The sequence below is a fragment of the Engystomops pustulosus genome, chromosome 4 (genome assembly GCF_040894005.1).
Source record: "Engystomops pustulosus chromosome 4, aEngPut4.maternal, whole genome shotgun sequence".
NCBI classification, from domain to species: Eukaryota; Metazoa; Chordata; class Amphibia; order Anura; family Leptodactylidae; genus Engystomops; species Engystomops pustulosus.
This window is the reverse complement of record NC_092414.1, coordinates 8,527,656-8,599,744: the sequence shown is the minus strand read 5'-3', so window position 1 is coordinate 8,599,744 and position 72,089 is coordinate 8,527,656. Positions and strand designations below refer to the sequence as shown.

The 72,089-nt window shown below is 47.6% G+C and overlaps 2 protein-coding genes across 6 annotated transcripts; one reads left to right on the top strand and one right to left on the bottom strand.

Moving 5' to 3' along the window:
• Positions 1-6,925: 6,925 nt before the first annotated feature.
• Positions 6,926-9,028, bottom strand: LOC140125997 (E3 ubiquitin/ISG15 ligase TRIM25-like). Its single transcript, XM_072145037.1, has one exon. The coding sequence runs from the start codon at positions 8,947-8,949 to the stop codon at positions 7,180-7,182; it is 1,770 nt and encodes a 589-aa protein (XP_072001138.1). The 5' UTR covers positions 8,950-9,028; the 3' UTR covers positions 6,926-7,179.
• A 16,223-nt stretch (positions 9,029-25,251) lies between these two features.
• LOC140128838 (uncharacterized) lies at positions 25,252-69,135 on the top strand. 5 transcript variants are annotated; one of them, XM_072150544.1, is made up of 11 exons: positions 25,252-25,304; positions 25,336-25,422; positions 43,525-43,595; positions 49,116-49,242; positions 58,888-58,950; positions 61,284-61,327; positions 62,367-62,467; positions 62,625-62,730; positions 63,096-63,145; positions 63,356-63,431; positions 68,848-69,135. In XM_072150544.1, the coding sequence occupies exons 3-11, from the start codon at positions 43,545-43,547 to the stop codon at positions 69,073-69,075; spliced, it is 846 nt and encodes a 281-aa protein (XP_072006645.1). In that variant the 5' UTR covers positions 25,252-25,304; positions 25,336-25,422; positions 43,525-43,544; the 3' UTR covers positions 69,076-69,135. The 5 variants fall into 5 exon arrangements, with proteins under 5 accessions (XP_072006645.1, XP_072006644.1, XP_072006646.1 ...); XM_072150543.1 differs by having other exon boundaries at positions 25,255-25,422; XM_072150545.1 differs by lacking the exons at positions 25,252-25,304; positions 25,336-25,422 and adding an exon at positions 43,007-43,067.
• The last annotated feature ends 2,954 nt before the right edge of the window (positions 69,136-72,089 follow it).

The window sequence follows — 72,089 nt, the reverse complement described above, 5'->3', positions numbered from 1 at the left end:
GGGAGCAGGGATTGTGATGGAGCGCATCGCTAAGGAGGGCTCCGCTTGGCTGGACACCCTCATAAAGCACTGCGCATCAGGTCCGTCCAGGGACCGCACCGCCACCTGCCTCTACCATCCAGGTACCGGCCGTGTGCAGCACCCCGGAGACCCTCCGACTCGCCACCGCTCAATCCACTCGCTCCTCAGCGATCTCCCTGCACCTGATCCGGAGAAGGGGAGTGAAGAAAGAGGACGGCCCGTGCGCCGCATTCGAGCGCCAGACCGCCTCAGCCCGGGATCCCAAGCGAACAGCAGGAGACAGGGAGCGATGGGGAAGAAGAAGCCCTCACCTCCAGCCGAGGTTCCTCCACTCCCCACAGAAGATGTGATCAGCATGGCCCAAATCTCCTAATGGGGGTAAGCAGCACAGTCACGTGCTCATGTCCCCCACCTTCTCTTCAGGCAACAGATGTCTGGATCCGGCTGATACTGGCGCAGCGGTCATGACGTCCCTTTCCTAGGTCTTCCGCAGGGCCAGCTCAGCAGTCTACCTCTGTCGTACATAAACCGACAGGCCCACCACATTTTATTAGTTACTAATCCCCCTAAGAAAGACTTGCAGGTTTTCCTTCAGGATTTAAACGGGTCCGGTATCCTTCAGGAGGTTCGCAGTTGTTCTTGTGCAGGGAGCGGGACCACTGTTTTGCCAGGCCAGATGCAGGAACCCCTCTCATGTGAGGTGGCAGCTGAGGGGTTAACGCGGGCACCGTAGCGACCCACGCAGAGGCTTCAAGATGGCGGGTCCCTCGAGTGGCGGTCTGCTTCTTAGGGTGATTGGCTAGCTCTAGGGTCACAGTGGCTAGCAGGTTAATCCCACCAATCTCTGCAGTCTGCTGGCTGATGTGGGGCTCACTGTAGCGTCGGAAGGGGGTGTGGATTGATGTAAACCCCGGGGCAAACACCCGGCTTATAATCTCCTGGTTTGTAGGTGGTGAATCGGGGTGCCCTTGATGGTAAACTAAGAACTAGGAGGCAGGAGTGATGATCCAACAGGCCCAGCTCACGGCTCAGTTTACTTCAATGCTTACAAATGTCCATATAATGAAAGCAGATTTACGCTTGTTCCAATACAGTTCTGTATCTTTAAGATCCAAACCCCAAAACTGTCAGTTTGCTGCACTCCTCTATTCCTGTGGCAGTGCTCTCTATCTCCTCTGGACCCTTATGTCTGGGCCTGAGCTCCTCTATTCCTGTGGCAGTGCTCTCTATCTCCTCTGGACCCTTATGTCTGGGCCTGAGCTCCTCTATTCCTGTGGCAGTGCTCTCTATCTCCTCTGGACCCTTATGTCTGGGCCTGAGCTCCTCTATTCCTGTGGCAGTGCTCTCTATCTCCTCTGGACCCTTATATCTGGGCCTAAGCTCCTCTGGCTTCTCTCTGGTCTCCTTGTTGTAGGCCGTGGCCTGTATACTGGGACATTCATCCAGCGGCTCCTGGTGACAGTGTGACTTGGGGGACCTTAGTCTCTCACCTTGGTGATGGGGTGATATTTCTCCCTCTCTCTGAGCTGTATATGATGGTATTTTGCCTGTGGTCAGGCTCAAGCTGCTGTGTCAGGCTGACACTCTCCTCAGCACACACTCACTGTCTGAGGACACACTCACTGAGCACATGTCTGTGGGGTGGTCCCTTCCTTATATACTCTGCTCTGACACTCAAAATATTAGGTAACTACTACATATACAGGTTCTACCTCCCAACCTAGCAGGGCTTGAACCTTAAAGTGGTACAACCAATTTACATAGCATACATGGATAATGCAATGGGAACAGTGTTATCACATTATACACAGTGCACTTCAGTACAAAACATTAACCCTTTCACTGACGTGGAGGGGCCCAAAGGTGTACTTTGGGACACTACACTTGTTCACATCATCCTTGGCCTGCTGCGGTTTTACTGCCATTTGGCACAATAACTGGTGCAGGGTGGACTGGCCAATGTTATGGTTAAGGCAGGGCCTGAATAACAATCTTACCCTCACACACCTTGGTGGTAGCTATTGAAATCTGGGGAACAGCCTTGGCCAATAACAGAATCCGAGTTTGGTCAGAAGACTTGGGCCTAGTTCATGTAATTAGCAGCATCTCTTCAACTTCCTGCCCAGTACTCACATTGCTCCGGCACTTAGATCTACTCTGCGTACAATCTCACGTCTGGCTTAGAGGTAGGCATGTCCCTGAATTCACGAACGACTCGGCTAAAGCCCCGTCTCGTTCACAATTTCAGAAATTCAGAGAACTTCACTGGCCTTTTTCGGTGCGCTCAACGTCAGAGAATTAGTGTTTCTAAACCAGGTGGTTTATTACATTCAGATGTTCATCAGATTCTGATGAACATTTCTCAGTTTCTTCTTCTTCTTCTCAGAGGCCTCATTCACCACCTAAACCGCGTTTTAATTTATAGCAGTTATTTCACCCCTTCCCGTTTAGGTTTGCTATTATCTGATGTTTTGTTTTTTCAAGGCATTATACCCATGTCTGGATAGTGGGTCACTCCTTTATCCACTGCGGCACAGCGGAGAGCAGCAACTAGCCCATGTGGTCTAAATTTAGGGCTTAAGGAGGCTAGGGTGGCGTCCGTGGCATGCGGTAGACTCAAGTACTCGCTGAGATAGTTCAGATCAGCAGGAGCTTTCAAGAGAACCTGGTCATCCTTGTCCATGCAGGTGGCAATGACCTGGCTTGAGTTAAATTGGGTGAGCTATCAGCCCTTGAGAAAAAGGACTTTGCCCGTCCTTTTTTAGGTCCGGTGTGGTTGGAAATCATCCCACGTTGCCACTGGAAGGGTGCCAGGGACCATGAAGCGATTGACAGGGCTTGAAAGATCCTAAACATCAGGATCTCAAAACACAAGGCTGATATAGGTGGCATGGCCTTTCGCCAATCAGAGCTGGAAGGGGATAACAGGCACTTACCGATTGGCGATGGTGATCACTTAAACCCCATCGGGTTAGATAACTTTCTCTCAGGTTTGCAGGAATTGGCGGAAAAGGCAATCGCCTTGGGCAGTGGGGTCAGTCGCAGTCAGCACTAGTGAGCTCTGGCGGCTCCTTGGCGGAGGGGGTATATGCCCTAAGGTAAGTGGAAGGTACCCACATGACGGCTGTCGCGTGGAAACCACCATTTCAGGAGAAGATTCTCATACGAAACAAGCCAGGCAGGCATGACATTATGTTAAAAAAATGTATTGCACTTTAAAATTAAGATGTTTAGTTACAAAAAAATTATCGTTAAAATAAAAATCCTGTGGCCTACCCACATACCCAATCAACACAATTCTCTTCTGGTTTAATGATTGTGTCTGTGTCAATTTTCTCGGGTCAAGAGCCATATTATTTGGCTTGTATTACAAATCCCCGCAGTTCCTGCCAACGTATAGGCAAGGTGGTAGTTGTGAATAGCGCCCTCTCCATGTCAGGATCCATCTAGTGAGCCTGATCAACTCATCCAAAGGATAATGCTAGGAGAACTTAGTGTAATTGCAGCTGTAGATACTGCCTGGAGATGCAACAGTTTACTGGTGTATGTAATTATCCAATGAGCTGTCTGTTTTGCAAGCTGGAAGGTGATTGGAGACGTGCTACCACCTGACCAGGGGGAGTATAAAAACCCCCGCTGGGTGGAAGCACATGGGTCAGAGTGAAGAGAGAGAGAGGGAGTGAGCAGCACAGCTTCAGTGCTGCCACAGCCATTAATCCCAGGAACTTCAAGTGCCGTAGGCCTACTGCCTAGCACACAGGGCAAGTCCTGAGGCTCAAGCCCAGAACTGCAGCTTCCACCATTTGGAGAAAGTTCCATCTGAACCAGCCCAGCCTGCACCTTTTCTGCAGAGCAACTCTCCATGACCTTTCCAGCTTGAAGAATCTGCTGTTACCCGTTTTGGCCGTTGCCTGCCGTTCAATAAAGAACTGTAAGTTGATTTGCACAACATTGCTTACCACCACAAGCTCCCCCATCCATTACCCAGGGACTAATCCTACAGACACCTCAGGGGTTGCCCCAGGGAGAAACCACTGCATCAGCCTCTCCCTCCATATTTCTTGCACACACCGCCTGCTGGAGACCTGCCAGGCTGTAGGACAGCCCTCCGGTCCCCATACCGAGCACCGTGACCACGGCATGTCCTAGGCCGCAACCGCCAGCCACTCCGGTATTCTGGGCCCCAGCTGCCTCCAGGCCACCAAAGAAAGGCTAGGCCCCGGTGGGGGATGTTGCAAATGCACACAAATACGTCTATTTTATCCTGCTATTTGAAGGACCTGCAATGATGTCATGGTCTCATGACCCGCAGGTTAATCCATTGCACTCACTGAAATGGCTGATGATTGAGTAGGGGGACTATCGAGTGGGGCTACACGATGGGGACCGTTACTCAGTGAAGGCTATCCGTGTAAGAAGAGAACTAAACGTTGGAGGTTACCTGTATGATGAAGGGGCTACATGGTTCGGACTGGCTGTGTGATTAGGAGCTAGGGGACATGGGGTGCAGGCCCATCACATCCCCTGAGGTATTGAAAGTGATGCCAATACTTGTCCCCTCCTCCTGAGGAGTTTCACCTCCCTTATGGAGTACATCGATGTCCCCTTGTCCGCAGAGAAGACAATCAGTCCAGTTAACAACTTATCTTTCCTTGGAATTGAGCTGGACACTTTGTCTATGACCTTTAGGTTACCCGAAGACAATGTTTCTTGTTTGCGCTGGGAAATTGAATTCCTGTTAGGCAAAAAGAAAGCCACCTTGCATCAGTTCCAGGTCTTACTGGGCCTGCTATACTTTGCATGTAGGGCGTGCTTTTACTCGCTGCCTATCTTTAGCTACAGGAGGTACACTTCACCCCAATCATTTCATTAGTGACTAGCTCCCTGAAAGAGGACTTGAAAGTATCCGGCATCCTCCAGGATGCCGAAACCCACAGTTGCTCTCTAAATCTCTTTACGTCTGCTTCTGTCACCAATGGCTTTGCTGCTAATTTGGGTGCGGAGACTTGGTGCGGAGACAATTGGCTGTTGTTATGGGTACAAGCAGACCTTACCGGCAACCTTCATCTACTGCGCCTTTTTCCACTAGTAGTAGCTATTGAAATTTAGGGCTCCAAATTATCTAACACCAGGATTTGATTTTGGTCAGATGATGTCTCAGTGGTCCATGTCATTAATAGCCTCTCATCCCATCCTATCGCCTACTAGCTTTGTGTCGTCACCTAGTATTACGCTGCATGCAATCGAACATTTGGCTTAAGGATAGGTATGTCCCAGACTGGTCTCGCTCACAGTTTCAGATGTTCAAAGAGCTCCACGGGTCGGCAGACAAGACTGGGATAGGATGCCCTCAATACTTATGGAGACTGGTCTGGAACAACTAGTGTACCTGATGAGGAGCTCAGTGTCAGCATCCACATGGCAAAAGTATTCTACGTCTTGGGAACAATGGTTAACTTTCTCTGCCAGTGCCATATCTGCGAAGAAACCCCTTATATTAGAACGCTCCCTAGAATGTCCATTGTACATTAGAAACCAACGTTCATCCTTCCATAAAGCAAAGAATAATTTAGCCAGTTTAGTGTTTATGTTTAATTAGGAAGTTTTTGTAAAGAGTTGGAAACCCGAGAGGTTATCCCAGGATTCTCGTGGACCGGTGTCACTCCCCATATTATTTCAATTCTAGATATAGCGTGAGCTGATGCCTGTGAGGCGCCTCTCAATTGCCTTTTTCGGAGCCTCCCGCGGGTATTTGTCCTTCCTAGTATTTCCAAACCAGGGGGCTTGCTACAGTCTGACGTCATCCCCAACCAATCCGCAGTTAAATTTGCATCCGCCAATTCAAAACTGATGTTTTTGGTAGGAACTTGATTAACTATTCTACCCATTGGTTCCGAACCATGCCCGGTAACCATGAAATTATGCACGCTCACGGCGGCAACAAAGTTTTCCTACACGCATCACAATCTACACTTTCCAAGTACCAGTTCACCGCCGTCTCCACTGGCCACCACGTGGAATGAGTGAGGATGCCATCAAAAACCTGGGCCGGTGGAAGTCTGATTGTTTTAAGACTTACATCCGCCCAGACCTCAACCCTTTTTTTAGTTTTTCTTTTCCTTAGGTATTTGTTGTTCATTTGTCAGGGCCTGACACACACATGTGGATTGTCGGCCACTCTTTCACTCGCTGGGCGGAGCGGAGAGTGGCAGTTTGGCTAGATCTAGGGCTTAAGGAGGTGCAAGTGCGTTGGCACGGCATACGTGAAATGTGGTGGACTCAGGTTCCCTCCAAAATAGAGCAGATCAGTCGGTGCATCCAAGATCATGTAGTGGTCCTCATCCATGCAGGTGGTAACGACCTAGGCCGCGTTAAGCTTGGTGATCTTTTCTCCTTGATGAAGGAAGATATTTCTCCTTTAGCTACGTTTTTAGGTCACTCTCCCTTGCCTGGTCAGAAATCATTCCCCCGCTGTTACTAGAGAGGTGATAGGGACCACGATGCCATTGAGGGGGCACGCAAGATCCTGAATATCAGGATCTCCAAGCATGTCACCTCATTGGGGACGGGGGGAATCTTTTTGCCATCTGGAGCTTGAAGGCGATAATAGACGGCTGTTAATCGGGGATGGTGTCCATCTGGACTCCATTGGTTTCGACATTTTCTTGGCGGGTTTGCAGGCCTTGTCCGAAAAGGTCATCGCTTTGAGCAGTGTGGGGGGTCGCAGCCAGCAATAGACGAATTTATGGCGGCTCCATGGCGTATTATGCATGCATGATCAGAAGTTGCCCACATGCCGGCAAGGTTTTCATACAAAGAGTAGGACTTGGATGGGCATGTCTGTTTTATCAATTTAGTTTGCTCTTTATTTACCTTTATTTAATATTTCAATCTATGTTTTTCTAGGAATGAAATGCTGTGGCCTTCCCACAATATGCCAAAATAAGGTCTCACTTGTTTTTTAATGGTTTACCTGGGTCGTGTTCGGGGGCAAGAGTCAGATTTTGGCTTAGTTCACAAATCCCTGCAGTCCAGATCACCAATGTAGTGCCGCATCACCTGCTATGATCGTTGACAGATCCAGAGGTGGAAGTCCATTAAACATTTTGGCTAAAATTTTTACGAATAAGATTTCTCACCATCTTATGTCACCAGTCTCTAAGTATTTCTTCTAAGATAATTATCTCCTGATCTTCTGCTCACCCCTGATATTTTTAAAGGACCAAAGTAGACATTTATCACAGCATGTAGGGGCTCGGTGAAGGTGGTGGAGAAGGTGTGTAAGTGTCTGATGGGGTCACACAGCTCATAGAAGGACAACTCCCCCGCCTCATAATCCAGACTGATCCGGACTCTATCACTGGAGATCTGGTGAGGTAACTGGATCACTTCATTGTCATGTATCACTGAATACTGATTATTATACACCCCCCCTCCACATAAACCCCAGGACTTGCTATTATTTCCAATGTACGACTGGTGCCCCCTCCTGGCTATACTGGGGTAACACATCCCGACCATCCATCTCCATGATCTACTGATCTCCACATCCCAGTAATGTCGTCCTGAGGTAAATCCCCGGCTGCTCATCACCTGAGGATAATCCTGGAATCTTTTTGCTGTGTCCTGATGATTCTGTGAATTTTCTGTCCAGTTTGCAGTTTTCAGGTCGTCTGATATAATGAGATTACTATGAGCCGTGTTTACATCTAGTAATATGTCTGCAGGAGCCTCCCTCAAGATCTGTCCCTCTACTGTATTTGTCACCTTCCCCATCAGAGACCCAATCCTAACTATGACATCATCATCCCAATAGTTTGTACCTGAAGCAGATAAATCTCGTGTGTGACCGGGCAGAGAACGGGGGCTGGGGGATTGAAGCCTGGTTTCTTTTGGTTTTGCAGGTAAGATGGTCTGTAGATAAGTCATTATATCAGAGACACCTGCATGTAACATCCCTGTAACATCCACATCTACACCATTGGTCTCATCATGTCCCCCCGAGTCCTCAGGATCACACAAGTCACCGGTGTCTGGTTCCTGTAACACAGTCAGTGGATCGGTCTTGTTACACATCTTCTCAATGTCCTTCATCTTCCTGGACAGCTCGTCCTTCTGTATCTCCAGCTTCTGGATCAGAGCAGACAGTGACAATGACACCTCCATCTCCTGCCTGGAGATCTCACTCAGGATCCTCTTCTCCAGGTCGTCCAGACGTCTCCTGAGGTCTCTAAACAGAGCAGTGACTCTCTCCGCTTCTCCAGATGCTTTTTTTTGGGATTTTCTCCATTGCTCCTCCAGATTCTGGATCCTCTTTTTAGTTTTCTTTCTTTTTTTTATCAGTTTCTGGAGAACGTTTCTCAGTTTCTTCTTCTTCTTCTCTGAGGCCTCATCCAGCGTCTCCACCTGGTGTCCCCAGTGTTCTCCGTCCAGTCTGCAGGTCACACAGATACAAGCCGCATCCTCCGTGCAGTAATATTCCAGGATCTTCTTATGGACAGAACATTTCCGGTTCTCCAGGGAAGTGCTGGGATCAGTCAGGACATGTTCTGGTCCCTTGCTGTGGACTCTCAGATGATCATCACACAGAGAAGCCTCACAGTGTAGACAGGACTTCACCGCAGGTACAGGAGAGTGAATGCAGTAAGTGCAGCAGATCCCGGTGACCTCCTCCTCTGGTGGCTGAGTAGATACAAAGTTCTCCACTACATTACACAGAGTTATGTTCCTTTTCAGTGCCGGACGCTTCTGGAACTTCTCTCTACATATCGGGCAGGAATAAACTTCAGCCTTGTTCTGTTGTGTATTGAAGTTCAGATCAATACAGACCCGGCAGAAGTTGTGTCCACATCTCAGGGTTACAGGATCGGTAAGGAGACTCGCACATATGGAACATTCCAGCTCTTTTTCTAGACCGGCAGATGCCATGGCTGATAGCAGAACGAAAGTAGAGCTCTCCTGTATGTTAACAGACTGAGAGACCCATGGTTACAGACTGGTCCTTCTGGTTGCGTTACAGGTTGCGCAGCACCGAGACTCACGGAAATACTCCGGGGACAATGACTTCCCCAATACAGGTGAATGCTAATCCCTTCTGATGAAAACTCACTGAACAGTATTATTAGATAACCATGCAATGTCAGAGTGTACTCCTGGAAGTATATTATTTGATGTATTTAAATAAAAGTTATGTTTTAATATTCCTTCACCTTATATTCTTTAATCATTGATTGGTTGGTACTACTAGTACTCACTGGCTTGGAAAACCGATACCTAGAATTTATTGTTTGATGCTTCTTGAAGTAGATTGTCATGGCTGGTGTTTTGTCCACTGGTCCTGAGGCCACATTCACACGAACGTATGGGGGACTTGTATACAGCGCCGTACGGGAGCAAAGCATTAAATTCATTTTGGAACATAATGGGGGTCATTTACTAAGGGCCCGATTCGCGTTTTCCCGACGTGTTACCCGAATATTTCCGATTTGCGCCGCTTGTACATGAATTGCCCCGGGTTTTTGGCGCACGCGATCGGATTGTGGCGCATCGGGGCCGGCATGCGCGCGACAGAAATCGGGGGGGCGTGGCCGAACGAAAACCCGACGTATTCGGAAAAACCGGCGCATTTAAAAACCGAAATGTGTCGCTTGGGAAGCGCTCACCTTCACCTTCTATGGGATGGTGCATTCCGGGGCGTTAAGATTATTTTCGGCGCTGCAGCGCCACCTGGTGGACGGCGGAGGAACTACCTTCATAAATCCCGGCCGGACCCGAATCCAGCGCAGAGAACGCGCCGCTGGATCGCGAATGGGCCGGGTAAGTAAATGTGCCCCAATGTGTTCCAATTTCTGACCAGAATATTTCAACAGAAAAAAAGGTACAGCAATGGGGACTCGTTTCACGCCTATGTACGCAAATATCTTCATGGGGGAATTTGAAACCACATTCATTACCAATAACCCAACCTACACTTCGAAAATTTCCTACAACCAATTTAAGCGCATTAGGAGAAACTGTACAGAAGACAACACGTTTTGTGAACAATCAAAGCTCCTCCGTAATCGGTTCTTAGAGAAGGGCCACCCCCATGGAATTTTGAAAGACGCCTATACAAAAACGAAGGATCTATCCCAAACTTTATCACCAACTACACCTCTGATCACAAAACAATTACTCCTTAAACCCTGGCCCATACTTTCCAAAGGTCCCTAACTCACCCTCTGACAGGCCCCTACACTAAAGACCCTGTTGGCACCTACAAAACTATTTAACCCTAACAACATTAGGTGGTGTATGTCTGTATGTCAGAAGAGACTTAAAAGCGATTGTGAATGAGTCAGTGGTCTCAGAAGAGTGTGAGGAGGCTGAAACTTTGTGGGTTGAAATTCAAAGCCAAGAGAGCTTTGAAAAAATTATTTTGGGTGTAATTTATAGAGCCCCTAACATCTCTGAGGAAATAGAGGGTCACCTATATAAACAGATGGAGCGGGCTGCACAGGAGGGGGCCGCAGTGATAATGGGAGACTTTAACTTTCCAAATATAAATTGGGGTCAGGGCTCGTCTTCATCTACGAAGGGGAAACATTTTATGAACATTCTTCAGGATAATTTTCTGGTGCAGCTTGTAGAAGATCCCACAAGAGGTGACGCATTGTTGGACCTTGTGATTTCTAACAATGAGGAGATTGTCCAAAATGTCAGTGTCAGGGAACCCCTTGGGAACAGCGATCATAATATAATTATTTTCCTCTTAAACTTTAAAAAGCAGAAACAGGTGGGAAAATCGAAAACTTTGAATTTTAAGAGGGCTAATTTCCAAAAATTCAGGGCTGCAATACAGGATATAGACTGGGATCAGATATTGTCACATGGTGATACTAATGTTAAATGGGAGAAATTCAAATCTATCCTGGGTTTTTATACTTCTAAATTTATTCCAATAGGTAACAAGTATAGACGGGCTAGATTACACCCCGCGTGGCTTACAGCTACAGTTAAAAGGGCAATTAATGAGAAAAAGAGGGCATTTAAAAAATATAAATCTGATGGGTCATCAGAGGCTTTCAATACTTACAAAAAACTTACCAAAATCTGTAAAAAAGAAATCAAATCAGCCAAAATACAAAATGAAAGACAGGTGGCTAAAGATAGCAAAACAAATCCCAAGAAATTTTTTAAGTATATCAATGCAAAAAAAAATGGGTCAGAACAGGTTGGACCCCTTTATTCTGAAAATGGGGCATCGGTGACTGGAGACCAGGAGAAGGCAGAGATACTTAATAGGTTTTTTAGCTCTGTTTATACAATAGAAGAGAGAACTTCTGACTTGGGTGGTGCCAGTGCGGGTCATGCACCCTGTAATATACTAGACTGGCTAAATGTAGACATTATCCAATCTAAGCTCAATAAAATCAATGTGTACAAAGCTCCTGGACCAGATGGGTTACACCCCAGAGTTCTTAAAGAACTCAGTTCTGTTATTGCTGTACCGCTGGCTAAAATCTTTAGGGATTCCGTAATGTCTGGTGTGGTACCAAGTGACTGGCGCAAGGCAAATGTGGTGCCAATATATAAAAAGGGCTCTAGAACTTCGCCAGGCAATTACAGGCCTGTAAGCTTAACTTCCATTGTGGGGAAAATACTGGAAGGGTTGGTAAAAGACTACATACTGGAGTATGTGACATCACATGGTATAATAAGTGATAGCCAGCGAGGGGTTTACTAAGAATAGAAGTTGTCAAACTAACCTTATCTGCTTCTATGAAGAGGTGAGCAGATGCCTGGATGGAGGAGCAGCTGTGGATATTGTGTTCTTGGACTTTGCAAAGGCATTTGACACTGTCCCTCATAGACGCCTGATGGGTAAAATTAGGGCTATTGGGTTGGCAGAAATCATTTGCAATTGGATTGAAAACTGGCTGAAGGATCGTATCCAGAGAGTTGTGGTCAATGATTCCTACTCGGAATGGTCACCAGTTATGAGTGGTGTACCTCAGGGTTCTGTGCTTGGCCCACTACTATTTAATATATTTATTAATGATATAGAGGTAGGAATTAATAGCACTGTGTCTATTTTTGCAGATGACACCAAACTGTGTAGTGTAATACAGTCTATGGAGGATGTTCATAGGCTGCAGGGTGACTTGGACAAACTGAATGTTTGGTCATCCACTTGGCAAATGAGGTTTAATGTGGATAAATGTAAGGTTATGCACCTGGGGGCCAATAATCCAAAGGCAAAATATGTCCTTGGGGGAGTAAATCTGGGAGAGTCCCTTGTTGAGAAGGACCTGGGGGTACTAGTAGATCATAAATTGAATAACAGCATGCAATGTCAATCAGCTGCCTCTAAAGCTAGTAGGATCTTGTCGTGTATCAAAAGTGGTATGGACTCTCGTGATAGGGATGTAATATTACCCCTGTACAAGGCACTGGTTCGGCCTCACCTGGAATATGCTGTCCAGTTCTGGGCACCGGTCCATAAAAAGGATGCCCTGGAGCTGGAGAGGGTTCAACGTAGAGCCACAAAAATGATAAGGGGTATGGAGGGTCTTAGTCATGAGGAAAGATTAAAACAACTAGATTTATTTAGTCTGGAAAAGAGACGACTTCGAGGGGACATGATTAATTTATTTAAATATATGAATGGTCCATACAAAAAATATGGTGGTAAGTTGTTTCAGATTAGATCAAATCAAAAGACGAGGGGGCACTGTCTCCGTCTGGAGAAAACAAGGTTTAATCACCGGAGGCGACAGGGCTTTTTTACTATGAGAACTGTCACTCTGTGGAATAGCCTGCCTCAGGCGCTGGTCACAGCAGGGACAGCAGAGAGCTTTAAGAAGGGTCTAGATGCCTTTTTACACATAAATAACATTGATGGTTATGTTATATAGAATTGTTTCCCCTAAATCCCTTCCTCATCCAATCCCTACCCTTCCTTGGTTGAACTTGATGGACAAGTGTCTTTTTTCAACCGTATAAACTATGAAACTATGAAACTATGTTGTTTGTGAATTATTTGTGCAATTGGTGACAGAGGAATTTGAGCAAATTCCGACCTCTTTACAACATGATAATGTAACAGGTGAGGAGAGACAGAGTCTCCGGAAATTGTGTAAATCTTAAGGACGTTGTTATAAAGGGAGCTGACAAGGGGGGCAATGTGGTTTTGTCTGGTGAATCAAGCCATTAGATCTGGAACAATACCAAAGGCGTCGGGAGATGCGCTATTAATTTCGGAACTAATAATCTCCACATTGTATTTACTAACCAAAATCCATAAGAATCCCCAATCACCACCAGGACGCCCGATAATTTCAGGAATGAGTTGCCTGACTGACAACATCTGGCCAGGGCCGGCGCTATGGGTAGGCAAAGGTGGCAATTGCCCAGGGCCCCTGTGAGAAAGGGGAGAATCTCTTCTTTCAAATGAATCTTGAATTTTGTTTCTAGGTGCCAGGGATCCAGAGATATTCAGGTTTAAAGTGAGAATATCAGGTGCCATTTTTATATATAAAAATCACTCCCGATGGCAGTTTAACAGTTAATAGCTCCGTTTTCCTGACACTTAGAAACACAAATTTAGATTCATATAAAAGAGGAGACTCTCTTCTTTCATAGGAAAAAAGAAGTAAGGTTCTATGTTTCACACAGCCAGAGATACAGACCCCTGAAATGTACCCCCCCCCTCCAGATTCTTAGCCATCAGGCTGCAGGGAGAATTTGCTGCACATAGGAGCTGCTGCACCTCACAGATAATGGAAATATTCACCTTATATGTTACTACATTTTTAGAAGGGATAATATCAACTAATATTCATGTTTTTAACCCTTCTCTACGCAGAACTATCTAAGAACACACTTTGGGCCACATGTATCAATCGTTTTTTTCTGTTGTTTTTGTGCCTTTTCAGTCAGGCGCACCGTTTTTGTGCCATTTTTGCGACTAAACGCCAAACTAGCCGCGCAGCAAAAATAACCAGCTTTCCCTCATCTATCTTACCAATTCAGATGTTTTGCTGCGCCTAATGATATGCATCACGTGCGACTTTTTTAATTTAGACGCAAAAACGGGCGCAAAAACACTCCAGCCCGAAGGTGGCGTTATCTGAGAAGAAAGCACTGAGCCCCTTTGCAGAAGAGCTCATTTCTAGCAGCAAAGCTCATCCAGACACTGCAGACACTAGAACAGATCATACAGACATGAGATACTCTGCAGACAGGAGCTGCAGACTCTATTTACAGGTCATCACCTTCTATTTAGAAAACATTCTGCAGAATCCTGAGCTCAGAGCAAGAGAGAAGAGAATGTTACAGAATGTTGCACATAGTACTGACAGGTGTCCCCCATGTAATTCTGCACTGTGTCTGAGGGGGATACTGTGCAGAATTACAGGGGTGCAGCAGGAGACCAGCACTGGGGGATCCCCTCCAGGAGAAGCCCCTGCTGAGGAGGTCAGTGGGTGCTGGATGTGACACACCTGGGTGCTGGTGAGGAGGTCACTGGGTGCTGGGTGTCACACACCTGGGTGCTGCTGAGGAGGTCACTGGGTGCTGGGTGTCACACACCTGGGTGCTGCTGCGGGGGTCATTCTCATTCTGGGCTGTGGGAGAAGCAGAGAGGAGCTTGTAGCAGGATGACATGTAAGTGCCCGAATCTAACATTGCGCCTAAACTGCGCCTAAACTGTGTTAAAGTAAAGTGATTAATAAGAGGCAGGAAATTACCTTATCACAGATGGTTGTAGCTTGTGATAATTCGGGAAAACAGTGCGCCAGAATTTAGGCGCAACTACTACACTTAGGCGCACAGAAGTGATAAATGTGGCCCTTTCTCTCTTATTCCCTTTTATTTTGTGATAATTATATTTTGTTGGGAAAATTGACTGATACGATGAACATTCAATCCTCTTCGCCTAATGTGACTACACCGCGACCAGAACATGTCCATAAAGTTATATGTAACACCAAAAACACTCACATGTTCTGGAATAAAGTTTTTATTTCCCATCATCCTCCATTATTTACACCTATGTCATGACGTTCTCACTTTCATTCTTATGAAGCGCGGAGGGTTCTGTTATTGTGCAGCTAATACAATGGCGCACATCTAAACGTGACTTTTATTATCTCATTAGAGAGGTTTATGGATATACAGGCAGTCCCCGGGTTACATACAAGATAGGGTCTGTAGGATTGTTCTTAAGTTGAGTTTGTATGTAAGTCGGAACTGTATATTTTATCCCTGTAATCCCAGCCAGAACTTTTTTGGTCTCTGTGACAATTGCATTTTAAAAATGTTGGGTTGTCATAAGAACCAGGATTAATAATAAATCTTCATTACAGACACCTGTGATAACTGTTATAGCTGTGTATTGTATCCTAAGGATAAAGTATAATAAATTACCAATTACCAGAGGTCCGTTTGTAACTAGGGGTTGTATGTAAGTCGAGTGTTCTTAAGTAGGGGACCGCCTGTATTGCTATATTTTGCAGGTTGTGACTGTCTAAAAATGTCTAGCTGAAAAGCAGATATCTAGTTATTACAGTTTTAGTGATATTATGTGGATTTATTTATGTGAATATATCAATAGGGCACATTTGTGAACTCTACACATGTTCATGTATTACATTTAGGAGATGTGAAGGTAAACATTTTCTGTTCGGATCAAATTTTTTGCCATCAAAGTCAAATTTTAAGTATTTTTAATAAAATGTTTCATTTTGAATCAAAATTGCATGAAGGCGCCTGTGTCTATAAAATCTTTGATGCAATTTTGAAAATGAGGCAAGTGTCTGCTTTCAGAAAATATCAGTCCCTGTCCCCAATGGGCCTCACAGTCTAATCATCCTACCAGTAATTTTTTGGAGTGTGGGAGGAAACCGGAGGACCCGGAGGAAACCCACACAGAGAGAACATACAAAACCTTTGCAGATGTTGACCAGCGCTGCAAGGCTGTAGTGCTACACGGAGCCACCGTGCTGCCCATAAATCTCCCTATCATTTATCTATCTCCTATAAAATTCTCCCATATTACAGATTGTTTTACCATACTAAAGGAGCCTCTTGCTGACTGTGACTGGTCATAAAATAGTTTTATTTTGGGGCCCCACTTTTAGTTTTGCCCAGGGCCCCACTTTGTCTAGAACCGGCCCTGCATCTGGCGGTACGTGGATTTTCCTTTGAAACCACTGGTAGAGACGTTGCCCTCTTACCTCAGAGATACTTCAGATCTGCTCACAAAACTAGAGGCCAAACATGTGTCGGATGACAGGTTATTCGCAACGAGTTATTCTATACGAGCATTTGGCATAGTGATGGTATAGAAGCGCCAACATTTTTCCTTGGAAAGAGTAATTTGGGTGATGCATTGGTTCCATTCATTTTAGATCTTTTTGGAGTTTGCCTTAATCCATCATTTCTTCACATTTAATGGGTCTTTCTACCTGCAGCTCCAGGGAACAGCTTTGGGGGCGTCTTGTGCACCCTCATATGCTAATTTGTTCCTGAGACCTATTCACATGAGTGGGCCGTGTCGTATTTTGGGCACGGTTCATCGACGATATATTCTTAATATGGCAGGGATCACAACTCAATTTTTGGACATTCATGGAGGAATTTGAATATTGAGTTGACATGGAAAAATGATCCGACTTCTATTGAATATTTAGATACCTTGATTACGGGATCACCATGGACTCATCCAGACAGACATGTATAGAAAAGACACCCATCCATAGCATGCCATCAGAGGTAATCCAACAGGCCAATGCCTGAGAGCTCAAAGAATTTGCTCACAGGAGAGTGACTTTAGGAAACAAGCACCTGACCTTACCAAACGTTTTTTAAGAACGTGGATATACAAGAGATCATATCTCAAAGGCTTACAATAGGGGCAAGTGAAACGGACAGATTACAACTTCATCAGTGGATTGGTGACAACACCATGCGGTCACCATTTTTCTTAATCGATGGCAAGAGATGCAGGTTTGCTTGTCAAAATACTGGCCAATATTACATTCCGATTCCACCTTGGCCAAGATTTTATCCAGGAAACCTATGATGGCACGCAGATGATCCAATAATCTCAAGGATATAATGGTTCACAGCTACCACACAACCAATTTTTGGGTGGGGCTGCACCCCTTGTGGGAAATATGTTGCCTGTCCGAGTGTGGACAGAAGTGATGACTTTTGTGATTCCACGGGAACAAGAAATTTCATGATAACTTGGCCAATTACATGTACAACAGTTGGGGTCATTTATCATGCTACTTGCCCATGTAATAAAATTGACATAGGACTGACAACAAGAGCTCTGAAAAACAGAAACAGGGAACATGTCCTGGGAATCTAAGCAGCAAAGGTTTTTTCAAAATCACAACCGTGATTCTCGGGGTTTGCGCATCAAAGGCATTGACCACATAGATTTGAAACATCATGGTGGGTCCTTAATGAAAAAACTCCTTTAACTTGAGGCAAAGTGGATCTGGAGGTTGAAGGCGGTCCATCCATGTGGCTTGAATGAAACATTAGGTTTTGCTGCGTTCTTCTGACTGTTAGGTGTGTATTCCAGCGGTTTTTAATTTTATTTTATAGGGGATTGGGTTTCTTATTTCAATGTTAGTCATTTTTTGTTTTTTGTCTTCGAGCAGAATCCATATTGTGCAGATTTTATCTTGGACAAATCCTTGTGTTCACGGATGGACGAGCCACGCACCAAATGTGTTTCTTCACACTTATTTTCACCAATTTTTCTTTTTATACTTATATGGTCTTTTGTAATTCATTGACATTAATTTTTGTCATTTTTTCCCCTTTTTTTTTTAGCATTGACACTTGATAGGGCATACAATTTCACTAGGTCATTCAACATGAGTGTCACCATACGCTATAGACACATACCAAATCACCATAATTCATGTAAATATAAAATAGGCTTCATAAATTATTATATTATTTACACCTCGTCATTGTTCAGGTTTCACATCACATTCATACACTTCAGTTCCATTCTACACGTGAATTATTTCCTGTTCATATTCAGGCTTGTTTGATTTTTTTTCACATTCATCATGTGGCAACACTTTTCGGTCACTTTTATCTTTGATTTGTTCACATATCACCTTCTGTCATTCCCCTTTTTTCGCACTGACACAATTTTCAGATGTATTTCACATTTGGTTTTGCGCGCATGTTCAATATACATCTATTGTCAATTTGATTCCAGGTCCGGCCTTTCCGGTACATAACTATTATGGGAATAACAGTTTTTTCAGCTTGCTCATTTTTCCCTTACTTGTAGACAGCGGGTTTCTTCCTCCCTGGTGTGCGCATGCGCTCCCTTCGTCCCGTTCTGCATACAGGAGAGGTGCCACCGCCCTCCGGTCACATGACTCCACACCACGTGACGGGTCATGTGATGGTGACATAGACGCTTCTTCCTGCCTTGCGGTCGGGATGTTCGGGGACCGCATGCACTGTAATTACCAGGTAATAACCACTTGCCTTGGTCCCGCTCCCATTGGCTGTTATATATTTATAATCCGGTATCCCCTATCAATTGGTATCCCCCTTGAGAAAGGCACGGACGCTGAAACACACGCCGTGGATACAATACACCACAATATGGGTATGTTGTGAATGCCGTCTTTTGGCACTTCATGTATCTGTTTGTAAACATAGCACACGATTTCTCATAGGGACCTATACTTTTTTGCCCTCTGGTAAGAGAAACTCTTATTTGACGAATCTAATCCATTTGCATCAAGTGGTATGGGAGATACAAAACCGAGGTGTCCCACTCTCAGAACTCAGCACACACAATAAAATCAGAACAATGCTAAACAAGCTTCTATATGCGACACCATTCATCAACAAGGACGTCCTCACATTCTTAAACAAAAAAGATAAGAAGAAAAAAGGCATCTCCTTCTTTTACAACACATTAGGCCAAAGATCAACACCAGCACCATCAAACAGAACGGAAAAAAGACCTCGCAACCACAATATCCCAAAAAGAATGGAACGACGCCTACCTATTCATCAAAAGAAACTTCCGCTGCATCTCTCACCAGGAAGCAATACTAAAAACACATCTACGCTGGTACTATACTCCCTCATTACTACACAAAATATATCCCAACACCCCTTCCACATGCTGGCGCAACTGCAAAAATGAGGGAGACCTTCTCCACACGCTCTGGAGCTGTGACCGGATACAACCTCTATGGGCGGCCTCATACAACATCATCAGCAGACTAACCAAAAAAGATGTCTCTAAATCTCCGGCCCAAGCCCTACTTATGATCAACATGAACTCCTTTGCTCCAGCGCACAGGACTATAATAGGACACATTTTTATGGCAACAAAACTGGTGATCACGAGACACTGGAAATCAATAGAAGCTCCACATATTAATGAGGTTATAGCGCAAATTAACACCACCTGTGCCTACGAGAAAATCCTGGCCTACCAGCTCTCAACTACATCAAAATTTACCAAAAACTGGGACACCTGGATGACTAGTACTTTCTACCACCAATAGCTTTATCATCAGCCATAACCAACTAAGAGTCCAATTATAACACCCTACAAAATCAGATCCAACGAGATAACTCTGTTGCCAGAACAACCCCCCCCCCCCTTTGTGCAGGCTCCATCCCCAAAGTTGTTAGTTTTCTCTCTTATTATTATTACTGTATCTATGTTCTGTTTGATTAAAGTTAATGGAACTTAGCAGACTAAAAGGAAAAAAAAAAAAAAAGTGGATCCATTTCTAACTACGCATTAGAGACTGTGACAAAGTAGGATAAATGGATGGACCCATTCCAGATAACCCAAATTTAGCTGAACATTAATAAAGATCTACCTAATGTACGACTAAGTGATCAACTCAGTTGTAATGTTCAAAATATATGTCCATTGTTCACTAAGCAATCAAGTATGTTGTTAGGTTGCAACACAAATTACTGTATGTAACCTTATTGTTTTGTTAAAATAAATAAAAAAATACTTTAAAAAAAAAAAAAAAAAAAGTGGTATGGGAGATACATGGACGACTGTCTCCTCCTGGTCTGGTCTGGTCACCGGGAGAGTCGTTGATTTTATCTCTCGTATCAATAATAATGATTTTAATCTCAAGATCATAATCAAACATCAGGAACACTCCAAACCTTTTTTTGGTGACATTGACACTGAGCAGCGGGTGGTGACACAACTAAACCGCAAGCCAACAAGCAGAAACTCACTACTGAGAGCAGATAGCAGCCACCCTAAGGATACCGTGAGGAATCTCCCTATAGGAGAATACATACGAGCCAAGCGAGCTGCCTCAACATCTCAAGTCAATAACTCCACTTGTGAAGACTTCGGATGAAGACACACGTGGCATTTTTAGGCCGTTTTGGGGCCGTGTTTAGTAGAGCTTTTTCAGATCGAAAAAAACGCACACGTTTTTGACCAGTTTGAATTAAGATAATTGGTCAAACCTGTCAAAAACGCACTAACTAAAAACGGCCTAAAAACGCCACGCGTGTCTTCACCCTTACAGTCCCGTTTTGTAGATCGGGGACTCAAAATCCTTTTGAAACAGAGCCAGGCGTATTGTTGAGTCTAAAACTGGGACCCACTTCCTCAGTGACAAACCCATTACATCTTCTCTGTACAAATATAGACCCTATTATAGCACAAAATACTGCAATCAATACGATGAAATTATTTCTGTTGTTAGGAAATATCTTCCAATCTTACGACATAATGACCCTCTTAAAGGGCACCTACCACCACGAATCTACCTATAAAGGTAGATCGGGTGGTAGGTGGATGTATGGAACGTGAGGATAGCCCTTTCTAGAGCTAATCCTCACGTCCCCGCTAACTTTTGGGAAACGTTATTGGACTAATATTCAAATTCTGTTATGCGGCTACTGGGGCGTGGAGTAGACGGGCACGAGGCTACACAGCGCGGCTACTCCACGCCCCAGTAGGCACGTTACTCCTCCTACCCTGTTGTGTGCGGCTCGCAGCTCCGCGCGCCCTCATCCGACATGCTGGCGTTCTGCGCATGCGCAGACCCGTGGCTGAGCAGCCACAGATCCGAGGCCGGAGCTACTGCGCATGCGCAGAACTCCGGCTTGTCGGACAAGGGCGCGCAGCTACGAGGAGCTGTGCGCCGCACACAACAGGGTAGGAGGAGTAACGTGGCTACTGGGGCGTGGAGTAGCCGCGCTGTGTAGCCTCGTGCCCGTCTACTCCACGCCCCAGTAGCCACATAACAGAATTTGAAAATTAGTCCAATAAAGTTTCCCAAAAGTTAGCGGGGACGTGAGGATTAGCTCTAAAAAGAGCTATCCTCACGTCCCTTACATCCACCTACCACCCGATCTACCTTTATAGGTAGAATCGTGGTGGTAGGTGCCCTTTAAGGAGACTCTACAAAATGGAGCCACTTTTGTGTCCACTAAAGCCTCTACACTAGGCAATATTTTGTCACAAAACCAAAATGCGGTCTGGCTCACACATAAGGGTAGTTACCACTGCGGGGGAAATAGATGTAATGTAAACACATGATCAAGACCACCACCTTATGTCACAAACCAATAAACCTCTTTCCAGATCGGTAGGTACATGAATTGTGAGACTACGGGGGGTAGTTTACCTCAGTGAGTGTCCCGAATGTCACCTACAATATGTAAGGTGCACTGCACGAAAATTGAAAGATCGCATATCGGAACACATTACGGGGGCAACCATAAAACTCTAGCGAGCAGCCGTAGTATCAGTGGAGCATCGGAGAATTTCAGAGAGTAAGAGCTACTGATCATGTTCACATGGACAAAAGAAGAGGCCATCGCACCAAAAAAATTGCTTATGCGAGAAACTTACTCTTGAAACGCGCACCATCCGTTGGGTAGCAATCCTAGAAATGATGTAACATACGTGTATTGATTTTCTCTCTCTAGTTATTTGTTCCGGTATAGCTGTAGTGTCCAGTCCTTCCATGTTATCCAATCACTTTGTTTGGCCAGATCATGTGATCAATGGGCGGGTCTTTTCCAAGCGGAATTTCCTTGCTACATATGTCGGCGTCTTGGCCACATTCCCACATGGTATGAGTATGGGCCACCCAGGACATGGTTTATCTCAGCTGAACAGTCAAACTTCTTCAGCTCCATGCAGCACAACTCCACACGGTGCCCCTAAAAATACCACAGTCACTTACAATGTAATGGAGCATGTTCCTAATATATATTATCCTTACAACAAGACTGAACATACATAAAACATTTTTTATATAGTCATCCAAATAAATCATAGTATCTACAGCACCCAAAATGTATTAGGTGCCCTAATTTAGCCTCCACAGTCTCCAGCAGCCCCCCCCCCCCCCCCCCGCATACACAGCCTCCAGCCCTCCCTGTGTATACAGCCTCCAGCCCCCCTGTATACAGTTCCAGCCCTCCTGTATACAGTTCCAGCCCCCCTGTATTCAGTTCCAGCCCCCCTGTGTACAGTTCCAGCCCCCATATATACAGCCTCCAGCCCTCCCTGTGTATACAGCCTCCAGCCCCCCTGTATACAGTTCCAGCCACCCTGTGTACAGTTCCAGCCCCCCTGTATACAGTTCCAGCCACCCTGTATACAGTTCCAGCCCCCCTGTATACAGTTCCAGCCCCCCTGTATACAGTTCCAGCCCCCCTGTATTCAGTTCAAGCCACCCTGTATACAGTTCCAGCCCCCCTGTATACAGTTCCAGCCCCCCTGTATACAGTTCCAGCCCCCCTGTATTCAGTTCAAGCCACCCTGTATACAGTTCCAGCCCCATATATACAGCCTCCAGCCATTGGCAAGTCCATGCTACCAGCAGCAAAATGCCGCCTCTAAAAGGGTCCGCAATCTGCCGCCTGAGGCTCATACTTTATACTCATGGCAGATGCGGCCCTGCACGTGTATTATCCCAGAGCCTACGGACGCCTGCTTAGTTTTTGTTCTCTTTTATGCTTATATACTTTTGGGCCACTATCATTACCATGTATATTGTGACCAGTACTGGCTAATGCCATGAATGACATGACTATTATGAGATTATAAATCTTCACATTTTTATTAGTGTATATGAACTATAAATTATAATGTACAGACCAGGAACTACTTATTTTTTATCATTTAAAGAACCAAATATGAATCGAAATATGTATTTTTTTAAAATATACAGGGAGTCCCTGGGTTACGTACAAGGTTCCATAGGTTTGTTCTTAAGTTGAATTTGTATGTAAGTCGAAACTATTTATTTTATAATTATGGTTCCAGACAAAATTTATTTTTGTCCCAGTGACAAATGGATTTTAAAATTTTTTTGCAGTAATGTGACCAAGGATTATCAATAGAACCTCACCAGGGGTCACAGTGAGCAGAGGCGTCCGTGTGTAACTAGGGGTTGGGTGTCTTTAAGTAGGGGACTGCCTGTATCAATTTCTTGTGTTGGGAAACTAATCATATCATGCGGTTTGAGGTTGTCTATATTCATATTTTTGTTACTTATACGTTTTTTTACTTATCTATCCTATTTATTGTAGTTTTTTATTTGTATTTTTAATGCAGTTTTATCGTTCTCTGAGGACCTGATGAAGGTCCTGAAATGCGTTCTCCCTTCTGCTCATTATCCTTTGCCTCCGGTGCTTCTCCATTTATTGTTCTTAACACATTTCACTATGTAATGAATAAAGATCCGTAACCAGAATATTTCATTCCCTGACATCCAGGATGTGGGATGTTAGTGTATTTCTTAGTATATAGTGTATATAACCTGGAAGCGTTAACCCCATATACACGAGCCATATCCATCACTGAACACGTCCTCATCTCCCATCATCATCTCATTGCACTTATTCCCCTCTTATATATGTGATACAGGGATACGTACATGCATCCTCAGCTTCACTATGACGGGAATGGCCTGGAGATAACATGCACCCTACACAAAGTGCATAGGATTCATTAGACAGAACCACAGACAGTACCACACAGGGGAGGATTAGATACACAGCTCAGCAGACAGTATCACACAGGATGGGATTAGATACACAGCTCAGCAGGGAGTATCACACAGGATGGGATTAGATACACAGCTCAGCAGGGAGTATCACGCAGGATGGGATTAGATACACAGCTCAGCAGGGAGTATCACGCAGGATGGGATTAGATACACAGCTCAGCAGGGAGTATCACGCAGGATGGGATTAGATACACAGCTCAGCAGACAGTATCACACAGGAGAGGATTAGATACACAGCTCAGCAGGCAGTATCACACAGGATAGGATTAGATACACAGCTCAGCAGACAGTATCACACAGGAGAGGATTAGATACACAGCTAAGCAGGCAGTATCACACAGGAAAGGATTAGATACACAGCTCAGCACAGTATCACACAGGATGGGATTAGATACACAGCTCAGCAGACTATCACACAGGATAGGATTAGATACACAGCTCAGCAGATTGTATCACACAGGATAGGATTAGATACACAGCTCAGCAGACAGTATCACACAGGATAGGATTAGATACACAGCTCAGCAGACAGTATCACACAGGATAGGATTAGATACACAGCTCAGCAGGCAGTATCACACAGGAAAGGATTAGATACACAGCTCAGCAGGCAGTAGCACACAGGAGAGGATTAGATACACAGCTCAGCAGACAGTATCACACAGGAGAGGATTAGATACACAGCTCAGCAGACAGTATCACACAGGAGAGGATTAGATACACAGCTCAGCAGAGAGTATCACACAGGATGGGATTAGATACACAGCTCAGCAGTATCACACAGGAGAGGATTAGATACACAGCTCAGCAGACAGTATCACACAGGATAGGATTAGATACATGGCTCAGCAGGCAGTATCACACAGGAGAGGATTAGATACACAGCTCAGCAGACTGTATCACACAGGATAGGATTAGATACACAGCTCAGCAGACAGTATCACACAGGATAGGATTAGATACACAGCTCAGCAGGCAGTATCACACAGGAGAGGATTAGGTACACAGCTCAGCAGGCAGTATCACACAGGATAGGATTAGATACACAGCTCAGCAGTCAGTATCACACAGGATGGGATTAGATACACAGCAGACAATCTGTGCCTCCTCCATTGTTCAGGGCTCGGCCCCCATCACTATGGCCACCGGGCTGTTTACAAGCAGATCCTTAGCACAATCTCTCCGTAGTTGAGAAACCTGTAAACCGCACGGAGGAGGAGGAGGAGGCCATAGACCTGGCACAGGGAGGAGGAGGCCATAGACCTGGCACAGGGAGGAGGAGGCCATAGACCTGGCACAGGGAGGAGGAGGCCATAGACCTGGCACAGGGAGGACTCGGCAGGTAAGTACTGGAGATTAGATACACGGCTCTATTGTGTCATGTGGTCACATTATCTGTAATGAATCTTTATGTTGGTTCAGTTTTTTAGTTCTTTTATAACCAAGGACAGGATTGTCTCAATAAACTTTATAAACACTGACAGTTTAGACACATTGATAAATGACCTATGACCCCGGTATAGAAAACACAGATCACATTCATCAGTTTTCCTTCAGTCGCGTTAAAGATGTAAAAACTGTTCATACACAAGAAAATCTTGTTTCATCTTCTCCAGACCCTACTCTCTGGGTCCGGGCCCTGTCACCCATCTCTCTCTGGGTCCTGTCACCCTTCTCTCTCTGGGTCCTGTCACCCATCTCTCTCTGGGTCCTGTCACCCTTCTCTCTCTGGGTCCTGTCGCCCTTCTCTCTCAGGGTCTGACACCCGTCTCTCTGGGTCCTGTCACCCTTCTCTCTGTAGGTCTGGGTCCTGTCACCCTTCTCTCTGTAGGTCTGGGTGCTGTCACCCTTCTCTCTGTAGGTCTGGGTCCTGTCGCCCTTCTTTCTGTAGGTCTGGGTCCTGTCACCCTTCTTTCCGTATGTCTGGGTCCTGTCACCCTTCTCTTTGTAGGTCTGGGTGCTGTCACCCTTCTCTCTGTAGCTTTGGGTCCTGTCACCCTTCTCTCTGTAGGTCTGGGTCCTGTCACCCTTCTCTCTGTAGGTCTGGGTCCTGTCACCCTTCTCTCTGTAGGTCTGGGTCCTGTCGCCCTTCTTTCCGTATGTCTGGGTCCTGTCACCCTTCTTTCTGTAGGTCTGGGTGCTGTCACCCTTCTCTCTGTAGGTCTGGGTCCTGTCACCCTTCTCTCTGTAGGTCTGGGTGCTGTCACCCATCTTTCTGTAGGTCTGGGTGCTGTCACCCCTCTCTCTGTAGGTCTGGGTGCTGTCACCCATCTTTCTGTAGGTCTGGGTCCTGTCACCCTTCTCTCTGTAGGTCTGGGTCCTGTCACCCTTCTCTCTGTAGGTCTGGGTCCTGTCATCCCTCTCTCTGTAGGTCTGGGTCCTGTCACCCTTCTCTCTGTAGGTCTGGGTCCTGTCACCCTTCTCTCTGTAGGTCTGGGTGCTGTCACCCTTCTCTCTGTAGGTCTGGGTCCTGTCACCCTTCTCTCTGTAGGTCTGGGTCCTGTCATCCCTCTCTCTGTAGGTCTGGGTCCTGTCACCCTTCTCTCTGTAGGTCTGGGTCCTGTCACCCTTCTCTCTGTAGGTCTGGGTCCTGTCACCCTTCTCTCTGTAGGTCTGGGTCCTGTCATCCCTCTCTCTGTAGGTCTGGGTCCTGTCACCCTTCTCTCTGTAGGTCTGGGTGCTGTCACCCTTCTCTGTAGGTCTGGGTGCTGTCACCCTTCTCTCTGTAGGTCTGGGTGCTGTCACCCTTCTCTCTGTAGGTCTGGGTGCTGTCACCCTTCTCTATGTAGGTCTGGGTCCTGTCACCCTTCTCTCTGTAGGTCTGGGTCCTGTCATCCTTCTCTCTGTAGGTCTGGGTCCTGTCACCCTTCTCTCTGTAGGTCTGGGTCCTGTCATCCTTCTCTCTGTAGGTCTGGGTCCTGTCACCCTTCTCTCTGTAGGTCTGGGTGCTGTCACCCTTCTCTCTGTAGGTCTGGGTCCTGTCACCCTTCTCTCTGTAGGTCTGGGTGCTGCCACCCTTCTTTCTGTAGGTCTGGATCCTGTCACCCTTCTCTCTGTAGGTCCGGGTCCTATCACCCTTCTTTCTGTAGGTCTGGGTCCTGTCACCCTTCTCTCTGTAGGTCTGGGTCCTGTCACCCTTCTCTCTGTAGGTCTGGGTCCTGTCACCCTTCTCTCTGTAGGTCTGGGTGCTGTCACCCTTCTCTCTGTAGGTCCGTGTCCTGTCACCCTTCTCTCTGTAGGTCTGGGTGCTGTCACCCTTCTCTCTGTAGGTCTGGGTGCTGCCACCCTTCTCTCTGTAGGTCTGGGTCCTGTCACCCTTCTCTCTGTAGGTCTGGGTGCTGTCACCCTTCTCTCTGTAGGTCTGGGTCCTGTCACCCTTCTCTCTGTAGGTCTGGGTGCTGCCACCCTTCTTTCTGTAGGTCTGGGTGCTGCCACCCTTCTTTCTGTAGGTCTGGGTCCTGTCACCCTTCTCTCTGTAGGTCTGGGTCCTGTCACCCTTCTCTCTGTAGGTCTGGATGCTGTCACCCTTCTCTCTGTAGGTCTGGGTCCTGTCACCCTTCTCTCTGTAGGTCTGGGTGCTGCCACCCTTCTCTCTGTAGGTCTGGGTCCTGTCACCCTTCTCTCTGTAGGTCTGGGTGCTGTCACCCTTCTCTCTGTAGGTCTGGGTCCTGTCACCCTTCTCTCTGTAGGTCTGGGTGCTGCCACCCTTCTTTCTGTAGGTCTGGGTCCTGTCACCCTTCTCTGTAGGTCTGGGTGCTGTCACCCTTCTCTCTGTAGGTCCGTGTCCTGTCACCCTTCTCTCTGTAGGTCCGTGTCCTGTCACCCTTCTTCCTGTAGGTCCGGGTCCTGTCACCCTTCTTTCTGTAGGTCTGGGTGCTGTCACCCTTCTCTCTGTAGGTCCGTGTCCTGTCACCCTTCTCTCTGTAGGTCCGTGTCCTGTCACCCTTCTCTCTGTAGGTCCGTGTCCTGTCACCCTTCTCTCTGTAGGTCTGGGTCCTGTCACCCTTCTCTCTGTAGGTCTGGGTGCTGTCATCCTTCTCTCTGTAGGTCTGGGTGCTGTCGCCCTTCTCTCTGTAGGTCTGGGTGCTGTCGCCCTTCTCTCTGTAGGTCTGGGTCCTGTCACCCTTCTCTCTGTAGATCTGGGTCCTGTCACCCTTCTCTCTGTAGGTCTGGGTGCTGTCACCCTTCTCTCTGTAGGTCTGGGTGCTGTCACCCTTCTCTCTGTAGGTCTGGGTGCTGTCACCCTTCTCTCTGTAGGTCTGGGTCCTGTCACCCTTCTCTCTGTAGGTCTGGGTGCTGTCACCCTTCTCTCTGTAGGTCTGGGTGCTGTCACCCTTCTCTCTGTAGGTCTGGGTGCTGTCACCCTTCTCTCTGTAGCTCTGGGTCCTGTCACCCTTCTCTCTGTAGGTCTGGGTCCTGTCACCCTTCTCTCTGTAGGTCTGGGTCCTGTCGCCCTTCTCTCTGTAGGTCTGGGTGCTGTCACCCTTCTCTCTGTAGGTCTGGGTGCTGTCACCCTTCTCTCTGTAGGTCTGGGTGCTGTCGCCCTTCTTTCTGTAGGTCTGGGTCCTGTCACCCTTCTCTCTGTAGGTCTGGGTCCTGTCACCCTTCTCTCTGTAGGTCTGGGTCCTGTCACCCTTCTCTCTGTAGGTCTGGGTGCTGTCACCCTTCTCTCTGTAGATCTGGGTGCTGTCATCCTTCTCTCTGTAGGTCTGGGTGCTGTCACCCTTCTCTCTGTAGGTCTGGGTGCTGTCACCCTTCTCTCTGTAGGTCTGGGTCCTGTCACCCTTCTTTCTGTAGGTCTGGGTGCTGTCGCCCTTCTTTCTGTAGGTCAGGGTCCTGTCGCCCTTCTCTCTGTAGGTCTGGGTCCTGTCACCCTTCTCTCTGTAGGTCTGGGTCCTGTCACCCTTCTCTCTGTAGGTCTGGGTGCTGTCGCCCTTCTTTCTGTAGGTCTGGGTCCTGTCACCCTTCTCTCTGTAGGTCTGGGTCCTGTCACCCTTCTTCCTGTAGGTCTGGGTCCTGTCACCCTTCTCTCTGTAGGTCTGGGTCCTGTCACCCTTCTCTCTGTAGGTCTGGGTCCTGTCACCCTTCTCTGTAGGTCTGGGTCCTGTCACCCTTCTTCCTGTAGGTCCGGGTCCTGTCACCCTTCTCTCTGTAGGTCTGGGTCCTGTCACCCTTCTTCCTGTAGGTCTGGGTCCTGTCACCCTTCTCTGTAGGTCTGGGTGCTGTCACCCTTCTTCCTGTAGGTCCGGGTCCTGTCACTCATCTCTCTGTAGGTCTGGGTCCTGTCACCCTTCTCTGTAGGTCTGGGTCCTGTCACCCTTCTTCCTGTAGGTCCGGGTCCTGTCACCCTTCTCTCTGTAGTTCTGGGTCCTGTCACCCTTCTTCCTGTAGGTCTGGGTCCTGTCACCCTTCTCTCTGTAGGTCTGGGTCCTGTCACCCTTCTCTCTGTAGGTCTGGGTCCTGTCACCCTTCTCTCTGTAGGTCTGGGTCCAGTCACCCTTCTTTCTGTAGGTCCGGGTCCTGTCACCCTTCTTTCTGTATGTCTGGGTGCTGTCACCCTTCTCTCTGTAGGTCTGGGTGCTGCCACCCTTCTTTCTGTAGGTCTGGGTCCTGTCACCCATCTCTCTGTAGGTCTGGGTCCAGTCACCCTTCTTTCTGTAGGTCTGGGTGCTATCGCCCTTCTCTCTGTAGGTCCGTGTCCTGTCACCCTTCTCTCTGTAGGTCTGGGTGCTGTCACCCTTCTTCCTGTAGGTCCGGGTCTTGTCACCCCTCTCTCTGTAGGTCTGGGTGCTGTCGCCCTTCTCTCTGTAGGTCCGTGTCCTGTCACCCTTCTCTCTGTAGGTCTGGGTGCTGTCACCCTTCTCTCTGTAGGTCTGGGACCTGTCACCCTTCTCTCTGTAGGTCTGGGTGCTGTCACCCTTCTCTCTGTAGGTCTGGGTCCTGTCACCCTTCTCTCTGTAGGTCTGGGTGCTGTCACCCTTCTCTCTGTAGGTCTGGGTCCTGTCACCCTTCTCTCTGTAGGTCTGGGTCCTGTCACCCTTCTCTCTGTAGGTCTGGGTCCAGTCACCCTTCTTTCTGTAGGTCCGGGTCCAGTCACCCTTCTTTCTGTAGGTCTGGGTGCTGTCGCCCTTCTCTCTGTAGGTCCGTGTCCTGTCACCCTTCTCTCTGTAGGTCTGGGTGCTGTCACCCTTCTTCCTGTAGGTCCGGGTCCTGTCACCCCTCTCTCTGTAGGTCTGGGTGCTGTCGCCCTTCTCTCTGTAGGTCCGTGTCCTGTCACCCTTCTCTCTGTAGGTCTGGGTGCTGTCACCCTTCTCTCTGTAGGTCTGGGTCCTGTCACCCTTCTCTCTGTAGGTCTGGGTGCTGTCACCCTTCTCTCTGTAGGTCTGGGTCCTGTCACCCTTCTCTCTGTAGGTCTGGGTGCTGTCACCCTTCTCTCTGTAGGTCTGGGTGCTGCCACCCTTCTCTCTGTAGGTCTGGGTCCTGTCACCCTTCTCTCTGTAGGTCTGGGTGCTGTCACCCTTCTCTCTGTAGGTCTGGGTCCTGTCACCCTTCTCTCTGTAGGTCTGGGTGCTGCCACCCTTCTTTCTGTAGGTCTGGGTCCTGTCACCCTTCTCTGTAGGTCTGGGTGCTGTCACCCTTCTCTCTGTAGGTCCGTGTCCTGTCACCCTTCTCTCTGTAGGTCCGTGTCCTGTCACCCTTCTTCCTGTAGGTCCGGGTCCTGTCACCCTTCTTTCTGTAGGTCTGGGTGCCGTCACCCTTCTCTCTGTAGGTCCGTGTCCTGTCACCCTTCTCTCTGTAGGTCCGTGTCCTGTCACCCTTCTCTCTGTAGGTCCGTGTCCTGTCACCCTTCTCTCTGTAGGTCTGGGTCCTGTCACCCTTCTCTCTGTAGGTCTGGGTGCTGTCATCCTTCTCTCTGTAGGTCTGGGTGCTGTCGCCCTTCTCTCTGTAGGTCTGGGTGCTGTCGCCCTTCTCTCTGTAGGTCTGGGTCCTGTCACCCTTCTCTCTGTAGATCTGGGTCCTGTCACCCTTCTCTCTGTAGGTCTGGGTGCTGTCACCCTTCTCTCTGTAGGTCTGGGTGCTGTCACCCTTCTCTCTGTAGGTCTGGGTGCTGTCACCCTTCTCTCTGTAGGTCTGGGTCCTGTCACCCTTCTCTCTGTAGGTCTGGGTGCTGTCACCCTTCTCTCTGTAGGTCTGGGTGCTGTCACCCTTCTCTCTGTAGGTCTGGGTGCTGTCACCCTTCTCTCTGTAGCTCTGGGTCCTGTCACCCTTCTCTCTGTAGGTCTGGGTCCTGTCACCCTTCTCTCTGTAGGTCTGGGTCCTGTCGCCCTTCTCTCTGTAGGTCTGGGTGCTGTCACCCTTCTCTCTGTAGGTCTGGGTGCTGTCACCCTTCTCTCTGTAGGTCTGGGTGCTGTCGCCCTTCTTTCTGTAGGTCTGGGTCCTGTCACCCTTCTCTCTGTAGGTCTGGGTCCTGTCACCCTTCTCTCTGTAGGTCTGGGTCCTGTCACCCTTCTCTCTGTAGGTCTGGGTGCTGTCACCCTTCTCTCTGTAGATCTGGGTGCTGTCATCCTTCTCTCTGTAGGTCTGGGTGCTGTCACCCTTCTCTCTGTAGGTCTGGGTGCTGTCACCCTTCTCTCTGTAGGTCTGGGTCCTGTCACCCTTCTTTCTGTAGGTCTGGGTGCTGTCGCCCTTCTTTCTGTAGGTCAGGGTCCTGTCGCGCTTCTCTCTGTAGGTCTGGGTCCTGTCACCCTTCTCTCTGTAGGTCTGGGTCCTGTCACCCTTCTCTCTGTAGGTCTGGGTGCTGTCGCCCTTCTTTCTGTAGGTCTGGGTCCTGTCACCCTTCTCTCTGTAGGTCTGGGTCCTGTCACCCTTCTTCCTGTAGGTCTGGGTCCTGTCACCCTTCTCTCTGTAGGTCTGGGTCCTGTCACCCTTCTCTCTGTAGGTCTGGGTCCTGTCACCCTTCTCTGTAGGTCTGGGTCCTGTCACCCTTCTTCCTGTAGGTCCGGGTCCTGTCACCCGTCTCTCTGTAGGTCTGGGTCCTGTCACCCTTCTTCCTGTAGGTCTGGGTCCTGTCACCCTTCTCTGTAGGTCTGGGTGCTGTCACCCTTCTTCCTGTAGGTCCGGGTCCTGTCACTCATCTCTCTGTAGGTCTGGGTCCTGTCACCCTTCTCTGTAGGTCTGGGTCCTGTCACCCTTCTTCCTGTAGGTCCGGGTCCTGTCACCCTTCTCTCTGTAGTTCTGGGTCCTGTCACCCTTCTTCCTGTAGGTCTGGGTCCTGTCACCCTTCTCTCTGTAGGTCTGGGTCCTGTCACCCTTCTCTCTGTAGGTCTGGGTCCTGTCACCCTTCTCTCTGTAGGTCTGGGTCCAGTCACCCTTCTTTCTGTAGGTCCGGGTCCTGTCACCCTTCTTTCTGTATGTCTGGGTGCTGTCACCCTTCTCTCTGTAGGTCTGGGTGCTGCCACCCTTCTTTCTGTAGGTCTGGGTCCTGTCACCCATCTCTCTGTAGGTCTGGGTCCAGTCACCCTTCTTTCTGTAGGTCTGGGTGCTGTCGCCCTTCTCTCTGTAGGTCTGGGTCCTGTCATCCTTCTCTCTGTAGGTCTGGGTCCTGTCACCCTTCTCTCTGTAGGTCTGGGTCCTGTCATCCTTCTCTCTGTAGGTCTGGGTCCTGTCACCCTTCTCTCTGTAGGTCTGGGTCCTGTCACCCTTCTCTCTGTAGGTCTGGGTCCTGTCACCCTTCTCTCTGTAGGTCTGGGTGCTGTCACCCTTCTCTCTGTAGGTCTGGGTGCTGTCACCCTTCTCTCTGTAGGTCTGGGTCCTGTCACCCTTCTCTCTGTAGGTCTGGGTGCTGCCACCCTTCTTTCTGTAGGTCTGGGTCCTGTCACCCTTCTCTCTGTAGGTCCGGGTCCTATCACCCTTCTTTCTGTAGGTCTGGGTCCTGTCACCCTTCTCTCTGTAGGTCTGGGTCCTGTCACCCTTCTCTCTGTAGGTCTGGGTCCTGTCACCCTTCTCTCTGTAGGTCTGGGTGCTGTCACCCTTCTCTCTGTAGGTCTGTGTCCTGTCACCCTTCTCTCTGTAGGTCTGGGTGCTGTCACCCTTCTCTCTGTAGGTCTGGGTGCTGCCACCCTTCTCTCTGTAGGTCTGGGTCCTGTCACCCTTCTCTCTGTAGGTCTGGGTGCTGTCACCCTTCTCTCTGTAGGTCTGGGTCCTGTCACCCTTCTCTCTGTAGGTCTGGGTGCTGCCACCCTTCTTTCTGTAGGTCTGGGTGCTGCCACCCTTCTTTCTGTAGGTCTGGGTCCTGTCACCCTTCTCTCTGTAGGTCTGGGTCCTGTCACCCTTCTCTCTGTAGGTCTGGATGCTGTCACCCTTCTCTCTGTAGGTCTGGGTCCTGTCACCCTTCTCTCTGTAGGTCTGGGTGCTGCCACCCTTCTCTCTGTAGGTCTGGGTCCTGTCACCCTTCTCTCTGTAGGTCTGGGTGCTGTCACCCTTCTCTCTGTAGGTCTGGGTCCTGTCACCCTTCTCTCTGTAGGTCTGGGTGCTGCCACCCTTCTTTCTGTAGGTCTGGGTCCTGTCACCCTTCTCTGTAGGTCTGGGTGCTGTCACCCTTCTCTCTGTAGGTCCGTGTCCTGTCACCCTTCTCTCTGTAGGTCCGTGTCCTGTCACCCTTCTTCCTGTAGGTCCGGGTCCTGTCACCCTTCTTTCTGTAGGTCTGGGTGCTGTCACCCTTCTCTCTGTAGGTCCGTGTCCTGTCACCCTTCTCTCTGTAGGTCCGTGTCCTGTCACCCTTCTCTCTGTAGGTCCGTGTCCTGTCACCCTTCTCTCTGTAGGTCTGGGTCCTGTCACCCTTCTCTCTGTAGGTCTGGGTGCTGTCATCCTTCTCTCTGTAGGTCTGGGTGCTGTCGCCCTTCTCTCTGTAGGTCTGGGTGCTGTCGCCCTTCTCTCTGTAGGTCTGGGTCCTGTCACCCTTCTCTCTGTAGATCTGGGTCCTGTCACCCTTCTCTCTGTAGGTCTGGGTGCTGTCACCCTTCTCTCTGTAGGTCTGGGTGCTGTCACCCTTCTCTCTGTAGGTCTGGGTCCTGTCACCCTTCTCTCTGTAGGTCTGGGTGCTGTCACCCTTCTCTCTGTAGGTCTGGGTGCTGTCACCCTTCTCTCTGTAGGTCTGGGTGCTGTCACCCTTCTCTCTGTAGCTCTGGGTCCTGTCACCCTTCTCTCTGTAGGTCTGGGTCCTGTCACCCTTCTCTCTGTAGGTCTGGGTCCTGTCGCCCTTCTCTCTGTAGGTCTGGGTGCTGTCACCCTTCTCTCTGTAGGTCTGGGTGCTGTCACCCTTCTCTCTGTAGGTCTGGGTGCTGTCGCCCTTCTTTCTGTAGGTCTGGGTCCTGTCACCCTTCTCTCTGTAGGTCTGGGTCCTGTCACCCTTCTCTCTGTAGGTCTGGGTCCTGTCACCCTTCTCTCTGTAGGTCTGGGTGCTGTCACCCTTCTCTCTGTAGATCTGGGTGCTGTCATCCTTCTCTCTGTAGGTCTGGGTGCTGTCACCCTTCTCTCTGTAGGTCTGGGTGCTGTCACCCTTCTCTCTGTAGGTCTGGGTCCTGTCACCCTTCTTTCTGTAGGTCTGGGTGCTGTCGCCCTTCTTTCTGTAGGTCAGGGTCCTGTCGCCCTTCTCTCTGTAGGTCTGGGTCCTGTCACCCTTCTCTCTGTAGGTCTGGGTCCTGTCACCCTTCTCTCTGTAGGTCTGGGTGCTGTCGCCCTTCTTTCTGTAGGTCTGGGTCCTGTCACCCTTCTCTCTGTAGGTCTGGGTCCTGTCACCCTTCTTCCTGTAGGTCTGGGTCCTGTCACCCTTCTCTCTGTAGGTCTGGGTCCTGTCACCCTTCTCTCTGTAGGTCTGGGTCCTGTCACCCTTCTCTGTAGGTCTGGGTCCTGTCACCCTTCTTCCTGTAGGTCCGGGTCCTGTCACCCTTCTCTCTGTAGGTCTGGGTCCTGTCACCCTTCTTCCTGTAGGTCTGGGTCCTGTCACCCTTCTCTGTAGGTCTGGGTGCTGTCACCCTTCTTCCTGTAGGTCCGGGTCCTGTCACTCATCTCTCTGTAGGTCTGGGTCCTGTCACCCTTCTCTGTAGGTCTGGGTCCTGTCACCCTTCTTCCTGTAGGTCCGGGTCCTGTCACCCTTCTCTCTGTAGTTCTGGGTCCTGTCACCCTTCTTCCTGTAGGTCTGGGTCCTGTCACCCTTCTCTCTGTAGGTCTGGGTCCTGTCACCCTTCTCTCTGTAGGTCTGGGTCCTGTCACCCTTCTCTCTGTAGGTCTGGGTCCAGTCACCCTTCTTTCTGTAGGTCCGGGTCCTGTCACCCTTCTTTCTGTATGTCTGGGTGCTGTCACCCTTCTCTCTGTAGGTCTGGGTGCTGCCACCCTTCTTTCTGTAGGTCTGGGTCCTGTCACCCATCTCTCTGTAGGTCTGGGTCCAGTCACCCTTCTTTCTGTAGGTCTGGGTGCTGTCGCCCTTCTCTCTGTAGGTCCGTGTCCTGTCACCCTTCTCTCTGTAGGTCTGGGTGCTGTCACCCTTCTTCCTGTAGGTCCGGGTCCTGTCACCCCTCTCTCTGTAGGTCTGGGTGCTGTCGCCCTTCTCTCTGTAGGTCCGTGTCCTGTCACCCTTCTCTCTGTAGGTCTGGGTGCTGTCACCCTTCTCTCTGTAGGTCTGGGTCCTGTCACCCTTCTCTCTGTAGGTCTGGGTGCTGTCACCCTTCTCTCTGTAGGTCTGGGTCCTGTCACCCTTCTCTCTGTAGGTCTGGGTGCTGTCACCCTTCTCTCTGTAGGTCTGGGTCCTGTCACCCTTCTCTCTGTAGGTCTGGGTCCTGTCACCCTTCTCTCTGTAGGTCTGGGTCCAGTCACCCTTCTTTCTGTAGGTCCGGGTCCTGTCACCCTTCTTTCTGTATGTCTGGGTGCTGTCACCCTTCTCTCTGTAGGTCTGGGTGCTGCCACCCTTCTTTCTGTAGGTCTGGGTCCTGTCACCCATCTCTCTGTAGGTCTGGGTCCAGTCACCCTTCTTTCTGTAGGTCTGGGTGCTGTCGCCCTTCTCTCTGTAGGTCCGTGTCCTGTCACCCTTCTCTCTGTAGGTCTGGGTGCTGTCACCCTTCTTCCTGTAGGTCCGGGTCCTGTCACCCCTCTCTCTGTAGGTCTGGGTGCTGTCGCCCTTCTCTCTGTAGGTCCGTGTCCTGTCACCCTTCTCTCTGTAGGTCTGGGTGCTGTCACCCTTCTCTCTGTAGGTCTGGGTCCTGTCACCCTTCTCTCTGTAGGTCTGGGTGCTGTCACCCTTCTCTCTGTAGGTCTGGGTCCTGTCACCCTTCTCTCTGTAGGTCTGGGTGCTGTCACCCTTCTCTCTGTAGGTCTGGGTCCTGTCACCCTTCTCTCTGTAGGTCTGGGTGCTGTCACCCTTCTCTCTGTAGGTCTGGGTCCTGTCACCCTTCTCTCTGTAGGTCTGGGTCCTGTCACCCTTCTCTCTGTAGGTCTGGGTCCAGTCACCCTTCTTTCTGTAGGTCCGGGTCCTGTCACCCTTCTTTCTGTATGTCTGGGTGCTGTCACCCTTCTCTCTGTAGGTCTGGGTGCTGCCACCCTTCTTTCTGTAGGTCTGGGTCCTGTCACCCATCTCTCTGTAGGTCTGGGTCCAGTCACCCTTCTTTCTGTAGGTCTGGGTGCTGTCGCCCTTCTCTCTGTAGGTCTGGGTCCTGTCACCCTTCTCTCTGTAGGTCTGGGTCCTGTCACCCTTCTCTCTGTAGGTCTGGGTGCTGTCACCCTTCTTCCTGTAGGTCCGGGTCCTGTCACCCCTCTCTCTGTAGGTCTGGGTGCTGTCGCCCTTCTCTCTGTAGGTCCGTGTCCTGTCACCCTTCTCTCTGTAGGTCTGGGTGCTGTCACCCTTCTCTCTGTAGGTCTGGGTCCTGTCACCCTTCTCTCTGTAGGTCTGGGTGCTGTCACCCTTCTCTCTGTAGGTCTGGGTCCTGTCACCCTTCTCTCTGTAGGTCTGGGTGCTGTCACCCTTCTCTCTGTAGGTCTGGGTCCTGTCACCCTTCTCTCTGTAGGTCTGGGTGCTGTCACCCTTCTCTCTGTAGGTCTGGGTCCTGTCACCCTTCTTCCTGTAGGTCCGGGTCCTGTCACCCTCCTCTATAGTCTCTGGTGCAGGCTCTTCCGGGCCTTGGTTCTGGCTGCTCTCGGGGACTGTGTGACTTGTGGTGCTTCGCTCCGTACATTTGGTGATAATTCTCTTATCTGTGCGGTGATGTTATAGGAAGCCTGTGGTTTTTTTCTCTCATGTGATTCTAACCCGGGCGACAGGCATTGGACTCTGACCCGTTTTATTGAATGAGTTTTATCAGGCATTTTGTTTTTCTAACGCGCATGAACCTCCCAGCGCGCTCCATACCTGGTACACCCCGATGGGGACACCTCAGAACCGCAGCGGTCAGATATATTATTGGGTCTGCGCCAGTTTTTTGTCCACGTTTGTATATAAATCTGTGTCTTTGGACCTTGCACACATTTTTGTTACGTTCGTGCGTCACAATTGTGCCGCAGCTGCATTTTGTCTGATGCTTTGTAACACTGCGCACCTATAGGGTGTGTTGGTGCGTGTTCCTAGTTTGTGCCAGATTTATTACAGAGATGCGCCACATTTCTGTCACAGAGTGAAGCAAAGTACCACAAAAATAATAGCCACAAATGACCGGATCAACGTGCGACACTATCAAATAACGTGACGCAACCTGCACACACAAAGTGCAAACTATAACTAGGTTCAGCATACTGGGCCGGTGCACTCGGAGATATTAGGCCGGTGCACTCGGAGATACTGGGGCCGGTGCACTCGGAGATATTAGGCCGGTGCACTCGGAGATATTAGGCCGGTGCACTCGGAGATACTGGGGCCGGTGCACTCGGAGATACTGGGGCCGGTGCACTCGGAGATACTGGGGCCGGTGCACTCGGAGATACTGGGGCCGGTGCACTCGGAGATACTGGGGCCGGTGCACTCGGAGATACTGGGGCCGGTGCACTCGGAGATATTAGGCCGGTGCACTCAGAGATACTGGGGCCGGTGCACTCGGAGATATTAGGCCGGTGCACTCGGAGATATTAGGCCGGTGCACTCGGAGATACTGGGGCAGGTGCACTCGGAGATACTGGGGATAATGCGGATCTCACGGATTAATAGACATAGAGCACATACACCACAGGAATCAGTTTTTCTCCATGTACAGTAAAAACTGTTAAAAAACTTGAAAAACTGACTGAGTGATGAATCTCTGACAGAGCAATGACTGTGATCTGATGGAAAATGTCAGTATTTCACTGACCAAATGCTTAGAAACCTCTACAAGACGTGTGTGAGAGGAGCCTCTGCCTGACACCGACCTCTCAGCTCCCCTCACACAACACTGACTGAGCCGTGACTGAGGGGCCGCCCCCTTTATAACCTCACTCCAGCCACGCCCACTGCCGGATGTACAGGGTCTCCCCATCAATCCAGCAGGGCCTGAACCTGAAGTGGTATCACCAAATTACACAGCAAACACTACAGCAGCCCATAGGCGTCATGTGACCTGCTACATCACAGACATGACCTCTGACCCCATGTACAAAGGCCCCAAGAGAAGTCACCAACACTGGGGCCCCCATTCATCATGACAGGATTAGATACACAGCTCAGCAGATAGTATCACACAGGATAGGATTAGATACACAGCTCAGCAGACAGTATCACACAGGAGAGGATTAGATACACAGCTCAGCAGTCAGTATCACACAGGAGAGGATTAGATACACAGCTCAGCAGACAGTATCACACAGGATAGGATTAGATACACAGCTCAGCAGACAGTATCACACAGGATAGGATTAGATACACAGCTCAGCAGTCAGTATCACACAGGAGAGGATTAGATACACAGCCCGGCAGGCAGTATCACACAGGATAGGATTAGATACACAGCTCAGCAGTCAGTATCACACAGGATAGGATTAGATACACAGCTCAGCAGACAGTATCACACAGGAGAGGATTAGATACACAGCTCAGCAGTCAGTATCACACAGGATAGGATTAGATACACAGCTCAGCAGACAGTATCACACAGGAGAGGATTAGATACACAGCTCAGCAGTCAGTATCACACAGGAGAGGATTAGATACACAGCTCAGCAGACAGTATCACACAGGAGAGGATTAGATACACAGCCCGGCAGGCAGTATCACACAGGATAGGATTAGATACACAGATCAGCAGACAGTATCACACAGGATGGGATTAGATACACAGCTCAGCAGGCAGTATCACACAGGATGGGATTAGATGCACAGCTCAGCAGGGAGTATCACACAGGAGAGGATTAGATACACAGCCCGGCAGGCAGTATCACACAGGATAGGATTAGATACACAGCTCAGCAGACAGTATCACACAGGATAGGATTAGATACACGGCTCAGCAGATAGTATCACACAGGATAGGATTAGATACACAGCTCAGCAGACAGTACCACACAGGAGAGGATTAGATACACAGCTCAGCAGACAGTATCACACAGGAGAGGATTAGATACACAGCTCAGCAGACAGTATCACATAGGATAGGATTAGATACACAGCTCAGCAGACAGTATCACACAGGATAGGATTAGATACACAGCTCAGCAGACAGTATCACACAGGAGAGGATTAGATACACAGCTCAGCAGACAGTATCACATAGGATAGGATTAGATACACAGCTCAGCAGACTGTATCACACAGGATAGGATTAGATACACAGCTCAGCAGACAGTATCACACAGGAGAGGATGAGATACACAGCTCAGCAGACAGTATCACACAGGATAGGATTAGATACACAGCTCAGCAGGCAGTATCACACAGGATAGGATTAGATACACAGCTCAGCAGGCAGTATCACACAGGATAGGATTAGATACACAGCTCAGCAGACTGTATCACACAGGATAGGATTAGATACACAGCTCAGCAGACAGTATCACACAGGATAGGATTAGATACACAGCTCAGCAGACAGTATCACACAGGATAGGATTAGATACACAGCTCAGCAGACAGTATCACACAGGAGAGGATTAGATACACAGCTCAGCAGACAGTATCACATAGGATAGGATTAGATACACAGCTCAGCAGACTGTATCACACAGGACAGGATTAGATACACAGCTCAGCAGACAGTATCACACAGGATAGGATTAGATACACAGCTCAGCAGACAGTATCACACAGGAGAGGATGAGATACACAGCTCAGCAGACAGTATCACACAGAATAGGATTAGATACACAGCTCAGCAGGCAGTATCACACAGGATAGGATTAGATACACAGCTCAGCAGGCAGTATCACACAGGATAGGATTAGATACACAGCTCAGCAGACTGTATCACACAGGATAGGATTAGATACACAGCTCAGCAGACAGTATCACACAGGATAGGATTAGATACACAGCTCAGCAGACAGTATCACACAGGATAGGCTTAGATACACAGCTCAGCAGACTGTATCACACAGGAGAGGATTAGATACACAGCTCAGCAGACAGTATCACACAGGAGAGGATTAGATACACAGCTCAGCAGGCAGTATCACACAGGAGAGGATTAGATACACAGCTCAGCAGTCAGTATCACACAGGATAGGATTAGATACACAGCTCAGCAGACAGTATCACACAGGATAGGATTAGATACACAGCTCAGCAGACAGTATCACACAGGATAGGATTAGATACACAGCTCAGCAGACAGTATCACACAGGATAGGATTAGATACACAGCTCAGCAGGCAGTATCACACAGGAGAGGATTAGATACACAGCTCAGCAGTCAGTATCACACAGGATAGGATTAGATACACAGCTCAGCAGACAGTATCACACAGGATAGGATTAGATACACAGCTCAGCAGACAGTATCACACAGGAGAGGATTAGATACACAGCTCAGCAGACAGTATCACACAGGATAGGATTAGATACACAGCTCAGCAGACAGTATCACACAGGATAGGATTAGATACACAGCTCAGCAGATAGTATCACACAGGAGAGGATTAGATACATAGCTCAGCAGGCAGTATCACACAGAAGAGGATTAGATACACAGCTCAGCAGTCAGTATCACACAGGAGAGGATTAGATACACAGCTCATCAGTCAGTATCACACAGGAGAGGATTAGATACACAGCTCAGCAGACAGTAGCACACAGGATAGGATTAGATACAAGGCTCAGCAGACAGTATCACACTGGATAGGATTAGATACACGGCTCAGCAGTCAGTATCACACAGGATAGGATTAGATACACGGCTCAGCAGACAGTATCACACAGGATGGGATTAGATACACAGCTCAGCAGACAGTATCACACAGGAGAGGATTAGATACACAGCTCAGCAGTCAGTATCACACAGGAGAGGATTAGATACACAGCTCAGCAGTCAGTATCACACAGGGGAGGATTAGATACACAGCTCAGCAGTATCACACAGGATGGGATTAGATACACAGCTCAGCAGTCAGTATCACACAGGAGAGGATTAGATACACAGCTCAGCAGTCAGTATCACACAGGAGAGGATTAGATACACAGCTCAGCAGTATCACACAGGAGAGGATTAGATACACAGCTCAGCAGTATCACACAGGATATGATTAGATACACAGATCAGCAGATAGTATCACACAGGATGGGATTAGATACACAGATCAGCAGATAGTATCACACAGGAGAGGATTAGATACACAGCTCAGCAGTATCACACAGGATATGATTAGATACACAGATCAGCAGATAGTATCACACAGGAGAGGATTAGATACACAGCTCAGCAGTATCACACAGGAGAGGATTAGATACACAGCTCAGCAGGCAGTATCACACAGGATAGGATTAGATACACAGATCAGCAGATAGTATCACACAGGATGGGATTAGATACACTCACAGCAGGCAGTATCACACAGGATAGGATTAGATACACAGCTCAGCAGGCAGTATCACACAGGAAGGGATGAGATACACAGCTCAGAAGGCAGTATCACACAGGATAGGATTAGATACACAGCTCTGCAGGCAGTATCACACAGGATAGGATTAGATACACAGCTCAGCAGACAGTATCACACAGGATAGGATGAGATACACAGCTCAGCAGACAGTATCACACAGGATAGTATTAGATACACAGCTCAGCAGACAGTATCACACAGGATAGGATTAGATACACAGCAGGCAGTATCACACAGGGGAGGATTAGATACACAGCTCAGCAGGCAGTATCACACAGGATAGGATTAGATACACAGCTCAGCAGACAGTATCACACAGGATAGGATTAGATACACAGCTCAGCAGACAGTATCACACAGGATGGGATTAGATACACAGCAGACAATCTGTGCCCCCTCTATGTCTGGGGCGTGGCCTCCATCACTATGGCGCCCGGGCTGTTACATGCAGATCTGTAGTACACTGGGGACATTACTAAGGGCCGGCGCTAGTTTTCTGTCAGGCCGCGGTCACACGTACCGCTAGACGTCCGTCATAACGTAACGCTAGCGCACAGGGGGAGGTCCTCGGTTGGAACGCCCATGGGTTTCCAGAGAAAGGCATACGATCGGCTTATCAATCGCATGCGTTTCCGTGGAAATGCATGTGCGTTCGGGCCGAGGACCTCCCCCTGTGCGCTAGCGTTGCGTTATGACGGACGCCTAGCGGTACGCGTGAGTTTGTTGGACTAGCGGCCATTGCCGTCCATGGGGGACGTGTGAATGAGGCCTAAATGTGCCCCACAGATGGAAATTACGTAACCACATCCTATACATCCGGGCGAGGGAATGTTCAGGCTGCGTTCACACCTGGCAGTAAACACATCAGAACAGCTGAGAGGAGGGGCTTTGCCGGATGACACGGCTGTTAACATTGCGTTTACGAAACGCATGCGTTATTGTTAGGTGTGAACGCGCCCTTACATTGCATTTTGAAACCAAATACATCAGATACTGACCAGAGGAGATTTGCCCAACGACATTGTTGTTAAAATTGCCTTATTACGAAACGCAAGCGTCAGAGATACACTGGACTCATGGGTCATTCTGTTGTAATCGTTTATGAGTCCAGTGTATTCATGGGGTGAACTGTTCTCCTCCCCCGCCTTCTCCTATCTCCGCAGAATGATGTGCATGCAGATACAAGGAAGCCAGGCGTCCATCACTGCTCGGGGGGAGGGGGGGCAGAGGAGAAACTAGAGGGTAGGACTATGCTCATAAATACACCGGACTCATAAGTTATGTGTCTTATCATAAAATTCTTTATTTATGGTGACATGTCTGGGTTACTCCATAACCTCTGATGTCTCTTCTTACACGTTACACTGTAAATTTAAGTGCAGTTTCTCCTTTTGTCCCCCAGGGGGCGGTGCTGATACAGGAATGCTGCCTCCACACACCGACTATTCTCCGGATCCTAGAGAGACTCCAGAGGTAAGAGGATAACATTAAACTACACATCTCTCCTGGGACAATACATAACACTGGCTGCAGAGAGCACAGAGCACAGCAGTGTGAGGTCTGATTACACATCTCTCCAGGGACAATACATAACACTGTCTGCAGAGAGCACAGAGCACAGCAGTGTGAGGTCTGATTACACATCTCTCCAGGGACAATACATTACACTGGCTGCAGAGAGCACAGAGCACAGCAGTGTGAGGTCTGATCACACATCTCTCCAGGGACAATACATAACACTGGCTGCAGAGAGCACAAAGCACAGCAGTGTGAGGTCTGATTACACATCTCTGCAGGGACAATACATAACACTGGCTGCAGAGAGCACAGAGCACAGCAGTGTGAGGTCTGATTACACATCTCTCCAGGGACAGTACATAACACTGGCTGCAGAGAGCACAGAGCACAGCAGTGTGAGGTCTGATTACACATCTCTCCAGGGACAATACATAACACTGGCTGCAGAGAGCACAGAGCACAGCAGTGTGAGGTCTGATTACACATCTCTCCAGGGACAATACGTAACACTGGCTGCAGAGAGCACAGAGCACAGCAGTGTGAGGTATGATTACACATCTCTCCAGGGACAATACATAACACTGACTGCAGAGAGCACAGAGCACAGCAGTGTGAGGTGTGATTACACATCTCTCCAGGGACAATACATAACACTGGCTGCAGAGAGCACAGAGCACAGCAGTGTGAGGTGTGATTACACATCTCTCCAGGGACAATACATAACACTGGCTGCAGAGAGCACAGAGCACAGCAGTGTGAGGTGTGATTACACATCTCTCCAGGGACAATACATAACACTGGCTGCAGAGAGCACAGAGCACAGCAGTGTGAGGTATGATTACACATCTCTCCAGGGACAATACATAACACTGGCTGCAGAGAGCACAGAGCACAGCAGTGTGAGGTCTGATTACACATCTCTCCAGGGACAATACATAACACTGGCTGCAGAGAGCACAGAGCACAGCAGTGTGAGGTCTGATTACACATCTCTCCAGGGACAATACATAACACTGGCTGCAGAGAGCACAGAGCACAGCAGTGTGAGGTCTGATTACACATCTCTCCAGGGACAATACATAACACTGGTTGCAGAGAGCACAGAGCACAGCAGTGTGAGGTCTGATTACACATCTCTGCAGGGACAATACATAACACTGGCTGCAGAGAGCACAGAGCACAGCAGTGTGAGGTCTGATTACACATCTCTCCAGGGACAATACATAACACTGGCTGCAGAGAGCACAGAGCACAGCAGTGTGAGGTGTGATTACACATCTCTCCAGGGACAATACATAACACTGGCTGCAGAGAGCACAGAGCACAGCAGTGTGAGGTCTGATTACACATCTCTCCAGGGACAATACATAACACTGGCTGCAGAGAGCACAGAGCACAGCAGTGTGAGGTATGATTACACATCTCTCCAGGGACAATACATAACACTGGCTGCAGAGAGCACAGAGCACAGCAGTGTGAGGTCTGATTACACATCTCTCCAGGGACAATACATAACACTGGCTGCAGAGAGCACAGAGCACAGCAGTGTGAGGTCTGATTACACATCTCTCCAGGGACAATACATAACACTGGCTGCAGAGAGCACAGAGCACAGCAGTGTGAGGTCTGATTACACATCTCTCCAGGGACAATACATAACACTGGTTGCAGAGAGCACAGAGCACAGCAGTGTGAGGTCTGATTACACATCTCTCCAGGGACAATACATAACACTGGCTGCACAGAGCACAGCAGTGTGAGGTCTGATTACACATCTCTCCAGGGACAATACATAACACTGGCTGCACAGAGCACAGCAGTGTGAGGTCTGATTACACATCTCTCCAGGGACAATACATAACACTGGATGCAGAGAGCACAGAGCACAGCAGTGTGAGGACATGCCTGCAGTACAATCCTGGAATATAAATCCATATATCACAGTCCTGCTGCTACTAACAACATACACAAAGATCTGATTACACTTCTCTCCAGGGACAATACATAACACTGGCTGCAGAGAGCACAGAGCACAGCAGTGTGAGGTCTGATTACACTTCTCTCCAGGGACAATGCATAACACTGGCTGCAGAGAGCACAGCAGGGTTAGAGCACCCCCAGTACAATCCCAGAATATAAATCCATATATCACAGTCCTGCTGCTACTAACCACACACACATAGGTCTGATTACACATCTCTCCAGGGACATTACCTAACAATTACTACAGAGAGCACAGAGCACAGCAGTGTGAGGACATGTCTAGTACAATGCTGACTGTAATCAGAGGTCACGTGCTCATCCTTTACTGCTGTCAGACCCCTCATATCAGAAACTCAGTGGATCTGGGTGACTTCTTGTATCCAAAATATCTCTTTAAGCATTGAACTTTCAGCTGCAGTTTGGCCTTCTGTCCACCAGAGGGCAGTGTATGATGCTGCAATGTTCTCACCAGCACCACAATATCCTCCTCTTTACACTGAGAAATAAAAAAAATAAAAAGAAAATAACAAAAATAAAAAATAGTATTATCAGTAATAAAAGATTTAGTAAAAAAAAAAAAATAAAAACTTTAAATGATTTTAAATTGCTGTGACCTTTGGACGACCCTGCGGAGCCTTAACCCTAATGGTGCACTGAAGTTCTGCTTCGAAAAAAGAAAAATTCTAGAATTTTCCAAATAGTTTTTACAAAAAATTCCACTGGTCTACAGTCAGTTTAACCCTAACTGTCCTGCTGAGTGTGATGTAGATCTGCAGCATCCTAGCTACACAGATCCAGCATGTATTACTGTAGATAGCAGACTCTGCAGGAGGAGGTAGGGGGAATCCTCAGCATCAGTGTCAGGCACCACTAGGCTGCCTCATCAGGTGTAGGAATGAAGCTGACCTGAGACATGAAAGCGAGTGAGGGTGGCAGCATCCTAGCTACACAGATCCAGCAGACATGGCAGAATCTGCAGGAGGAGGGAGGGGGAATCCTCAGCATCAGTGTCAGGCACTACTGGGATTCCTCATCAGTTGTAGGAATGAAGCTGACCTGAGACATGAAAGCGAGTGAGGGGGGCAGCATCCTAGCTACACAGATCCAGCAGACATGGCAGAATCTGCAGGAGAAGGGAGGGGGAATCTTATGCTCCTCAGCATCAGTGTCAGGCACTACTGGGATTCCTCATCAGTTGTAGGGTTGAAGCTGACCTGAGACATGAAAGCAAGTGAGGCTGAGGGTATCTTGGACTACACATTCCATGTGTGAGAACTAGGAGTAGAGCAGACATGGCAGACTCTGCAGGAGGAGGGAGGGGGAATCTTACGCTCCTCAGCATCAGTGTCAGGCACTACTGGGATTCCTCATCAGTTGTAGGAATGAAGCTGACCTGAGACATGAAAGCTACTGAGCACAAGACATACATTCCATATGTATATCGGGAGAAAAGGATACACGTCTGACTGCGCAGGAGGAGGGAGGGGGAATCACACACTCCTCAGAATTTGTGTGAGGTTCTACTATGATATCTCATCCACTGTAGGAATGAAGCTTACCTGAGACATGAAAGCTAATCAATATTTATAACTAGGAAAAAAGGACTGACTGTGCAGGGGGAGGGAGGGGGATTCACACACTACTTAGCAATATAGTCAGTCATACACTATATATATATTAGTGTAGAATGCAGAGCTCTCGTATGTATATTTCTCAGTAGAGAGCCCATGCCTCAGACTCTGCAGGGGGAGGGAGGGGGAATCACACATTTCTCAGTATTACTATCAGTCATTACTACAATGCAGAGCTCCCTCCTATGTATATTATTAGGTAGAGAGCCCATGTGTCAGACTCTGCAGGGGGAGGGAGGGGGAATCACACACTCCTCAGTATTACTATTAGTCATTACTATAATGCAAAGCTCCCTTGTATGTATAATACTAGGTAGAGAGCCCATGTGTCAGCTTCTGAAGGAGGAGGGAGGGGGAATCATAAGCATCTTGGTATCAGTCACAATCACTACTAGAGAAAACAGTCTAAGAATCAAGCTGAACAAATGCTTAGGAGCATCCATTATACACTGCCCTCACATCCAGTACTAGATATTGTGCGGGGAGCATACATGGCAGACTCTGCAGGGGAAGGGAGGGGGATCATAAGCTTTTTGCACTTCAAAGTTGCAGAAATCAACCAATGAAGGACACATAAACCTCACATTCACCAGTAGTTACTGGGCGGAAATTACATGTCAGACTCTGCAGGGGAAGGGAGGGGGAATCATATGCTACTCTGTAATAATTCACAGTCCTAGCTAGGAATTGAGCTGAACAGATACATGAGAGCTAGTGAGGACAGCATCATCCTGGGACCTCAGATCTTTACACTCAGTATGTATCACTAGGTGGAGCGCTCACATGTCAGACTCTGCAGGGGAAGGGAGGGGGAATCATATGCTACTCTGTATAATTCATAGTCCTTGCTAGGAATTGAGCTGAACAGATACATGAGAGCTAGTGAGGACAGCATCATCCTGGGACCTCAGATCTTTACACTCAGTATGTATCACTAGGTGGAGCGCTCACATGTCAGACTCTGCAGGGGGAGGGAGGGGGAATCATATGCTACTCTGTATAATTCATAGTCCTTGCTAGGAATTGAGCTGAACAGATACATGAGAGCTAGTGAGGACAGGTGCATCCTGGGACCGCATGTATGTATGTATGTAGTATGTATCACTAGGTGGAGCGCTCACATGTCAGACTCTGCAGGGGGAGGGAGGGGGAGTCATACACCCCTTTCAACCTGCAACTTTGTGACTTTTTCAACTTTTTCAATTCCAAAAATTAGTTGTGTGCGCTTTCCCTTGTGAGCAGTAGATGGCAGTGTGGCGCCTCTCGTGTGCAGCAGGTGCCGCTACATCTCCCCACAGACCGATAAGACATAAAAGCCGTAATAACTTCAGGCGGTAAGATATAAAAAATAACCCACAATTCCTCTCACCCGCGATAATGTTCTGCAGCTAATCAGATGGAACGATCGTGCTGCAGCGAGGTGCCCTACCTGACGTGACCCTGGCAGGTGCTGACCCCCAATGTAGATAACCTTCCCCGATCACATGGCGCACGCGGAGACGTAACGCTGCGCTCTATTTCCATACCTCAGTGTGAGCGCAGTCACGGGGGCCCCATAACAGGCGAGAAGGCAGGGGCCCTAATTATCCGAAACGCCTGCCCTCACCTGCCCCGTCTCATGAGCCAAATACATTTGTGTCATTCCGTCTACTCCTCTACTCCAGTCACATCCGAAGCTGCGAGCGATTTCTATTAATCGCAGCCCCTGCTGTTTCAGTGTCTGCATAGAACACGACCACTAACTGTAATAGTGACCGATACAAAGTAGCGAGTAGAAGAATGTCCGCTCGCAGCTCTGGATGTGACTAGAGGATTGGATTATGTGAGGTAAGTGATATTTTGGGTGTTTTTGTGATTTTAGGGTCACCGCGCCGGACACTTCGAGCACGTGGCGCATATGAACATGTTCGACAGCGAGTCCCCGGCGTTCAGGATCCCGGTCAAGGTTTGGTCCATGAAGGTTTCGGATAAGGACGCAGATCCCGCAGGTAAAGGGGAAGGTCTACATCTTAAAGGGGTTGTCCACAATATCAGATGAGTATGGGGGCCCGATATCCAGGAGCCCCAGTGATGTACAGAGCCAGGAGCAGACAGCGCCACATACTGTGTAGTGGCTGTGCGGAGGTACTGCAGCTCAGTCCCAGTTATGTAGACATCCCCTTTAAGCATCTGAATAGCTACCAACATGTTATACGTGTCATTTACTGCATGTTACACTGTACACATATAGCAGAGCTGAGTGCGTCGGATGCAGCAGGGATGAGTGTGTCAGATGTAGTAGGGATGAGTGTGTCAGATGTAGCAGGGCTGAGTGTGTCAGATGTAGCAGGGCTGAGTGTGTCAGATGTAGCAGAGCTGAGTGTGTCAGATGTAGCAGAACTGAGTGTGTCAGATGTAGCGGAGCTGAGTGTGTCAGATGTAGCAGGGCTGAGTGTGTCAGATGTAGCAGAGCTGAGTGTGTCAGATGTAGCAGGGATGAGTGTGTCAGATGTAGCAGGGCTGAGTGTGTCAGATGTAGCAGGGATGAGTGTGTCAGATGTAGCAGGGATGAGTGTGTCAGATGTAGCAGGGCTGAGTGTGTCAGATGTAGCAGGGATGAGTGTGTCAGATGTAGCAGGGATGAGTGTGTCAGATGTAGCAGGGCTGAGTGTGTCAGATGTAGCAGGGCTGAGTGTGTCAGATGTAGCAGAGATGAGTGTGTCAGATGTAGCAGAGATGAGTGTGTCAGATGTAGCAGGGATGAGTGTGTCAGATGTAGCAGAGCTGAGTGTGTCAGATGTAGCAGGGATGAGTGTGTCAGATGTAGCAGGGCTGAGTGTGTCAGATGTAGCAGGGCTGAGTGTGTCAGATGTAGCAGGGATGAGTGTGTCAGATGTAGCAGGGATGAGTGTGTCAGATGTAGCAGGGCTGAGTGTGTCAGATGTAGCAGGGCTGAGTGTGTCAGATGTAGCAGAGATGAGTGTGTCAGATGTAGCAGGGATGAGTGTGTCAGATGTAGCAGGGATGAGTGTGTCAGATGTAGCAGGGCTGAGTGTGTCAGATGTAGCAGGGATGAGTGTGTCAGATGTCGCAGGGGTGAGTGTGTCAGATGTAGCAGAGCTGAGTGTGTCAGATGTAGCAGGGATGAGTGTGTCAGATGTAGCAGGGATGAGTGTGTCAGATGTAGCAGGGATGAGTGTGTCAGATGTAGCAGGGATGAGTGTGTCAGATGTAGCAGGGCTGAGTGTGTCAGATGTAGCAGGGCTGAGTGTGTCAGATGTAGCAGGGATGAGTGTGTCAGATGTAGCAGGGATGAGTGTGTCAGATGTAGCAGGGCTGAGTGTGTCAGATGTAGCAGGGCTGAGTGTGTCAGATGTAGCAGGGCTGAGTGTGTCAGATGTAGCAGGGATGAGTGCGTCAGATGTAGCAGAGATGAGTGCGTCAGATGTAGCAGGGATGAGTGTGTCAGATGTAGCAGAGCTGAGTGTGTCAGATGTAGCAGGGATGAGTGTGTCAGATGTAGCAGGGATGAGTGTGTCAGATGTAGCAGGGATGAGTGTGTCAGATGTAGCAGGGATGAGTGTGTCAGATGTAGCAGGGATGAGTGTGTCAGATGTAGCAGGGATGAGTGTGTCAGATGTAGCAGGGATGAGTGTGTCAGATGTAGCAGAGCTGAGTGTGTCAGATGTAGCAGGGCTGAGGGTGTCAGATGTAGCAGGGATGAGTGTGTCAGATGTAGCAGGGATGAGTGTGTCAGATGTAGCAGGGATGAGTGTGTCAGATGTAGCAGGGATGAGTGTGTCAGATGTAGCAGGGATGAGTGTGTCAGATGTAGCAGGGATGAGTGTGTCAGATGTAGCAGGGATGAGTGTGTCAGATGTAGCAGGGATGAGTGTGTCAGATGTAGCAGGGATGAGTGTGTCAGATGTAGCAGGGATGAGTGTGTCAGATGTAGCAGGGATGAGTGTGTCAGATGTAGCAGAGCTGAGTGTGTCAGATGTAGCAGGGCTGAGTGTGTCAGATGTAGCAGGGCTGAGTGTGTCAGATGTAGCAGGGCTGAGTGTGTCAGATGTCGCAGGGGTGAGTGTGTCAGATGTAGCAGGGCTGAGTGTGTCAGATGTAGCAGGGCTGAGTGTGTCAGATGTAGCAGGGCTGAGTGTGTCAGATGTAGCAGGGCTGAGTGTGTCAGATGTAGCAGGGCTGAGTGTGTCAGATGTAGCAGGGATGAGTGTGTCAGATGTAGCAGGGATGAGTGTGTCAGATGTAGCAGGGCTGAGTGTGTCAGATGTAGCAGGGATGAGTGTGTCAGATGTAGCAGAGATGAGTGTGTCAGATGTAGCAGAGATGAGTGTGTCAGATGTAGCAGGGATGAGTGTGTCAGATGTAGCAGGGCTGAGTGTGTCGGATGTAGCAGGGCTGAGTGTGTCGGATGTAGCAGGGCTGTGTGTATCAGATGTAGCAGAGCTGAGTGTGTCAGATGTAGCAGAGCTGAGTGTGTCAGATGTAGCAGGGCTGTGTGTATCAGATGTAGCAGGGGTGAGTGTGTCAGATGTAGCAGGGATGAGTGTATCAGATGTAGCAGGGCTGTGTGTATCAGATGTAGCAGGGGTGAGTGTGTCAGATGTCGCAGGGCTGAGTGTGTCAGATGTAGCAGGGCTGAGTGTGTCAGATGTCGCAGGGCTGAGTGTGTCAGATGTCGCAGGGATGAGTGTGTCAGATGTCGCAGGGATGAGTGTGTCAGATGTAGCAGGGCTGAGTGTGTCAGATGTAGCAGGGCTGAGTGTGTCAGATGTAGCAGGGGTGAGTGTGTCAGATGTAGCAGGGATGAGTGTGTCAGATGTAGCAGGGCTGAGTGTGTCAGATGTAGCAGAGCTGAGTGTGTCAGATGTAGCAGGGCTGAGTGTGTCAGATGTAGCAGGGATGAGTGTGTCAGATGTAGCAGAGATGAGTGTGTCAGATGTAGCAGAGATGAGTGTGTCAGATGTAGCAGAGCTGAGTGTGTCAGATGTAGCAGAGATGAGTGTGTCAGATGTAGCAGAGATGAGTGTGTCAGATGTAGCAGGGATGAGTGTGTCAGATGTAGCAGGGCTGAGTGTGTCAGATGTAGCAGGGCTGAGTGTGTCAGATGTAGCAGGGCTGAGTGTGTCAGATGTAGCAGGGCTGAGTGTGTCAGATGTAGCAGGGCTGAGTGTGTCAGATGTAGCAGGGCTGTGTGTGTCAGATGTAGCAGGGCTGTGTGTGTCAGATGTAGCAGGGCTGTGTGTATCAGATGTAGCAGGGCTGTGTGTATCAGATGTAGCAGGGCTGAGTGTGTCAGATGTAGCAGGGCTGTGTGTGTCAGATGTAGCAGGGCTGTGTGTATCAGATGTAGCAGGGATGAGTGTGTCAGATGTAGCAGGGATGAGTGTGTCAGATGTAGCAGGGATGAGTGTGTCAGATGTAGCAGGGATGAGTGTATCAGATGTAGCAGGGCTGAGTGTGTCAGATGTAGCAGGGATGAGTGTGTCAGATGTAGCAGGGATGAGTGCGTCAGATGTAGCAGAGATGAGTGCGTCAGATGTAGCAGGGATGAGTGCGTCAGATGTAGCAGGGATGAGTGCGTCAGATGTAGCAGAGCTGAGTGTGTCAGATGTAGCAGAGATGAGTGTGTCAGATGTAGCAGAGATGAGTGTGTCAGATGTAGCAGGGATGAGTGTGTCAGATGTAGCAGGGCTGAGTGTGTCAGATGTAGCAGGGCTGAGTGTGTCAGATGTAGCAGGGCTGTGTGTGTCAGATGTAGCAGGGCTGTGTGTGTCAGATGTAGCAGGGCTGTGTGTATCAGATGTAGCAGGGCTGAGTGTGTCAGATGTAGCAGGGCTGTGTGTGTCAGATGTAGCAGGGCTGTGTGTATCAGATGTAGCAGGGATGAGTGTGTCAGATGTAGCAGGGATGAGTGTGTCAGATGTAGCAGGGCTGAGTGTGTCAGATGTAGCAGGGATGAGTGTATCAGATGTAGCAGGGCTGAGTGTGTCAGATGTAGCAGGGATGAGTGTGTCAGATGTAGCAGGGATGAGTGCGTCAGATGTAGCAGAGATGAGTGCGTCAGATGTAGCAGGGATGAGTGCGTCAGATGTAGCAGGGATGAGTGCGTCAGATGTAGCAGGGCTGAGTGTGTCAGATGTAGCAGAGCTGAGTGTGTCAGATGTAGCAGAGCTGAGTGTGTCAGATGTAGCAGGGCTGAGTGTGTCAGATGTAGCAGGGATGAGTGTGTCAGATGTAGCAGGGCTGAGTGTGTCAGATGTAGCAGGGATGAGTGTGTCAGATGTAGCAGGGCTGAGTGTGTCAGATGTAGCAGGGCTGAGTGTGTCAGATGTAGCAGAGCTGAGTGTGTCAGATGTAGCAGAGCTGAGTGCGTCAGATGTAGCAGGGCTGAGTGCGTCAGATGTAGCAGGGCTGAGTGCGTCAGATGTAGCAGGGCTGAGTGCGTCAGATGTAGCAGGGCTGAGTGCGTCAGATGTAGCAGGGCTGAGTGCGTCAGATGTAGCAGGGCTGAGTGCGTCAGATGTAGCAGGGCTGAGTGCGTCAGATGTAGCAGGGCTGAGTGTGTCGGATGTAGCAGGGATGAGTGTGTCGGATGTAGCAGGGCTGAGTGTGTCAGATGTAGCAGGGATGAGTGTGTCAGATGTAGCAGGGCTGAGTGTGTCAGATGTAGCAGGGCTGAGTGTGTCAGATGTAGCAGGGCTGAGTGTGTCAGATGTAGCAGGGATGAGTGTGTCAGATGTAGCAGGGATGAGTGTGTCAGATGTAGCAGGGATGAGTGCGTCAGATGTAGCAGGGAAAGCTGGGTGTCAGCAAATACACTAAGTGCAAACATACATGTAGTTGTCACCCAGCTTTCCAGAGTAATGAGAAGAGCGGATGTTGGGGGATGTGGGGGTGAATATTTTTGTTTGTCACATGCGGTTGAGCAGTAATACGCAGATCAGCGAGCGTCGCCTTATCCGGCCGTGGAGCGGCTCATAATGATAAATGTTTTTGTCAACAGACAATTAACGGGAAAAACGATAAGAGAATCAAATCCCCCGCCGTGAATGGCTGCCATTTATCACCGGCGCCTCCCATGGGAGTCATATTAATCATCACTGAATAGACCGTTCACATCAACCATAGAGAATCCATGAAACAGATCTTCCTTCTACCACTAGGGGGCAGTCACTGCATGTAAATTATGGATCGGTGTAAACCTATGCACAGAGCTCCCCCTGGTGGTGGCTGCAGGATGGATTTTTTTGTAATTTCTCATAATTCCCTTTTCATACTCTTGTCTTGTCACTCAGATGATGATGATGATTGTGTGCTGAGTGATAGGTTAAGAGTTTGGGAACACATCTGGGCCCCAGAAATGGACGAACGTAACCAACTCTATAAAGGTCAAAGCATTTAAATTCCAAAATAAGCAGATGACCTCTTTCATCACACCCCAAAACAAGTACAGACCCGAAAAAATCCTGGACCAGACCTTATGTATCTCTAAATACAGGACCTAGACCACGGGTCCTACAAGAATACAAGCCACAAGCCTCCAAAATATATTCACACCCCGATAGAGTTCTCAGACCAGACTATCCCCGAAATACAGGCCCTAAACCACCTAAATTACCCCAGACCAGAGTATCATGTAGACACAGACTCCCCCAGACAAAACTATTGCCAAAATACAGACCCCAGACCAGATTATACCCTAAGTACAAACCCTAAACCAGACAGACCCCAGGCCATGGTATCAAATAGATATATACCCCCAGGAGCGAGCCAAGACTTCCCCAAAATACAGTCTTCAGACAAGATGAATAACAAAATATAGACCCCAGACCGCAATTCATACAAAATATAGACCCCAGACCAGATTATGTCCTTAGTACAAACCCTACACCAGACTTTCCCCTAAATACAGACCCAAGCCCACTAGATAAAGACTTTCCCAAGATACAGCCGTCTGACCTGAGTGAAGTTGGCCCCCCCAACTTGTTCAAATCAAACAAAATTGGTGTCAAACGTTTGTGCTACGTTTGTGCTGGTTTGTGCAGCAGAAATTTTCGTTTGTGCCGCTATTGTTTTTAAGATTTTAATGAAAGTTTCCAGAGGTCATCAGAGGTCAACCAGCCCCCCCACATTGCCCAAATCAAACAAAACTGGTGCCGAACAATTCTGCTACGTTTGTGCTGGTTTGAGCTGCGCAAATTTTTGTTTGTGCTGCTTTTGTTTTGAATATATGAACAAAAAATTAAAGTTCAAAAGTTCAAGCAGCCCCCCCACATTAACCGAATCAAACAAAACTGGTGTCAAACGTTAGTGCTCCGTTTGTGCTGGTTTGTGCAGCAAAATTTTTCGTTTGTGCCGCTATAATTTTTAATGTATTCATACTTTTTTGCAGAGGTCATCAGAGTTCATTTCTTCCAAAGTACAATGTGTTTGCTAGCTCCCCCTGGTGATCAAGCCAGGGAAGTGTCACTAAGTTTGTTTTTTACCAGTTCATCCTAAACACCTCAAACACCTGAACATACCTTAAAAATTATAGCGGCACAAACAAAAATTTTTGCTGCACAAACCAGCACAAACGTAGCACTAACGTTTGAGACCAGTTTTGTTTGATTCGGTTAATGTGGGGGGGCTGCTTGAACTTTTGAACTTTAATTTTTTGTTCATATATTCAAAACAAAAGCAGCACAAACAAAAATTTGCACAGCACAAACCAGCACAAACGTAGCAGAATTGTTCGGCACCAGTTTTGTTTGATTTGTGCAATGTGGGGGGGCTGGTTGACCTCTGATGACCTCTGGAAACTTTCATTAAAATCTCGATAACGATGGCGGCACAAACAAAAATTTCTGCTGCACAAACCAGCACAAACGTAGCACAAACGTTTGACACCAATTTTGTTTGATTTGAACAAGGTGGGGGGGCCAACTTCACTCAGGTAGCCGTCTGATGAGATGAACGACAAAATATAGACCCCAGACCCAAATTCATACAAAATACAAACTCCAGGCCAGACTAGCTGCTAAATAAAAACCCCAGACCCCCCCCCCTAAATACAGACTCACATCCAGCCAATCCCATAAATATAGGCTTCATACCAACTCCTCCCAAAAATCTAGACCCCAGACCAGATCATGCCTTAAATACAGACCTCAAACCAGAGTATCTCCAATGTATAGATCCCAAACTATGCCCTAAGTACAGACCCCAGACCAGACTATGCCCTTAGTACAGACCCCAGACCAGACTATGCCCTTAGTACAGACCCCAGACCAGACTATGTCCTTAGTACAGACCCCAGACCAGACTATGTCCTTAGTACAGACCCCAGACCAGACTATGCCCTTAGTACAGACCCCAGACCAGACTATGTCCTTAGTACAGACTCCAGACCAGATTATGTCATAAGTACAGACCCCAGACCAGACTATGTCCTTAGTACAGACCCCAGACCAGACTATGTCCTTAGTACAGACCCCAGACCAGACTATGTCCTTAGTACAGACCCCAGACCAGACTATGTCCTTAGTACAGACCCCAGACCAGACTATGCCCTTAGTACAGACCCCAGACCAGACTATGCCCTTAGTACAGACCCCAGACCAGACTATGCCCTTAGTACAGACCCCAGACCAGACTATGTCCTTAGTACAGACCCCAGACCAGACTATGCCCTTAGTACAGACCCCAGACCAGACTATGCCCTTAGTACAGACCCCAGACCAGACTATGCCCTTAGTACAGACCCCAGACCAGATTATGTCCTTAGTACAGACCCCAGACCAGACTATGTCCTTAGTACAGACCCCAGACCAGACTATGCCCTCAGTACAGACCCCAGACCAGACTATGCCCTAAGTACAGACCCCAGACCAGACTATGTCCTTAGTACAGACCCCAGACCAGACTATGCCCTCAGTACAGACCCCAGACCAGACTATGCCCTTAGTACAGACCCCAGACCAGACTATGTCCTTAGTACAGACCCCAGACCAGACTATGTCCTTAGTACAGACCCCAGACCAGACTATGTCCTTAGTACAGACCCCAGACCAGACTATGTCCTTAGTACAGACCCCAGACCAGACTATGTCCTTAGTACAGACTCCAGACCAGATTATGTCATAAGTACAGACCCCAGACCAGACTATGCCCTCAGTACAGACCCCAGACCAGACTATGCCCTAAGTACAGACCCCAGACCAGACTATGTCCTTAGTACAGACCCCAGACCAGACTATGCCCTCAGTACAGACCCCAGACCAGACTATGTCCTTAGTACAGACCCCAGACCAGACTATGCCCTTAGTACAGACCCCAGACCAGACTATGCCCTTAGTACAGACCCCAGACCAGACTATGCCCTTAGTACAGACCCCAGACCAGACTATGGCCTTAGTACAGACCCCAGACCAGACTATGTCCTTAGTACAGACCCCAGACCAGACTATGTCCTTAGTACAGACCCCAGACCAGACTATGTCCTTAGTACAGACCCCAGACCAGACTATGTCCTTAGTACAGACCCCAGACCAGACTATGCCCTTAGTACAGACCCCAGACCAGACTATGTCATAAGTACAGACCCCAGACCAGACTATGCCCTTAGTACAGACCCCAGACCAGACTATGCCCTTAGTACAGACCCCAGACCAGACTATGGCCTTAGTACAGACCCCAGACCAGAAATAATACCCAAATCTTCACCTTTCTCCATTACTTCTGTCCTCCTCAAACACCAGACCTTACACCAGACTATGTCATAAGTATGGACCCCAAACCAGATTATTCCCTAAATACAAACCCTAAACCAGACAGACTCCAGGCCATACTATCAACTAGATGAAGACCCCAGAAGCCAGACAAGGTTTCCTGAACCTTCAGACCAGATGAAATGTAGGACCCCACACGCAACTTTATACAAAATACAGACCCCAGGTCAGACTGTCCTAAAATAAATCTAGACCCCAGACCTAAATATTCCTTATAGACAGACCTTAAGCCAGACCATTTCCAAAATATCGACCCCAAGTTCTGCTGTAGGAACAGACCCCAGACCAGACATTGCTGCAGTGCTCCTCACTACTGGGCACCACCACTGGATCAGGATACTCGGGGGTCGGGAGGATTACCGGAGGTCATGTGACAAAGGTCATGTGACAGGGGGCAGATATTTTTTTAGACCACTCACTGATTTTTGGAGACCAGGGCCCTCGGCCTCTTCTGAACACAGCAATTAAAACGCAACTTGACAAATGTTTTTGGCTCGGTGCAGTCGCATCCACTCATTCCACTAATTGGGAGCCAATAATTTAAATAAATGATGTGAAATTTTAATTAATTAGCGACGTGATATTTTCTCTCTGAAATCGAAATTTTGCAGTCTTCCTCGGTGTGGAGATTATTCGTTTGGGGGGGGGGAGCGAGCGGAGGGGGGTGGCGGCTTCTCTCAACTTGACCGCGTTGACTCAGAAACACAATTAACAGTTCTTGTCCCTCGGAGACTCAGGTGACGATGTTTACCGAGCGGGTGTGAAATCCATATTGTTCTCCCGTCAATTATCGTAGACAGCGAGGTCTCGTTTATTTGTATCCAGCAAATCATTTGGTTTTCTACAATATTGCTCTATTTAAAGGGGTTGTCCAGGATGAGGGAAACAAGAAAACGGCGCCAAAGAACAAAGAAAACGGCACGGCAGGTCAGTCGCATTTCCTTCCATGGTGATGTTTTTGGATAAAAAGTTGGTAGAACAATAGAAAGTTCCTCCTGATATTCACTCATTGGGTGTCGACACAACACAAACTAGTAGGACTGTGAGATACTCCGAAGGTAGGTACAACCCTTAAACCCATGTTGCTCCAAGGAGACCACCAGGTCTCTAACTTTGGAGTAGACAAAGTTTACTAAGGGCCCGATTCGCGTTTTCCCGACGTGTTACCCGAATATTTCCAATTTGTGCCGATTTCCCCTGAATTGCCCGGGGATTTTGGCGCACGCGATCGGATTGTGGCGCATCGGCGCTGGCATGCACGCGACGGAAATCGGGGGGCGTGGCCGAACGAAAACCCGACGGATTCGGAAAAACCGCCGCATTTAAAAAAAAAAAAAGTGTCGCGGAGCTTGCACTTACCTTCACTCAGCCCAGCTCAGTGAACTCCAGCGCGTTCCGATGCTTTTCAGCGCAGCAGCGCCACCTGGTGGACGGCAGAGGAACTGCCTTAATGAATCCTGGCCGGACCCGAATCCAGCGCAGAGAACGCGCCGCTGGATTGCAAATGGAGCGGGTAAGTAAATCTGCCCCAATGTGTCGGGAGACACCAAGGGTTGTGTAGCGCCAAGTGGACTAAGACCAAGGTGAGCAGCGCAGGGGCTGAGGTCAGAAAATAGGACCAACATGACCTTTGAAGACCTAAATAGGTTAGGGCTCTTAACTGTTCAGGCAAGTGAGATGGTTACGCCATAAAATGTCGATATAAAAATCCCAAAAACTCAATAGAAACACTGTAGTATGAAGCCTCAGTCTTGATCTTCTCGACAATCTCGAGACCATCCTCGTTGCAGGTTGTTTTTTTTTGGGGGGGGGGGGGGCACTTTCATATAGAGGTGGTTATCAAAATTAGTACCCAAAGATCCAACAACCTGGAAGACTGAAGAAGACTTAAAAAAATGGGTGACCCTACAATATTACAGAAACAAGCAGTGGAACATCATCTAGTCAATATGGCTTCCACCATGACCACTCTATTTCCAGGTGGATTATTTTAAAACATATATTTTATTATATCACGTAAAATTTTTAACCTTCCGACTCAAAAATAAAATGAAAGATGTCCAAAGGTTTCCATGATGGTCAATAATAGATTCTGGTATTCAAAAAGAATGAAAATTATCCGTTGAGACCTTCCAGACATGTAGAGAGACTCGTTCGAATCTCCTTGACCTTGTAGATAAGGTAACCATCGACCTATCTCCAGATATCAGGGCTTAGAAGAGAAACTTTTTGTTTCTTGGGTAAGTCAAATCAATGAAATTCAACGAGATCGCATTGGCTGAGCAGTTGAGGTTGTTACTTGGAAGGCTTCTCGGTCATGGTTACCATGTGGCGAGGATGTGACTCATTAATGGGAACATGACCTTCACCTGCTCTTCAACTCATTTGCGTCTTCCCACGGCCAAGATTAGATGGTCACGTAGACCCTTCGAAAAGAATGCCGTAGGAACACATGACCTCGAAAAGTTTCTTCTTGGTCTTCAACTCATTTACGTCTTCCCATGGCCAAGATTAGGTGGTCACATAGACCCTTCGAAAAGAATGCCATAGGAACACATGACCTCGAAAAAGTTTTTTCTTGGTCTTCAACTCATTTACGTCTTCCCATGGCCAAGATTAGGTGGTCACATAGACCCTTCGAAAAGAATGCCATAGGAACACATGACCTCGAAAAGTTTCTTCTTGGTCTTCAACATCTAATGATCCTTCCACCATGACCCAGTAGGTTATTTTATCTTCTACCCGTTGTATAACACCCGCCTTTTACCAACTGACTCACGGTGACTCAAAAACATAATTGAAGTCACAGATGGTCAGCCCGTAATTACTGGTATTCAAAAAATATTATAAAAGGGGAACACGGAGATATGTAGAGAGCCTCAGATCATTAAATCTCCACGTCCCCGTAGATAATGTAACCGTTGGCCCATCATTAGATGTCAGCGCTCGGAACAGAACGTACAACTTTTTGTATCTTGGGTAAGTCACCTCTACAATTACGGGTGAAATTGGTTTTAAAAATATCCGTAATTCAAGGCTACAATGAGAGCGCATTAGCTAAGCAACGAGGTCGTGACTTGAAAGCCTGGCGTTGCGCGCTTCTTCTCGAGTCTTGACGGCGAGGTTACTACGTGGCCAGGATATGATTCATTAATGGGGACCTGACTTAGTGAATGCGCCTTGTTCTGTTTTTGGACTCATGTGTAATTATCGCCTCCCCCCTGCAGCTCAATTTTCTATTTTTGCTGTCTTTGATTCAGGGCTCGAAGATAATAGAAAAAACCACTCATCGGACCCGGCACGGGTGAGTAATTCTCGATTAATTTTACTACATCACATTGGGTTCCTGGTCTAACAAGTTTTAACTAGTGGTGGAGAAAAAAAAAGGACCAATTTGCCCAGAACATCTGGTGGGGAAAACGATAACTTTTTGTTTCGATGTCCCAAAGCCTTCATCAGATGATGGCCATGATCTAGAATATTGGGGCAACTTCCTTCATGGTCCTCCAAGTACTTGCCCCTCTGGTTTCTATGTCATGTGCATTCTCGTGTCGAAGGTAGTCATGGACAACTTTTTGTGGCCTGTTGGGCGTGAGATCATATGATAGGCAGGAACATAGAGACTTGGCCTTAAAGAAAGGCAACACGAACGCCAACGAGAAGACAATGTCATCATGACGTCTTCAAAAAGTCTTTCGAGAAGAATTGGGTTCTATAGGGCCACCTCCATCTTCCAAGGTCACCTATCTGGCCTTCATGGTAAGAATGCTCAAGGTATAATCTAACTAGAGACCAGATTTTTTAGCAGATCTGTTTAGATCTGAGGGATCTCATCAGAAGGTCTGGAATATAATTGTAGATGGGCATAGACAAGGTCTCATCTTGGTGGTGGTGTCTCCAGGACATCCTAATATTAGGACATTATTGAAAACCTTCCTGCCTTTCTAAAAAGGGAGCCTTGGGTAGGTCCACAATATCCATAGAATAGAAATTTGGGGAATATTGGACCATAAAGCAATAAATTGTACCCAAGATTTTAGCTAATCAGACTCAACAATGTATTGGTGAAATGGTTCTGTAGACCACATAAGGTCCATTTCATGGAGCCATCTTGCAAGGGGAAGTTCTTGCTGATGCCTACATTGTGGAAATTGGAGGTCCTCTTTGGGTTCGTTAGACCTCATCAGTAAAATTCTGGCTCTGGTGTCACATTGAGAAGAATTGGCCCTATAAGAAGAGAAAATTGGGTTTATTTCCTAGTGGTGGCCTCATGGACCTTTAGAAGACCACACTGTATGGAGTAGACATGGTCACCATGATGTCCTATTTTATCTTTCTTGTAGGAAAGTGACGTTTGTAAGAAACTTCTAGAACAAGTGAAACAGGACGTGCGTCTAAGTGATGGAGAAGACAGAAGCGGAGCAGAGGCTTCTACAACCTCCAGGTAGATGAAGACATTGGGCCTCATCTGGGCCTTGTTCCGAAGTACACCTCCGTTCCTCCGGCTGCAGGCCACTAGGCCAGATGTTCTTGGAGACAGAAGAACAACCCCTTTCCGATGCCCGAAGTGTCTCATTTTTGTATTTGCTGATATCTTCTAGTTACTCAACCAAAGACAAAAGGAAGAGCAAAGGAAGAAGAGAGGAGAAGACACGTGAGAAGAAAGACGAGGGTGAGGGCGGAGAATGGACCAAAGCCAAGGCAAAGGTGAGGACCACGACGTCAATGTCATAGAGTCAACTTTCTGCTGTCTTCTTGAAGAGGACACGGTGGACTTTAGGAGGAGTTGTCCACCATCTCTAGTGGAGCGGTGAGACCCCAACTGGTCGTTAGGTCTTGGACAAAATAGTCATGTGACTTAGGGTGATGACATCATCAAGCTGGAGTGATGAGGTCACTAATCACATCTGGACATCTTTGAGCTACAACCACTCACCTACCATTAATGATACTTCTGTCTTCTCATGTGACAGAAGGACCAAAGAGGGCCCTCAAATATGACCACAGCACCTAGGAAGCCACGCCCCATGACTCCGCCCCTATTTATTCACTGTCTTCGTTAACTATTGCAGGTTGAAGAATTCTTGGACTTTCCTGGAGTGATGGCGGCCGTGGCTTATAGGTGAGACTCACCAATGTATCTCTGACCTCAGAAAGGGCGCCACTCCTGGCCGTCTCAGGTACTACACCTAAGTATCCTACAATAGTAGACACCACCTAATAGACGACCGTCCATCTCATTCATCTCCTATTAGAGTAGATTTTTGCATATCTGATGTACATTGTCCTGGATAAAGTATAAGAATCAAATATAATGTTCTCTAAAATGTAGAAATGAAGCAAAATCCAAAAAATCGTCAAGGAGTTCCACCAGGAAGGAAGGGGGAGAAGTGTCACGTGGTCAGCCAGTGAGTATCCTGTATATAGTGATATGGGGGGTGCTGGTATAACCTGGGGATCTCCTGTATATAATGATATATGTACAGCTGGTATAACCTGGGGATCTCCTGTATATAATGATATATGTACAGCCGGTATAACCTGGGGATCTCCTGTATATAATGATATATGTACAGCTGGTATAACCTGGGGATCTCCTGTATATAATGATATATGTACAGCCGGTATAACCTGGGGATCTCCTGTATATAATGATATATGTACAGCCGGTATAACCTGGGGATCTCCTGTATATAATGATATATGTACAGCCGGTATATAACCTGGGGATCCCCTGTATATAATGATATATGTACAGCCGGTATAACCTGGGGATCTCCTGTATATAATGATATATGTACAGCCGGTATAACCTGGGGATCTCCTGTATATAATGATATATGTACAGCCGGTATAACCTGGGGATCTCCTGTATATAATATTATATGTACAGCCGGTATAACCTGGGGATCTCCTGTATATAATATTATATGTACAGCCGGTATAACCTGGGGATCTCCTGTATATAATGATATATGTACAGCTGGTATAACCTGGGGATCTCCTGTATATAATGATATATGTACAGCTGGTATAACCTGGGGATCTCCTGTATATAATGATATATGTACAGCCGGTATAACCTGGGGATCTCCTGTATATAATGATATATGTACAGCCGGTATAACCTGGGGATCTCCTGTATATAATGATATATGTACAGCCGGTATAACCTGGGGATCTCCTGTATATAATGATATATGTACAGCTGGTATAACCTGGGGATCTCCTGTATATAATGATATATGTACAGCTGGTATAACCTGGGGATCTCCTGTATATAATGATATATGTACAGCCGGTATAACCTGGGGATCTCCTGTATATAATGATATATGTACAGCCGGTATAACCTGGGGATCTCCTGTATATAATGATATATGTACAGCCGGTATAACCTGGGGATCTCCTGTATATAGTGATATATGTACAGCCGCTATAACCTGGGGATCTCCTGTATATAATGATATATATACAGCCGGTATAACCTGGGGATCTCCTGTATATAATGATATATGTACAGCCGGTATAACCTGGGGATCTCCTGTATATAATGATATATGTACAGCCGGTATAACCTGGGGATCTCCTGTATATAATGATATATATACAGCCGGTATAACCTGGGGATCTCCTGTATATAATGATATATGTACAGCCGGTATAACCTGGGGATCTCCTGTATATAATGATATATGTACAGCCGGTATAACCTGGGGATCTCCTGTATATAATGATATATGTACAGCCGGTATAACCTGGGATCTCCTGTATATAATGATATATGTACAGCCGCTATAACCTGGGGATCTCCTGTATATAATGATATATGTACAGCCGGTATAACCTGGGATCTCCTGTATATAATGATATATGTACAGCCGGTATAACCTGGGGATCTCCTGTATATAATGATATATGTACAGCCGGTATAACCTGGGGATCTCCTGTATATAATGATATATATACAGCCGGTATAACCTGGGGATCTCCTGTATATAATGATATATGTACTGCCGGTATAACCTGGGGATCTCCTGTATATAATGATATATGTACAGCCGGTATAACCTGGGGATCTCCTGTATATAATGATACATGTACAGCCGGTATAACCTGGGGATCTCCTGTATATAATGATATATGTACAGGCGGTATAACCTGGGGATCTCCTGTATATAGTGATATATGTACAGCCGTTATAACCTGGGGATCTCCTGTATATAATGATATATGTACAGCTGGTATAACCTGGGGATCTCCTGTATATAATGATATATGTACAGCCGGTATAACCTGGGGATCTCCTGTATATAATGATATATGTACAGCCGGTATAACCTGGGGATCTCCTGTATATAATGATATATGTACAGCCGGTATAACCTGGGGATCTCCTGTATATAATGATATATGTACAGCCGGTATAACCTGGGGATCTCCTGTATATAGTGATATATGTACAGCCGCTATAACCTGGGGATCTCCTGTATATAATGATATATATACAGCCGGTATAACCTGGGGATCTCCTGTATATAATGATATATGTACAGCCGGTATAACCTGGGGATCTCCTGTATATAATGATATATGTACAGCCGGTATAACCTGGGGATCTCCTGTATATAATGATATATGTACAGCCGGTATAACCTGGGGATCTCCTGTATATAATGATATATGTACAGCCGCTATAACCTGGGATCTCCTGTATATAATGATATATGTACAGCCGGTATAACCTGGGGGTCTCCTGTATATAATGATATATGTACAGCCGGTATAACCTGGGCATCCCCTGTATATAATGATATATGTACAGCCGGTATAACCTGGGGATCTCCTGTATATAATGATATATGTACAGCCGGTATAACCTGGGGATCTCCTGTATATAATGATATATATACAGCCGGTATAACCTGGGGATCTCCTGTATATAATGATATATGTACAGCCGGTATAACCTGGGGATCTCCTGTATATAATGATATATGTACAGCCGGTATAACCTGGGGATCTCCTGTATATAATGATATATGTACAGCCGGTATAACCTGGGATCTCCTGTATATAATGATATATGTACAGCCGGTATAACCTGGGGATCTCCTGTATATAATGATATATGTACAGCCGGTATAACCTGGGGATCTCCTGTATATAATGATATATGTACAGCCGCTATAACCTGGGGATCTCCTGTATATAATGATATATGTACAGCCGGTATAACCTGGGATCTCCTGTATATAATGATATATGTACAGCCGGTATAACCTGGGGATCTCCTGTATATAATGATATATGTACAGCCGGTATAACCTGGGGATCTCCTGTATATAATGATATATATACAGCCGGTATAACCTGGGGATCTCCTGTATATAATGATATATGTACAGCCGGTATAACCTGGGGATCTCCTGTATATAATGATATATGTACAGCCGGTATAACCTGGGGATCTCCTGTATATAATGATATATGTACAGCCGGTATAACCTGGGGATCTCCTGTATATAATGATACATGTACAGCCGGTATAACCTGGGGATCTCCTGTATATAATGATATATGTACAGGCGGTATAACCTGGGGATCTCCTGTATATAGTGATATATGTACAGCCGTTATAACCTGGGGATCTCCTGTATATAATGATATATGTACAGCCGGTATAACCTGGGGATCTCCTGTATATATGTACAGCTGGTATAAGTTATACATCTGTACACATATTTCGGAGGGTGACGCTGAACTCTTTTAGTCGCCCATGGCAACCAATCAGAGCTCTGCTTTCATTTAACCAGAGCTATTTCTAAAATGAAAGCTGAGCTCTGATTGGTTTCCATGGGCATTGAGAACAGTTTTACCTCAGATACTTGATGATGATTTCCTCCATAATACTAGGTATCAGGGTTGTGCACTGTCAGCGCTGTGGCCGCTGTGTGTAATCGGATGATTTGTCTCACTTACTGCACATTATGGGAACACCTGCAGATATTTAGGCCGGGGCACATGTGGTGGTCGGGGGACGCCAGGACAGATTAGATTCTGTGATTACAATTACGTTTTACTTCCCATAATTAAAAAAATACTGAAAAAAATCCTGTATAATAATGCAATGAATTTCACAGTATTTAGGAGCCTGGTGTGGGGTCTGTATATATAGGGGGATGCGAGGGGTGTATATTATTTAGGTGTCTGTATGTATTACGGGGTCTTTCCAGGGTCTGTGCTTATTCAATGTTTAAGTTTGGGGTCGTTTAAATTCTTTGGTCTGGGGTCTACTTATTGAGGGTTCTGGTGCGGGGTCTGTATTTATATGGGGGATCTGTTCTGGGGTGTATATAATTTAGTGGTTAGGTATAGGGTCTATATACATATATATATTTGAGGGATCAGGGTTGTATATTATTTAGTGGTCATGTTTAGGGTCTGTATATATTTAGAGTTCAGGTTTGGGGTTTGTATATATATATATTTATGGGGGATCTGATCTGACTTGTATGTTATTTAGGGGTCAGGTTTGGGGTCTGTATATATTTGGGGGATCTGATATTGGTTGTATATTTAGGGGTCAGGTTTGGGGTCTGTATATATTTGGGGGATCTGATCTGTGGTGTATATTATTTAGGGTCAGGTTTGGGGTCTGTATATATTTGGGGGATCTGATATTGGCTGTATATATATTTAGGGGTCAGGTTTGGGGTCTGTATATATTTGGGGTATCTGATATTGGTTGTATATTATTTAGGGGTCAGGTGTGGGGTCTGTATATATGGGGGGGATCGGATATTGGTTGTATATTATTTAGGGGTCAAGTGTGGGGTCTGTATATATTTGGGGGATCTGATCTAGGTTGTATATTATTTAAGGGTCAGGTTTGGGGTCTGTATATAATTTGGGGATCTGATCTGTGGTGTATATTATTTAGGGGTCAGGTGTGGGGTCTGTATATATTTGGGGGATCTGATCTAGGTTGTATATTATTTAGGGGTCAGGTGTGGGGTCTGTATATAATTTGGGGATCTGATCTAGGTTGTATATTATTTAAGGGTCAGGTTTGGGGTCTGTATATAATTTGGGGATCTGATCTGGGTTGTATATTATTTAGGGGTCAGGTGTGGGGTCTGTATATATTTGGGGGATCTGATATTGGTTGTATATTATTTAGGGGTCAGGTGGGGGGTCTGTATATATTTGGGGGATCTGATATTGGTTGTATATTATTTAGGGGTCAGGTGTGGGGTCTGTATATATTTGGGGTTGTGTTTGAGGTTTGTCTCTTTTTCCTCTCCCCAGTAGTTGGCACACAGTGTATGAGATGTCTCTGCAGCATGGCGAGGGTGGGCAGCAGGACATGGTACACTGGTCAGTGTTGGCAGCATGTGGCGTCCAGCGGCTGGCGAGTCGCCCCCTCCGTGCTGTCGGCAGCTGTTTCCCTGCAGTCCGGATGGGATCAGGTGCCCCCGAGGCAGAGAGCAGAAGACATAAAATCGCAGTCTCAGGAGATTAGACTTTGTGTCAACCGTTGAGGCAGCCGGGGGGCTCCCCGGAGGCTACGAATACATTCCTGGCACCTGATCACATGGCGTCACAGTGTAAATATATTCTGGGAAAAAACTCAAATTCCGATGGAGAAATCTCCCCTCTGAGTCCATTGTCTATGCTATCAGTATATGTAGCCCAGAAAACCCCTTTAAGGGGGAGTCCTCAGTGATCGCCCTCTAAGACCCATCAGTGCATCCGATCACATCTAGTTAAAGGCGCCAATCAATTCCAACTTCTCAATTTTTTCCCCTTTTTGATTTTCAGGTTCCTCTCCCCAACACCCGGCACAACGCCCTCTTCCTGCGAGACCATGTGAAGGCGGCGGAGGCCCTCCTGCTGAATCCTCAGGGGCAGAAGGACAGGACACCTCCTCCTGTGGACCCCCAGAGGCCGGCCACAAAATCTCGAGACCGTGGTGCAAAGGGGGCAAAAAAATCTACCAGCCTTGTAGACAGTATGGTCCCGGAGACCAGCGGTGGCACCGAGAGATGAGGAGACCTGCCGGGATATTGTATTGTTGTTATTGAGTAAAATATTTTGGGAACATCACAACTTGTTCTAAGTTTGGGGAGTATAGTACAATCCAATAGTGCGGTGCTGTGCACAATCCAAGAGTCAGGACCATAGAGGCTCCAAAATCGTGGCCTAGTTCACGTAGAGAACACAGCTCAACACAGGTTTGATCAACAGTATTTAATCATGGGTGGAGTCATTCTGATTCCTCATGGGTGGAGGCATCTAGATTCTTCATAAGTAGAAAACTGGTACCTCGTAGGTGGAGTTATTTTGTTTCTACAGGAGTAGAGTTCTGGTACCTAATGGGTGGATTCATTCAGGTTCTTCAGGAGTAGAGTTCTAATACCTAATGGGTGGAGTAATCCAGATACTTCAGGAGTAGAGTTCTAATGCATAATGGGTGGAGTCATCCAGGTTCTTCAGGAGTAGAGTTCTGGTACCTAACAGGTGGAGTCATCCAGGTTCTTCAGGAGTAGAGTTCTAATACCTAATGGGTGGAGTAATCCAGATACTTCAGGAGTAGAGTTCTAATACATAATGGGTGGAGTCATCCAGGTTCTTCAGGAGTAGAGTTCTGGTACCTAATGGGTGGAGTCATCCAGGTTCTTCAGGAGTAGAGTTCTGGTACCTAATGGGTGGAGTCATCCAGGTTCTTCAGGAGTAGAGTTCTGGTACGTAATGGGTGGAGTCATCAAGGTTCTTCAGGAGTAGAGTTCTAATACCTAATAGGTGGAGTCATCCAGGTTCTTCAGGAGTAGAGTTCTGGTACGTAATGGGTGGAGTCATCCAGGTTCTTCAGGAGTAGAGTTCTAATACCTAATAGGTGGAGTCATCCAGGTTCTTCAAGAGTAGAGTTCTAATACCTAATGGGTGGAGTAATCCAGGTTCTTCAGGAGTAGAGTTCTAATACCTAATGGGTGGAGTAATCCAGATACTTCAGGAGTAGAGTTCTAATACATAATGGGTGGAGTCATCCAGGTTCTTCAAGAGTAGAGTTCTAATACCTAATGGGTGGAGTAATCCAGGTTCTTCAGGAGTAGAGTTCTAATACCTAATGGGTGGAGTAATCCAGATACTTCAGGAGTAGAGTTCTAATACATAATGGGTGGAGTCATCCAGGTTCTTCAAGAGTAGAGTTCTAATACCTAATGGGTGGAGTAATCCAGGTTCTTCAGGAGTAGAGTTCTAATACCTAATGGGTGGAGTCATCCAGGTTCTTCAGGAGTAGAGTTCTAATACCTAATGGGTGGAGTCATCCAGGTTCTTCAAGAGTAGAGTTCTAATACCTAATGGGTGGAGTAATCCAGGTTCTTCAGGAGTAGAGTTCTGGTACCTAATGGGTGGAGTCATCCAGGTTCTTCAGGAGTAGAATTCTGGTACCTAATGGGTGGAGTCATCCAGGTTCTTCAGGAGTAGAATTCTGGTACCTAATGGGTGGAGTCATCCAGGTTCTTCAGGAGTAGAGTTCTAATACCTAATGGGTACAGTAGAGTTCTGGTATCTCATAGATGGACTCAACCTGCTTACTCATACTTAGAGTCATTCTGTTCACTCATTGGTAGAGTCATTCATACTTCCTCCTGAGCGTGGCCCTGATTCCTCAGGGTTAGGAATGTCATAGAGGCAACCACACTATTGATTGAGGAGAGCTACACAGAATAGCACTACATAGATTAGATCAATTATCATTCCTCTTGGGTGGAGTCGTCCAGATTCATCATTGGATTGAGCCAATATTCTTCCTCATGGGTGGAGACATCCTGATTCCTCATTGATTACATTATCCTACTTGTTCATGGCTAGAGTTATTCTGCTTCCTCACAGGTGGGATCACCATAATTAATTCATCCTGCTTGCTCATTGGTGGAGGTATTTTAATTCCTTGAGGGCGGAACTATTCTGCTTCCACATGGGTGGAGTCATCCTACTTCCTCATTGGTAGCCATCATATTTTCTGGTTAGTCAACCTACTTTATCATTGGTGGAGGCATTCTTCTTCCTCATGGGTGGTGACCTACTACTTCCTCAAGGGTAGAGTCATCCTACTCCCTGGTGAAGTTCTGCTTCGTAATGGATGAATTCATTCTTCTCCCTTAAGGGTGGAGTCATTCTGCTTCCTCTTGGGTGGAGTCATCCTATTTTCTCATGGGTGGAGTTATCTTACTCCCTGATTGATGATGTTCTGCTTCCTTATGGTTGTAGTCATCCTGCTTCCTCATAGTTGGAGTCATCCTATTTTCTCATGGATGGAGTCACCTTACCCCATGATTAATAATGTTCTACTTCCTTATGGTTGTAGTTAGCTTGCTTCCTTATGGGTGGAGTCATGCTACTTTCTCATAGATGTAGTCATCTTACTCCCTGATTAATGATGTTCTGCTTCCTCGTGGGTGGAGTCATCCCGCTTCCTCGTGGTTGGAGTCATCCCGCTTCCTCGTGGTTGGAGTCATCCCACTTCCTCATGGTTGGAGTCATCCCGCTTCCTTGTGGTTGGGGTCATCCTGCTTCCTCGTGGTTGGAGTCATCCTGCTTCCTCATGGGTGGAGTCATGCTACTTTCTCATGAATGGAGTCATCTTACTCCCTGATTGATGATGTTCTGCTTCCTTATGGCTGTAGTCATCCTGCTTCCTCCTGGGTGGAGTCATCCTATTTTCTCATGGATGGAGTCACCTTACCCCATGATTGATAATGTTCTACTTCCTTATGGTTGTAGTTAGCCTGCTTCCTCATGGGTGGAGTCATGCTACTTCCTCATGGATGGAGTCATCTTACTCCCTGATTGATGATGTTCTGCTTCCTTATGGTTGTAGTCACCTGCTTCCTTATGGGTGGAGTCATCCTATTTTCTCATGGATGGAGTCATCTTACTCACTGATTGATGATGTTCTGCTTCCTCGTGGGTGGAGTAATCCTGCTTCCTCATGGGTGGAGTCATCCTACTTTCTCATGGATGGAGTCACCTTTCTCCTTGATTGATAATGTTCTACT

Coding starts and splice junctions, on each gene's coding strand:
- LOC140125997 (XM_072145037.1), bottom strand. CDS start 8,949: ATGGCATCTGCCGGTCTAGAAAAAGAGCTGGAATGTTCCATATGTGCG.
- LOC140128838 (XM_072150544.1), top strand. CDS start 43,545: ATGCTGCCTCCACACACCGACTATTCTCCGGATCCTAGAGAGACTCCA. Junction 58,951..61,283: donor CAAAGAAAACGGCACGGCAG/GTCAGTCGCATT, acceptor TCTTTGATTCAG/GGCTCGAAGATAATAGAAAA. Junction 62,468..62,624: donor GAGGCTTCTACAACCTCCAG/GTAGATGAAGAC, acceptor GATATCTTCTAG/TTACTCAACCAAAGACAAAA.